The sequence below is a fragment of the Microtus oregoni genome, unplaced genomic scaffold (genome assembly GCF_018167655.1).
Source record: "Microtus oregoni isolate MIOR12 unplaced genomic scaffold, Mior012 000102F_ref0000329, whole genome shotgun sequence".
NCBI lineage: Eukaryota > Metazoa > Chordata > Mammalia > Rodentia > Cricetidae > Microtus > Microtus oregoni.
Genome location: NW_024544716.1, coordinates 3593770 through 3665858, shown reverse-complemented (window position 1 = coordinate 3665858; position 72089 = coordinate 3593770). Strand labels below are relative to the sequence as shown.

The window sequence follows — 72089 nt, the reverse complement described above, 5'->3', positions numbered from 1 at the left end:
TGCAAACTTTCTTTTATTTCTCTCGAGACTCCCATCCTACCTCATGTTATCTAGAAATTTATTGGTCAGTTTCCAAGTGTTTGGAGAATTTTTTCCCTGTTATTTCAGTGTATTTGGAGAGCATGGTCAGTGTGGCTGAAATCCCATTATGTTTCTTTTGTGGACCTGAAGCAGTCTAGGTTTGCTAATCCTCCGTGGGTGGTGGGGAAGACCTGGTGGAACTCTGCTGTCAGATGGGTCTATTCACGAATTTTGGTCCAGTGGTGTGAGCCCTTCTGTGTTCTGGATGACGGCTTTCTGTGTGGCCGAGAGGGAGCTTGAGCGATTGGCTCACTGTGACTTCTTCTCCTTCCCATTCTGTCCTGTGTTCCTCTTGTTGTGTACATGCTTTGGTTTGTTTTGTTTTCTTCGTGGTTGACCTTCTTGATCATTACATATTCTCCCCTGTTTCTCGGGTGGCGTTCTCTGCTCTCGGTGCTATCTGGTGTTAATATAAATCTGCTGCCTCCCTTTGATTAATGCTTACGTGACATATCTTTTCTACTCTCTTGTTTCCAACCTGATTACATTGTTATGTTTGAAGTGAGTTTCTTTTAGATCCATTGTAGTTCAATCACATTTTAAGCCCATTTCCACTATACCTTTTTATTCATTAATTTTGTTATCTGACAATTTCACACTTAGACACATGTTCAGATTATCCCTCCCTCGTCTTCCTCCTATCCCTGTCAACCCCTCCCTGTCACTGTTAATCCTTTCCTAGATTCATGACTTCTGTTTTGATTTGTGTCTTATTAGTTTACCCAGGGATATATATATCATTTTATTTACATAGTTATACACACATTATATTATTTATACACATATACATTTATATACATATGTGTATTAAATAAGATTCTATATACATTTAAGAATATAATATATTATATAATAATATATGTAATTTTTTAGTTTTTATTTTATGTGTATTGGTGTTTTACCTGCATGTAAATCTGTGCACCGTGTGCAAGCAGTGCCCAGAAGGGGGTAGATCCCCTGGAACTAATGTTATGGAGGATTGTGAGCTACCTTGTGGGTGCTGGGAATTGAACCTTGGTCCTCTGGGAGAGCAACTGGTGCTCTTACCAGCTGAATCATCTCTTCAGTCCCATATTTATTCATTTTATACATGAGTGCTGTTCTTACATGATTCCCACTCCTCCTTCTCCCTTCTCCAACCTCTCCTGTGTCCTTCCAACTCCCTCTCAAGTTCATGATCTCCTTTTCTTTAATTATTGTTGTCATACACACTCTTGTGTGTGCACACACACTGAAATAGTAGATAACTTTCTGAATTCATTTAGGGTTGCATGTCTGTGTGTGTGTGTGTATGTATATATGTATATATGCATGTCTGTGTGTGTATATGTGTGTGCATGTGAGTGAGAGTGTGTGTGTGTTTATATATATGTGTATGTGCATGTCTGTGTGTGTGTGTGTGTGTGTGTGTGTGTGTGTGTGAGAGAGAGAGAGAGAGAGAGAGAGAGAGAGAGAGAGAGAGAGAGAGAATTGGATAATCTATCCGGGGGCTTGTCCCTAGAGAAAACTGTAGTTGGGCTTTTTTGTCTGGACCATTGGCTCCCCAATCATGATACAGAGACTTCTTATTAATTATGAAAGCTTGGCCGATAGTTTAGACTTTTTCTAACTAGCTTCTATAACTTAAATCAACCATTTCTATTAACTTATGTGCTGCCCCATGGCTCGTGGCTTCTTACTTCATCTCCTACATGTCATTCTTCCTTTGCGTCTGTCTGATGACTCTGCCTTTTTCTTCCCAACGTCCTCGCTGCCCCCCAAATCTTGCCTAACTATTGGTCATTCAGCTTTTTGGTAAACCAATCACAGAGGCATATCTTCACACAGTGTAACCAAATACCTTGCAACGGAAGACTGATTCTCTTAGCAGCTATTTATTGCTTTATGGATGGATTTTTGTGTTTTCAGTTTTTGTGGTGATGTACAAGATGATAAATTAAGCCCGGAGCTTGAGACTTGGTAACTTCCATGTCACTGCTCTGATTCACTCACTCAGAGAGCATCTCACAGAGTCCTTCAGTGACTCTGATACTGTGGCATCTGCAGGTGAGATGGAGACACATGGCCTCCTTAGGCCCAGGCAAGGCGGGGCCTCTCAGCAGCATCAGGCCAGTGTCTGGTGCATATAGACAAGACCTCACTTGAATACAGGGAGCCTTGAGGTCATATGAATCATGGAGGTTAAGGAGGATGGACATGTAGCAGGCTCACTGAAGAAAACCATGGCTGGGTAGCAAGGATTCATGGGAAGAGAGAGAAGGTAGAGTCAGGCAGAGGATACACTCTTGGTGGATGATAATATTAGTCGTATCTCATCCCTTGGACAAAATCAGGGCTATTAGCAAGTGAAAGGGGGAAGGCTTTGCTTTGGCTCATGGTTCTGGTCCATCACAGCAGAGGTGAGTGCATGGCAGAGCCATGACATTCAGGAAGTTGAGAGATGGGCTGTCTTCACTCTCCCCATCTATTCCATCTGGATCCCCAGCCTCGGGCATGCGTCTGCTCACAGTCAGTGCTTTACTGCCTGCCCAGGAGTGTCTCAGTCAAATTAGCTTGACAGCAGATAGAGCTTTATCACTGTAGAGCAGAAACAGACGGGCTTCACATGGAGCTGGGAGGTGAACACAGAGAGCCAAGAGGGACCGATGAGTCTGGCGCAGCGGACAAGTGGGGTACCAGTAGAAATCCATGGACTGTGCACCAATAGGAAGCTGTGGGACGGCGGCTTACAGTTCCCCTTCAGCTGAGCCCTCTGAGACAGGAGGAGCAGGCAGAGGAACCCGTGCCATCTGGCCAGCTTCCCCTCTCTGCTCACTGTCCCTCTGGGACTGGTCCTACAACATTTAGCAACATGGCCTTTGATGCTCATTCCCTCATTGGTTCATCTGTCCTCTCCCTGAGCCATACTTGTTGCCAACTCTGTGGATATGATAGTTAAAAGGAGTTGAGAGTTACAACGAGTGGAAAAGACCGGTGATGCTGGGTTTGGGCTGACAGCCTCATGCTTGGGATAACTTTCTTTTTGACTTTGTGGGGGAGACTTTTACATTGTAGAGCCTGGCTTTGACTTCCTCTGCAGTAGACTGGGCAGGGCTCCTTGGACTTAGCCCCAGAGGGAAGAACCTAGGAACGTGATTCTATGACCACATATTGACTGACTCACTTGCGAGCACCAACTCTTACAGAGCCAGCTCTGGATGAGGATGGGAGATGAGAGAGGAGGGGCTAGACCTTATGAGCTCTAGGTTAGGGAGCGGTGTGGTGCAGCGCCCAACGCCTGTCTGCGTTCTATGCGCTACCATACAGTCTGCGAGCTTTGGGCAAGGGGCTGGAGGTTGAAACACACAGAGACACACAGACAGAGAGACAGAGACAAGGACCTCTAGTCACTGGTAAGAAGCCCTTTATTTAATAGCACCATGGAGGCTTATATACCCAATAGTCAAGTGGGCCAAAACCTTATCCTCTGATCCTCAAGGCAAGGCACAGCTTTTAGTAACTCCAATCAGAGACTCTAGCAGGGAAGAGCAGCTGAAGGCCAGGACTCCAAATGGTCCCAACAATGTGGTGCTTTGCAATCTGAGGCTTAGAGAGCAAAGCCATGGATGGTCATGGTGGGGACTTGGTGATGCCCTCTGAGCCAATCTAGACAATGAGTGGGAAGAAAGTCTACAAAAGAGCAACCTGCTGTGAATGCATTGTCTGAGGAGTAGCTGGGAAAGACATGGGGTGTCTTCTGTTTTGCTTCTCTCCACCATGGAACACAAGCTTTCACCTCTCTCCATGGGCATTGTCTTTCTCCAGCCGTGCTTGCCTGGCCCCACCCCTCATATGCTGCTCTTCCCCTGGAGATGTCTGTCCAGGCCCTGCATTGTCTGGGGAGGGCGTTTGCTCACCTGGGTGGGTTATTATTAGCCAGAGATGAAGTGAAAGGCCCTGAATGGGGGATGCCGAGCTCCTGCCTGACACAGTGGCCCAGGCAGGATGGAAATGATTCATTATGGCTACAAGGCTTGCTCTAATTTCATATAACAAAATAAATGACAGTCGTATTTTGGGCACCACAAGGCACAGATAGCTTTGTTCCCTGACTGCTTCTCACTGGGGCTGCAGAGAGAATTCCAGCAGCTGGCCTTTGTGTTGGGAGATGCAAGACTGAGGAGGCCTGGGCGGTGGCAGGTGCCGTGACCCAGGAGGCTAAGTGAAATTGTTCCTGAGATAGCCCAGGGTAGCCAGGGAAAGGGTCTCAGGGATTCCTTCCCTTTGATCCAGGGCTCCACCCTGCTGGTACCACTTCTGCCGGGCACTTCATGTGTTTTCTTCTCCTCACATCAAGGACTTTCCATCCCCCCTCCCAGTTCAGTCCCAGCTTGAGGGCCTCCTCATGAAAAACTTAGTTCTGTGACTGCCAGTGAAGGAAGAGAACCTTCCTCTGGGCTCTCCCCCACCTCCTGCCCCTACTACTCTGAAGCCATGAAGCAAGCTTTAGACGAGACATTGCCAACGGTGAATGTGGTTCCAAGTTCAAGGCACCTCGCCTTTCTGTGCTCTCCTGGTGGGGAGGAATGGCACGCTACACTACAGAAATCATTGTGGATCTTTTCTTTGGGGGCAGGAATGCCTCAATAGTTTGTGAGACCTATGGAAGGAATGAATAAACATGAGTATCGTCAACAAAAATGAACTAAAGAGGGCTGGAGAGATGGCCCAGTGGTTAATAGAGCTTGCTGCTCTTCCAGAGGTCACATACTCAGTTCCTAGCACTCACATTGGATGGCTAATAGTCACCTGTAACTCCAGCTCCAGGAGATACAATGCTCTCTCTCTGTCTCTCTCTGTCTCTCTCTCTCTCTCTCTCTCTCTCTCTCTCTCTCTCTCTGTCTGTCTGTCTCTCTCTCTCTCTCTCTCTCTCTCTCTCTCTCTCACACACACACACACACACACACACACACTCACAAATAAACAATAATTAAATTAAAAATAAATTAAGTCCCCCAGGACTAGACACACAGAAAAAGCCAGCTCAGAATGTGAACTCAAGCAATGCCAGGGCCACAGGCTGAGTAAAGTCTGCCCAGTCCTAGGGTGAGAGAGGAAGGCTCTCCCACTACTGGGTCCTCAAGCGGCAGCTGCGCCCATGTGACTGGCAAGCAGCCTCATGGAGGACACAGCACTAGATGGTTTATTAAGTTTCTTTTTTTGACAGTGGAGGACATTTCTCATTCAAATTGTAACAGAGGGGATCGCCCGCTTCTCAGCGGGGCTTCCAGGGCAAGGGAGAAGGGGCTCTCTGGGCTGTGCTGCTGTTAGCCTGTTGCCCTGAGTTGTCTGTCACTGAGCCCAGAAGGGAGCTGTATCCAGCATCACTTTGTCGCCCTCCCTACCCCTGTCAGCTTGCCCAGTCACACACCCGGAGACCCAGCACTCCCCCTCTGAAGTCCCTCCCTACCCCCTGCACGGAACTAAAAACCATTTCTTTCCTCCCAAGCTACCCATAAGCCTCTGCCTGTGCTTAAAACCCTCCTAACACCTCTTTGTGAGAATTCAGGCCACAGCACATCTATTTCCCTCGTGTGCTTCATTTGGAACCCAAGATAAAAATAATAGAAAAGGATAATATTCAGGGGGCAATTCCATCCCCAGGTGGCTCGCCAAGAGAGGAAGCCGCGGGATCACTGGACCAAGGATTTCTTGCTCTTGCTGTTTGCTCACAAAATGGTTTCACAGTTAGAAACCCACATTAAGAGCCGTGTCAATCATCAGAGCTAGGAATGAGGTGCTGACTTGGCAGGGAAAGAGAACTTGAGTGCAGACTTTAATTTGGGCAAACACCTTTTACAATTGGCTGACTGACATCAGGCCCCGGGGCAGGGGACGCATGCCCTTCACCTGCTGAGCAGTATAAGGGAGAGTGTTGCTCTGCAAAGGGGGCGGTCCTTGGTCACCACAGAGGATCACCGGGTTGGGTCCCTGGGAATCACTGCAGCCAGTGCAGCTTTGCCTGCGGTAGGGCAGTCTTTGGATTGGACGTGGCAAACAGATGGACTGTGGGCTCTCCTCGGACACAGGTGGGCTCTTGGACTCTAGCGTATTAACAAAACCCGAGGTAGATGCTCCTCAGGGAGATCAGATTTCACCTACCCCCACCCCATGTTTCTGCTATCTGTTAGAAAAAAAATCTAGAAATTTCCTAGTGACCATGATTGAGGACATGTGGAGCAGGGCTATGCTCTGTAGTTTCTCCCTTTCACACCGCTATGTAATTTGTCTCTAACCCTTACACCAAGTGGCTGTTCTTACAAATATGTGTATGTGTGTTTGTGTGTGTGTGTGTGTGTATACATGCAACATATATGTTCTTGTGCGTGCATAGGTGCATGTGTACTGAATTCAGAGGTCAGAGGTTGACTTCCAGTATTTTCCTCAATTGCAGTCTACCTTCGTTTTTGAGACAGGCAATTCTCCCTGAACTTGGAGCTCACCATTTTGGCTAGATTGCTTGGCTGGGCAAGTTCCCAGGATCCTTCTGTTTCTGCTCCCCACCCCCACACCCCTGAGTGCCAGAATAGCGAGTGGATTTTAAAAGCTGGATTCGGGGGATGCAAACTCAGGTGTTCCTGTTTGCAGCAGGCATGTTACCTAATAAACCACCCCCTGTACAACCCTTGGTTTCCTCACCTTCCTTGCCTCTTCTCTTTCTTCCTGGTAATGTCTTACTTGGTGGTCAAGGTTACCCTCGAAGGAACAGCCCTTGTGCCTCGGCCTCCCGAGGGCTGGGGTTACAGGTAGACACCATTATGCCCGGGTCTCATTGCTTATTGATCTCCGGGTTTTCGGGATTGGTTCAGTCTGAGATGAGAGAGAAGTTGTGAGTGCTGGGAATCAAACCTGGACTTCTGAGCCATCTCTCTGGTCCTGCTTCCTTTCAAACAGAACCCCACGTACTTGCTCAGTAGACGATTGGGATTGAAAGAAATAAAGGGTAATGAAACTGGGTATGGAAATGTGTACCTATAATCCCAGCTACTTGGGGTGCTGAGACAGGAGGATGGAAAGATTGAAGCTAGTCTGGGCAGTGTAATAAGGCCGTCAAAATAAAGTAGAATCAGTTTGGGCTGTAGTAGGACTGGTTCAGTGGTACAGTGCTTGATTCGCATGCAGCAGGACACACACACACACACACACACACACACACACACACGAATTATCTACGTGGGACTGAAAATAAAGCATATTTCCACATCTGCACAGTGATTGCTGATGGGCCTCAATGTTCCAGCTGTGTGGTAGTTGGAACAGCACTGAACGAGGCTCTAGGGTTCCTTGAATGGGGGTGTTTTGATATTCAGTTTTATGATTGACTCCTTATCTCAGGGCCCTGAATGCTGGTTCCCCAGATTCTGGGATCTCTGATAACCTCCAGCTGGGGAGGAAGAGGTCTGGGGACTGTAGCCATCCATTTCCAATGTGCTTCACTGACTTCCTGTGTCCCCATGCATGTGCCATGGAAGCTAATGGGGCCTCAGGTAGAAAGGGACTGCACTCTGGATGGCTTCCCCAGGTAGCTCACTTAGGAGAAATCTACTCGCTTTGCATGTCATTTCCATTAGAAAGGATTTTTCAACTCTGGATGGTGATGTGACCGTGCAGCAAACCAGGCTGAGGTTAGAAGCCAATCTATGAAGATGTCAGATGCCCTGGGGAAACAGCAGGTGCCCTGTAGGTGAAGGACTGGCATTGACCTTGAGATGCTAGCTGCCCAGAGCCTGGGGCTTTTCCTCCCAGACCTGGGGTGATACCCACAGCCAGGTACCCCGTGGTTCTCGGGCTCTTCTCTGCCTGGTCTTGACAGTGACGATGATGCCAGTGTTGTATGGGTATAGAGAAGATGAGTCGTGGGCCGAGCAGGACAAACAGCCGATACTCGTGATGTTGACAGGGATCCCAGGACTTTGACTGGTCATAGTGCCAGAGTCTTGTCACCTCTGAGCTTGTATAAGGAAAACACTTCTCAAGTGACCACAGCTAGTGCTACCCAGAGACACCCAGAGCCATGCTGGCAGTGAAGGGAAAATGGGCACAGAAGGATGGTGCGTCACTTTGAGCCTGTAGGAAGTTGGTCCAAATGACCTGCGCATTTCACCTTAGCTGCCCCATCAAGCTCCTCGTGTGACCCCTGACCTCCTGTCCGTCTCCTGAAGTTCTCAAATGCTGATATTTCTCTGTTTTCCTCACTTAGGCCTGCTCTCTCTGCTTGCGATACACTTTGTCATTTGGGTCTGGACTCTCTGATCTCATGGCTCCCAAGGCCCTTGCTGTCACTGTATGACATCATGAGGTTGTATTTCTCCATAGCTCCCATGCCTGGGTGGCTCTCTCCTCTGTTAGTGTCATCATATCTGTGAGGCAGGGTCTCTGCCTGTCTTGTACAGTTTGGTGGCTTTGCCATCTGGTGCCCGGCCTGTGGGAAGTGTACCATCAGTATTCTCAGAGTATGTTCTCACCCAGCGTGTTTAGTGGCTCAACCTGCAACAGACCTCTTTACAGGTACAAAGCACCCTATGCCTTAGCCATGTGGTCACGAAGCTGTTTCCCACCTGCCTCGAGTATTTCCACTTGACCTCGCTAGAAGGTTCTGAAGGTTCTGTTTCAGAAACCTATCCTCACTGACCTGGGTACCATCGGCCTGTAATTCCTGCTTCTCAGGACTGAGGCAGAAATATTTTCTGGGCTACATAGCAACTTGCAGAATAGCCTGGGCTGTAGATTGTGTTCAAGGCAGACTGTGTACATGATTCTATCTCAAAAGGAGAAAGTAACAGTGGTAGGAATGTTGGTTAGTGAGAGAGGGTGTGTTTAGCATGTGTGGAGTCCTGGCTTCAATCCCAAGCTCTACAGTTAAAAAAAGGAGGCAGGTGGAGAGAGGGCTCAGTGGTTAAGAGCACTTTCTGCTCTTACAGAAGACCCAGGTTCAGTTCCCACCACCCACATGGTGGCTCACAGCCATCTGTAACTCCAGTTCCAGGGGATCTGACATCCTCTCTGTCTTCCTTGGGCACTGCATGCACATGGTGCATTTACACACACACACACACACACACACACACACACACACACACGTGAACATTAACACATAAAACAAAACCAAATGAAATCCTTTGAAAAAATAAAGAGAATCTGTTCTCTCACTGCCAGTTATATACACAGCTACACCCAAAGTGACATTCGTCTTCTGAGCACCTAGAGACTAGGATGCCCACCTCAAGTGCCGTGGATCACAGGCCAACCAGATGCTAAGAAATGAAGGCTAACTCAATCATTCATCTTGCTCCTTGAATGGCAAGGGCAATCCTGACCCCTGGAAGTTGAGTAGCCATTGGGAGATGATGTTGGTGCCCCAATGGTGCCCTGCCCTCTGGGAATGACCCGATGAAAGGACCACCTGCTCCATACAGCAGTTCCTTACCCCACATTTTCATAATACTTGGTTGATATAGCCACGATGGTGTCAAAATGTCTCCCTCCCACCCCTTCTTCATTCCTTTCTTTCTTTTCCTTCCATCTACAAACTACATGATTTGGTCTAGGCTCTGTGGTGACCACTCAGGATGTATCTCTGAGAGAAAGCTCTTTGCTTATGAAAGGAGGGACAGGTTATGGATTTCTTAAATGTGGAATGATAGCAAGGTGTCTTGTGCTTAGTAGGCGGGTTGGCTTGTGCCTAGTAGGTGGGATGCCTTGTGCCTAGTAGGTGGGCTGCCTTGTGATTAGTAGGTGGGTTGTTTTGTGCCTAGTAGGTGGGCTACCTTGTGCTTAGTAGGTGGTGTACCTTGTGCCTAGTAGGTGGGCTGCCTTGTGCCTAGTAGGTGGGCTGCTTTGTGCCTAGTAGGTGGGCTTCCTTGTGCCTAGTAGGTGGACAGTTTCTGTGTGTGTCTTATTTCTCAGCACAGTGACAACAGCCGACTAAAACAAGCCGTGGAGGGAAAGACTTTATCGTGGCTCATGGTTTCGGAGGTCTCAGTCTATCATAGCAGGGACAGCATAGCCGAGCACCTGTCTGGTGGCGGAAATGTGTGGCCAAGGTTTGTCCGCATGGACCAGGACTGGAGTCGTGGCTGGAACTGTGACGTGTGGTTGGAGTCTGAGCCTGGCGTTTCCAGGTTGTTGGCCTCTCCGTCAAAGGACTGAACATAAGGGCTCACGGACACAAGGTGGCTTCGCTCAGTGCAAAACTGCAGTACAGGTGAAAGAGGATGTCAGAATTGACAGCAGGCTTCAGCACAGAGAGCGCAGAAGGGCCTCGACTACCTTTTGGGGCTTCCTTTTGTGGGGTTCAAAAGAAAGAGGGGCTGGTTACTATAGTTTGGGCTCCATTTTGACAGATAGATTAGATCATATATTCATTTTTTCCTTCTATGCATGTCCCTTCCCATGATGCTTCTGACTTTAGTCATATGCATGTCCAGTTATGCACAGGCATAATGTGCTAAATAAGGGATTCTCCACAAACGGTTGCCAGAGGAGATAGTTATGTCTCATTCATATGCACCCACAACCAGTTCAGGGCGGATCGTCCCTTCATTCTGTTCTTCATACCTGGATACATAGAGAACACACTTGAATAGAAACTCTAAATTTAATTGTTGCCAGGACAAGAAGAAAATTATACTGTTGTTCAGAGGTGGTAGTTTGGGGCACCTGATACAGGTCGTGGGGATGGGATGGGCTTTGGGCTTGCTAGGTTCATTGTCTGGAGAAGGGAGTGTGTGAACATGTAGGTAAAGGCATTATTACTAGAGGGGATGCATAGCCCCAAACTGTCTCCCATGCCTGTCTGTTTCAGAACCAGGGGCTGGTATATCTTCAAGGACCCTCCCCTAGGAACCTACTTCTATTTGTCAGGCTATCGCCTCTACAAGTTTCACAGCCTTCAAAATAGTAGCCCAAGCCAACACCAAGTTATCAAAATACAAGTCTAATGGGGAAGGGGGCATTCCAGAGTTTAACAACACATTGTAGCCAGGTGAACTTGTTTTGCCTGGTGAATAATAATGATGATGATGATGATAATATTATTATTTCTCTGTGCAGGGTTTCTCTGAGCAGCGCTGGCTGACCTAGAACTCCCTCTGTAGACCAGACTGACTGAGAACCCAGACATCTGCCTGCCTCTGCCTCCTGAGTACTGGGATTAAAGGTGTGCCAGCACACAGGTCCTGAAGAAGTTTTAAAAAGTACAGAATCCATGAACACAGTGAAATATGTGGTTTCCAAGTAAAATTTTGCTTTGAAACATTCAAGAAATGAATGCCAACTTAAGGAAATTTTACCGGGTGGATGTGGCACTGCCCTAGTCCCGGGCATGATGGTGGGAAGCACTCTGTCAGATGCCTTTGGCCTATAGCATACTTGGACTCAGCTTTCTGGAAGGAAAGGTTGTTCTATGTTCATCACAGCCATTCCCATACCCCTGACTGAGGAGGGTTGGGCTTGGGACACCTTGTTCATCCCAGACGGAAGCTGAGTTGGTCACCAAAGCCATTCTAGGGTGTTGCTACCCACTGACTTTAGGTGCTATAAACATTTGCCTAGGAGAAAATTTAACCTGGGATCCTATTTGGTTTGTGGTTATGCATAACTCCCCCTTGTAATAGTATATGTAGCAGTCCCTTTCCCCTGCCTGCACGTGCATACATGCAGTTCTTTGAACAAAGACAGCTAGCAACCTCAAAAACTATAGATGTTCCAGAAAGCAAATGCTGCATGCCCCAAACTGTCATGCTCTTGGTATCCCCTCCTCCCTCCATACTTTTGTATCTAGGTACCAGGAATCACTAGCTGTACCTGGATCTTGTGTCCTTTCTCCAACACCCCTGAGAAGGAAGGTTCTATCTCTTGGAGGTGACACTGTCCAGCATCCTGTGTGGTGGGGGTGACTGAATGGTCACTTCACAAAGTCAGACTTACAGAAATGTAAAGAAAATTGCGACACTGCAAGCAAACAGTTACTTCAAACCCTCCTGTGCCTAGTGGCAGCAATCTAATCAATTTTGGGGAAGCACAGTTAGTTGGGGTTCCTCGGCTGTGTTCCCTTGAGGTGTGGGAGTGGCTGGTACCCAGACATTGGGGCCAGTCGAGCACCTTCCCATGCTGCTGCCCAGCCACCTCTCATGGCTCCATGGTAGGGCTGTGCCTGGCGGTTCCTCATCCTGTGTTCTTCCACCTGCCTGAGCCTACCTCCCAGGTGTCTGGCTACCCTGTATTCTCTGAAGCTTTCGGGTGGGGCTGATAGGGATCTGGCTCTCTCAGCCTCCAGTGATTATTTCTTTTCTGAGAGTCCTTCTCAGCCTGTGGTGCATGAGTTCTGTGGGATAGTGGGCAGCCAGGTATAGGGTGAGATCCGGGTGTCCCTGGACACCCCTCGAAGCTTATCTCTGCAACCTTCCCCTCTTGCGGTGGTTTGAATGAGAAGCATCCCTCATCTCCGGCTGGTGGTGCTGTCTGGACAGGTTGCGGGAGGTTGAGCCTTGTAAGAGGAAGCATGTAACCAGGGGATGTCTAATGTTTATAGTCCTGCCCACCTCCTGTTTATTTCCTGTTTCCGGCTTGCTTGCTTGGGTTTGAAGATTCGAGCTCTCAACTATCTGCTCCTACTGCTTGGGGCCATGCTTCCCTGCCACAATGAACTATTTTATTATCTACCTATTATCTATCTATCTATCTATCTATCTATCTATCTATCTATCTATCCTCTGTGTCTTTTACACCATGTATCTTGATTCCATTCATTTACTTGTCCCTTCACCTCTACCCTCTGCCCCTGCATTCCCCCCAATAAAACAAGATTTAAGAGAAAAAAGGAAAAACATGGGACACTTCATGACTTTGTGTGTCATTCTTGCTCAGGGCCAATGCTAATCTCTGTATCATTCTAATTTAAGTGTCTGTGCTGCGAACTGAGCACTCATGATGAACTCTTACGCCTCTGGAACCATGAGCCCAAATTAAAGTTGCCTTGGCCATGCTTTTTTCTTAAATCAAAGAAACAGATGTGTAAAGAACACACCACTCTTGTGTCAGGCACTTTTCTTTGCATAGGCACAATACTGGAGTGAAGCAACCTAGGAATCCTGGAGCCCCATGTCTCTGGCCCTATGTCTACTACCTTGGTCCCATGTCTAGAAGGTTCCATATTCCAAAACAGCACTCAGCAGAGGAGTACCAGCACTTCAGAGACACGATCCTATGGAGGATGTGTGGCATTCTAACCATGATGTCTCTGACCCGCTCAACCCTCCAGACGTGTTTTGATGGGGATGATGGGAAAACTCAGATCACATGTGACACCTCATTTTCTTCCCACCTATCTCTCAATGTTAGGAAGACAAAAGCGAAAACTCAGACTCATGCTTGCAGCTTTTCTTTAGCTACAGATGCTTTCCCTGGAGTTGTCTGGACAGTGGAAGGCACTTGGATTCTGGGCTTAGTGACTGCGGATGTCTGTCAGGGCCGACAACTTGAAGCATGAAGGATGCGGTGAGACCGTGTGCTGAAAGGCACATAGAGTTTCACTGAGACCTACCGAGTGCCAAGGGGACAGCAGAGGGGAATATTGCCACATCCCTCTGGCCCTCAAACTGCTATGAACGAAAATTACAAGGTCTTATTTTACATCTAGCTAAATGGGTAGATGGTTGGGTAGGGGAACCGAGAGAGATAGGGACACAGCACAGAAGACAAAGGGTAGAAGAGTTTATTCTGTTGGTGTTGGCATGCTGTGTGCCATCTGTGACTGCGACAGCGAGAAAGTGGTGTGGACTTGGCGCTGCTGCAAGCTCACGCCGTAAGCCCCTTCCACTTCTTTGTCTTGTTTTCCCTGTGGCTACCAGGCCTGAGTGTGACCCCAGAGACCTCCAGGGACTGGGTTGATAACATACTTGTGTGCCTCAAAGGAAACAGTGTCGGGGACAAAAAGTCTATGGGTCCTTGAGTGGCCCCTGTTTTCTAGGGATTGGGGACTTGTGGATTATTCTGACCTTGACAGTTTGGGATTAACTAATTCACAATGGGAATGCCATGCATCTCAAGGTGGGCAGGAAGGCAAGAGTGAGGGAGAGAGAGGATAGATATATCTCGATAGATAGGTAGATAGGCAGAGAGACAGACAGAAACACCCAAGTCACCACTTTCCTCCGACTCTCCAATCTACTGGCCATTGGCTCCCACATTCAGAGTGGATCACCTTCAGTTGCTGTTTTACATGCCAATCATGTGTGGAACCTCCCAAACATGCTGGGAAGTGTGCTTTACTAATGATCCGGGTGTCTTTTATTCAAATGAAAACTGCAATCAAGGCTAACCAGTATACTCATGTGGTCCTACCTGAATGTCTTGTCCATCCATCCATCCATCCATCCATCCATCCATCCATCCATCCAGTAAATATTTATAAAAGCCCCTGTGGCCAGATTGCTTACAAATACTTTTTACACTTCTAGGAAGGAGTTCCCTTATGAAACGGACCCACAAACCAGGAAGGATATAGCCCTTGTTTATAGCACACAACTCTCTCCTGGCTGAGAAGACAAGGTTCTCTTAAGGTCGTGAGACCATTCCAAGCCGGCGGCTCTCTGCCTGGCTTTGGGAATAACGTGGGTTCTCACTTGGGATCCAGCAGGCAGTCAGAGCCCTGGATATCTGGGCTTTGGAAGCATACGCGCTGCCTGTTGGGTTTGGAATACTTTCCTCTGGGCAGGGCCAAGTCTTTGCAAACGGAAGAGGGTGAATTTAGCCAACACCTCCCTTGTGCACCTGGCCAGGCGGCCCCTGCGGAGTGGCCACCTCCTTGGCTGCAATAATTCATCACAGGCGGGTTCATAGATATACTCACGAAAGAACGGATGATCTATTTTGTACACGCTCCTTAAAGGGATTCCATTTTAGCTCCAATTGTAGTTTTTACCTTTTTCAGGGGAATTTATTGACACAGTGCCTAGCTCAGCCCGAGTTTTCGGCATCACCCTTTTGTCTGCGAGCACACACAGCCGCGGCTTAATTTGTCATAGCCCTGGAGGTATCAGAACTAATGAGCTTTGTTTGAATAGACTTTTTCCAGTTCATCTAGCACACTTTGGGGTAATCACTCAGTTTCTGCTTGCTTCTGATCTGAGGCATTGTGGGAAATATAAGAAAATAATGGTTAAAAAAGCAGTATAAATTGGGAACAGTCACATTTTCTGTAAAGCCCCGAAGATGTGATTTTTTTAATTTCACCACTTACTGAAGTATTGAGAGTCCTCTAAGTACAACCATTACAAAATAATATCGGGGGAGAATCTGATAAAATGCTATTTTTCAATTAGCTGGGAGTTTATACTTGGTCTTCTTTAAGCAGCTCATAGCTAACAAATCTTTAAACAATCTAACCTCTTCAGGTTGGGAAGTGGACAGATAATAACCACGAATGTAGAAGATTGTGTCAGCACCGAGGCTTAAAAAATCTATTACTGGCGTTACATACAGGAGCGGTTCTTACTGGTCAGGCAATTACATTTTCGTTTCGCTAAAGCAGCCCCTCACTGTCCTTTGGTTACACCAAGCAGGTGGGAGAAGGCCAGGAAGCTGAACTTGAAAATCTCAGCTGCACAGGCCAGGAAGGCGTGGCGTGGGGGCTGCTGCTGATAACTTTGCTTAACCAGGGCTGTGATCTGGGCTAGCAGCGCTGAGAGTCGCATCTTGGGTAGGCTGGTATTTTAATATTTGCAGGCTGAACCAACTGTATTGGTTGCTAATGACCACAGTTAGGGTTTTACGGGTGGCTGACATCTGAGGCTGGCAGCTTTGGGAACAGTGCTGCGTCCTCTGGGCTCTGCTGGGTGGAGCTTCACACCGAATCTACCGCACTGGTGCTGAGTGGCATTGGTTCACAGAGAGTTCACTGCACTGGTGCTGGGTGGAGGTTCACACGGATTCTGCCGCACTGGTGCTGGATGGAGGTTCACATGGAGTTCACTGCACTGGTGTGTGGTGGAGGGTCACACGGAGTCTACTGCACTGGTGCTGGGTGCTGGGTGGAGGTTCACATGGAGTTCACTGCACTGGTGTGTGGTGGAGGGTCACACGGAGTCTACTGCATTGGTGCTGGGTGCTGGGTGGAGGTTCACATGGAGTTCACTGCACTGGTGCTGGGTGGAGGTTCACACAGAGCCTGCTACACCTGTGAGGGGGTCAGCCTGTGGTTTGAATTTTGCCTCCTATCGATGTCTGAAGGAAATAGGGAGATACAGTCTTTCTCCACCAAACATGTTGGGGTTCCCTTGCCCAGTGGGGAAAGAGCAAAGGTAGAGGCACAACTTCATAGTAGCAGAGAGGGCCCTGGGTGGGGATGGCATTGGAAGGCTGAGCAAAGTCGCCATGTGGTAAAAGGTGTGCCAAGCAGGCTTCGAGGCCTACAAGGTAAGTGTAGCACTCAGACCCACTATTGCTTTGCCTCCCTCCCTCCCTCCCTCCCTCCCTTCCTTCCTTTGAGAGTCTAGCAATGTAGTTTAAGCTGACCTCAAACTTGTGGTACTTGAATCATACCCAGATTACACCATGCATAGATCTCATTGTTTTATTTTAAAAATTTATTTATTTATTTGTTTGTTTATTTATTTTTGTATTTAATATTGAACCTAAGTCCTTGTACTTGTTAAGCAGGCAATCCATGGTTGAGCCACACCCCAGTCCCTCACTGGGGAATTCTAGGCAGAAGCTCTACCACTGAGCCACATCCCAGCCCCTCACTGGGAAATTCTAGGCAGGGGCTCTACCACTGAGCCACACCTCAGCCCTTCACTGGGGGATTCTAGGCAGGGGCTCTACCACTGAGCCACATCCCAGCCCCTCACTGGGGAATTCTAGGCAGGGCTCTACCATTAAGCTACATCCCCAGCCCATACCACTACTTTGTGGTGTTCACAATCATTTTGTTCTGAATGAGACAGAAATCATTAGCTCCAATTTCCGAGCATTCTGGAAGCCAGGACCTTTGAAGCCTTGGCCATAAGTAGGCAGTTAAACGGCATGGCTCAACTCTAGCGCTCTTCCTCTTTATCCTGCATCTGAACCCTTTTAGTGCTAGGCCTGTGAGGGTGGCTATATCATACCACAAGCAGCTACAGCAGCCTCAGTGGAGACCTGGCAGCTGAATGCATACTGGGAACCCAGGGAAAGCTCTTTAGGGTAGTAGTCAGTCCAGGGTGAGTGAGAAGATGTGCTCTCCAGAGCCTGACATGAATCAAGAAAGGCATGGTGCCCAGGGAAGAGGGACCTGGAGGACAGGCATCTATATGGAAGGAGAGGAGCCCCAAGGCTGAGAGTAGGGGTTCTTTGTTCCCCACTAGTAGTGCCAAGCTTGTGGCTTTGCTCTCAAGGAACTTTTTGAGAGACAGGGGGCATCTCCTAAGTCTACCAGAGAATGTTTCTTGAAGGAATGGCGCTTCCTTCACAGGTGAGACGGCATGTGGGCAATCCAGGTGATCCCGACTCTAGGGAGACACGGAGGCTTCTGAGAGGAGAGAATGTGGATCTCCTTTGATTTAGTACCATGAATGTGGAAACCCAGAGAGAGAACGATGATGATTGACAGGCAGAGGTGAGGAGAAAGGTGTCCTGGACTAGCATGTCATCTGTGTCGGGAAGGCTGGCTCAGCTGCTGTTGTGTGACAAGCCTCCTGAAAACTACATGGCTCAAGCACTGTGGTCCCGGGGCCAGCTGGGGAGTCCGTAGTCTGAACCAGTTGGCTCTCCTCTGCTAGACTGGGCTAGATTCCTGCAGTCAGCCGGCACGATGGTCGGTGGTTATTTTGGTCTTATTGGTTCAGGCACTGCCCAGAAGTCAGCTGGGCTCTTGGACCTTCGTCTGCAGGGACTGCCAGCCTCTCATGTGGGACAACATGTAGGTTGGCCAATCAGAACAGACTCTACCCTTTGCTGTTTCCGTCATTGATGAGGCCTCTGATCTCACTCCCTCTTTACCCCCAGATCTCAGAAGTTCTCCAGTGGTTGTTGCTGTTATTATTATTATTATTATTGGCACTGGATGTTTGTATAGCTTCCACACTCTTACTTTTCTTCTTAACACCAACCAGTTCCAGTGACCAGGTTAAAGGAGACAGCCTGAATACGTCTGCTGGTCCCTAGGGCCAGCATCCCCCTGTCTTATCTTAGGCTAGCACCTGAATTGCCTCTTTGGTGCCTCCAAACAACATTTGAGAAGTGTGTTATTTTGCTATGGCCAACAAGCCTGAGACCTGAGGAGGAGTTTGCCCAGTGCCAACTGAGAGGCAAGGTTTCTGAGTAGGAATGACTTTCTTCTTATTGTACATCTTTGCTTCCAGTCCTGCCTCCTCATCAGAAACGGCCCGTTTCCGTCATTGTCTGTTCCTGCCAAACTCAGTTGATTTTACAGCAGCAACCTGACACACTGCTCCTGGACCGAATCATTGTCTGGGAAGCCTGAGCCTTGGGTTGTGAAGTGTCCAGCAGCTACTTGGGAATGACAATTGTCCTATTGACATTGTCATCTCAAAGTGTCCCAAGAGGCACTGTCAAGTACAGAGTTAGTGAAAAATGTCCGATGAACATCATCTCCCTGGTTTCTCTCTTCATTTGAATTAGGTCTGCTTCTCTCTGCAAAGATCTGGAGAGAGCCAAGAAGACATTCTCCAGACAGCTATACCCTGAACGACGGTACTGTTGTTTTCCATGTATTCCATCCATGTTCCCCCAAACTGTGTGAAAACACCATCTCTGTGTGTAATATGGTGGGTGATATTGATTGTCAATTCGAGAGGATCTAGAATCATTAGGAGACAAACTTCTGGGCATTGCCTAGGAGAGATTATGTAGACTAAGGTAACTGGAGGTAGGAAGAGCCACCCAAAACACGGGCAGGGTCATTCCATGGTTCAGGGTCCTGGATGACATAAAAAAGAGGAAGCCACTTGAGCGCCAGCATCCCTCTCTCCCGGCTTCCTGATTGCAGATGTGATGTGGCCCAAGCCTTTGACACCAGATTTCCTGCATGCAGTGGGCTATACCCTTGAGTTTCAGACCAAAGCAAACCCCTCCCCATTAACCTGCTTTCGTCATTGTATTTTGTCACAGCCATAGGAAAAGTAACCAAGACGGTGTGATTAACCGCTCTGGCCAAGCCGACGGCTAGGCATGGCCCCCGAAGCGTGGTTCTTTCCAACAACATCCATCTGTGCAGTGAAACTCCATGAGAACTCAGGATGGCAAGCAGGCAGGTCCTCTCAGTAGGCTTGAAGATGTTTGACCTCGCTTGAGGTTTATAGCATCCCTTTCATGCACTTGTTAATAGAGCCCTCCCTGACCCCTGGCCCTGTTCCTGGATTGGCATTTTTGTCTCAGGTTGGCCATTAAGTTGCTATGAGTCTTTCTGTAAGCCACGTCATCTCTCAGAACCATTGTCTTCTTGTCGAAGGCCACATACTGACTCTAGGAAGGTGGACCACGAGCAGGAAGGGCTGCCTTCTCCTTCTGGAGGATTTGATTACTCAGCTCGTCTGTGGCTTCGTGGCTCACCAGGAGTGTTAATCTAGATGTTCTAAAGTGCCATCATGGTTGCCGTTTGGTGTCATCCATAGCAAGAAAGACATTTAGTGAATGTCACATGATGAACTAAGGCAAAATCATGAATGCCTACAGATGGAAAAAGCTATTGATAAGATTGCTCAAACTCACTCAAATCTGTGGAGTTGTTTTTGTTTTTTGTATTTTTTTGAGACAGGGTTTCTTTGTGTAGCCCTGGCTGGCCTAGAATACTCTCTGTAGATCAGACTGCCCTCAAACCCACAGAGATCTACCAGCCTCTGCTTCCCGAGTCCTGGGATTAAAGACGAGTCCTGGGATTAAAGACATGTGTCACGGTTGGCAAATTTGTGATATTTTATAAAATGATTTCCTAAGTTGTTAAGCTCCACTGTTCTGATTCCTAGAAATAACAAGCAATGTTTTTCTCTTCAAACAAATTTTTCATTTTATTTTCAATATGCTGATCTTAAGGCCTGGAGTCCTTGTGATGGAGACTTTGCTGAGACACCCATGACTGGTTGGGGGACCCTGTAGCACATGTGATATACTTGTACCCTAGCGCAAGGATGCTGGTGGCTTTGGCAGCCTGGGGCAGCAGTCCTCAGAAAGAGAGACAGGCCTCCAGCTTGCCCCTGCCTTGTCTTGGAAGGCAGGTGTTTCTTTTTAGGGGCAACCAAATGACATATCTATCATAAGTAATCTGTGTGAAGATTACCTATAGAACAAGATGGGGAGTGTATTGCAACAAACTTCCTTGCTGGACTATCTTTGTACTGCAAGCCCACAGATAACACAGAGACGTATTATTAATTATGAAAGCTTGGTCTTAGCTTAGGCTTTTATCCAACTAACTCTTAGAACTTAATTAACCCATTTTTATAAAATCTATGTTTGCCCTGTGACTTGGTTACCCCTTCTTAGTACACACAGGACATCTGACTTGCTCTGAGTCAGCAGTGAAATCACTGGCCTGGATTCCTCCTCCCAGTTTCTCTCTCTCTCTGCCCGGAAGTCCCACCCATTCTCTCCTGCCTAGCCATTGGCCAGTCAGCTTGTTATCTCACCAATCATAGAAATACATCTTCACACAGTATACAAATATCCCACAACAGGGGATTTTGAATTTTTGCCTACTATTCATCTGATGAAGAGTTGAGATCTAGAAAATATAAGAAACTAAAAAAGTTACATGTCAAAAAATTCCCAATTATCCAATCAATAAGTGAGCAAGCAAACCAAATGGATAGTTATAAAAATGAAGTGCAGATGGCCAATAAATGATTGGGATAAAAAGCTTAGCATCCTTAGTCACTAGGGAAATGCAAATCAAAGCCACATTGAAGGGTGGGAGATGTAGTTCAGTTGGTTGACTCCTTGCCTGGCATGCCCGAGACCCTGGGTTTGATTCCTATCTCTGTACTTGGCAGTTGGGGGTAAGAGATGAGCAAGTTCAAGGACAGCCTGGGCTACATGAGACTGTTTTGAGAAAGAGAAAAAAATTGGTATTCAGTCTTATCTCAGTCAGAATGGTTTGTCATCAAGAAAGCCAAGACAGCAAATGCTGGCCCACAGGCAGGGTGGGAAAAGCCGCTTCTGTTTGTCAGGTTAGCTAAACACAGAACTATGGTATGATCTGGCCCTACTGGAAGCATACTCACGGGCATGTAAGCATGCCACAGAGATAGCTGCACACACATGTTTGTGATTGCAGTGTACCATAGGAACTAGTCCAGATGTCCATCCGAGTTCGACCTGCATTTGCCGGAAAATGGAGATGCTGGAGGTCATGTTAAGAGGAAAAAACCAGTCTCAGGAAGACACATTTTGCATGCTTTCTTGTGGATTCTAGATGAAAAGGGAAAAGACAAAGCAGAAGGGAGTGATTGAGGGGAGGAAGTGGGGGCAAGGGTGGTGATGAGAATGGGTGACAGGGGAGAGAAGGTCCGGGACACACATGGCACAGCGCAGGCCGTCAGCCTGGGCGATGAACACATGTGAAGACAGGGAAGATTGGTTCCGAGGAGGAACGGATCTATTTGCGTTCTGGTATGTGCTGCCAGTATTCAGAAGCAACGATGCTCGCTGTGGCCTGTGGGATTTGACTGTTCAGATGCACAGACTTCTGGGCTCCATTACCTCACTCCCAGATCTCTCTGCTCTGCCCATAGATGAGATGGTTCTTGGCGGCGAGAAACTGCACATGTTGGTTCCCTGACAACCGCCTAGGCCCCATAAGGGTATCATGCAATTATGGTCTGAGGTCTCAGAGAGTTTCCGCCAGTTTCTTTTAAAGGGGTGTTCATTTCACTGCTGCCCTACAGTGAACATTTGAGATTGGGGCTAACACTTGCCATCATGCATATCCATCATGGTCATGTCATGTGTGTGTGTGAGTGAGAGAGAGAGAGAGATAGAGAGAGAGAAGGAGAGAGGGGAGAGAAGAGGGGGGGAAGAGGGGGGAAGAGGGGGAGAGAGAGAGAGAGAGAGAGAGAGAGAGAGAGAGAGAGAGAGATATTGTGGTGTTTATATGGCAACTTGACACCGTAAACTGTAAATTTGGTTCCTCTTGTGTAGGGTGGTGGTTGGCTCATTCTCCATGTGCTCAGACACAGCTCTAAGCTTCCATGATTTTACTCGAAGTGCAACAGCCACGACGTTTCTCATGATGCATCCTGTGCACCTCGCATCTGCTGACTTCCTCAGCTGGAATGGATCTTAAGGATTGAATGAGGGACACTCTGGGGTCTTGGTGATGGCTGTCAGGACATGCAAAACCCAGGGAACGGTCTGCTTTGATCTCAGTATCCAGCAATGGAGTCTGGTCTGGTTTGAGGAGGCGTTTGTTTGGGTACCTAGAATGGCATCTTCCCCTCTCTTCTCTATTCTTAAGGACACTGGCCTGCCATATTATTATTATTATTCTTTTTAAGGCAGGGTCTTTCTATATAGCCCAGGCTGTCCTAGAACTCACTCTGTAGACCAGGCTGGTCTCAAACTCACAGAGATCCTTCTGCCTCTGCCTCCTATGTACTGGGATTAAAGGTGTGTGCCACCACATCCATGAAATATCTTGAGGGCACACTGACCTCAGAAGCAAGTACATCTTGCTTTCTAATGGGTAGTGTTAGTGGACTGCTTCCAACCATGGGGAAGGGGGAGTCAGTCTAGAGAGGGACTGAACCTGGGCTCAGTGAGCGAGGGACTACGGCAAGGAGCAGATGGGTGGGATTAACACATTGCTATGTCTGTCTCAGATTGACAGCTTTTAGGATTTATATAGCTCCCCCCACCCAGCACCCAAAGCCAAGGTTCAATAAGCAAAACTTACTGCTTCCCCAGCAGTAGAACGGAACGTGCAGTGAGTTGGCCTGAGACCACATGATCTCTGAGTTTAGGAGCCCAGTGAGATGGCATAAACACTGGGAAGGCTGAGGCAGGAGGACTGTGAGTTTGAGACTAGCCTGGGCTGTAGAATGAGATGCGGTCTCACTAAACCACACCAGGCAAATGTCCAAGATTAGGGCACCACTGAACAGTGTGAGGCAAGGCTGTCGGGGAGCAACTGTGTAGGGAAGAGGAGCCAACAGTTGTGGTCCAGAGTCCTCCCGGCTGCCTAGGACCACTATGAGAAGTGAGAACAGTCTTGAACATCTCCCCTATAAATTCAAAAGGGAAAGCTTCTCTCTTCAGCGAAAGCACAGAACTGAGGCAAGAAATTAGGAACATCCTGGATTCTAGCTGGTCATCAAAACTGTTTATAATTGAAATTTTCATAGTGAACTTCATTATTTTGCACAATTAAAACATGGTAGTCAAAATGCCTAATGCTGGGGTGTGGCTCAGTATAGAAAACCTGCCTAGAATCCCCCAGTGAGGGGCTGGGGTGTGGCTCACTGGGAGAGCCCCTGCCTAGAATCCCCCAGTGAGGAGCTAGGGTGTGGCTCAGTGTAGAAAACCTGCCTAGAATCCCCCAGTGAGGGGCTGGGGTGTAGATCAGTGGTGAAGCCCCTGCCTTGAATCCCCCAGTGAGGGACTGGGGTGTGGCTCAGTGATGGAGCCCCTGCCTTGAATCCCCCAGTGAGGAGTTGGGAGTATGACTCAGTGGTAGAACACTTGTTTAGTATGTCCTGGATCCAGTAGTCCATCTCTATCCCCAGAGAAAAAAATGTGTATAAAACAAAAAAGAGTTTATATTTGGCCAGCAGAGTGTTCTTTTATGTGTTTTCAAAGTGATATTCAAAGTGAAAAAGTACAGCAATTTTCTGAAAGAATCCAGGTTTCCAAGTTTAAGTGAAAATCCATGACTGGTTACATGTGCGGGCTTTGGTCATTTGAATGCAGGTACAGCAGTCTGCCTCAGGGGAGCACGTGGCTAAAGTGAGCCATAGTCCCCACCACTCCCTGTACCCCCAACACAGGGCCAAGGGTCAGTGGCTGGTTGCCTTTGCTCCAGCTAGGGAAGACCTGTCTTCTGGAAACAGAGTGATGTGGGCGTGGGCCATTCTCACAGCCAGGCTTCGTGCCTTCAGGTGGTATCCCTGACCGTCACTGAACTGGACTCGATCAGGTCGCACCTTGGGCTGGACGGACGGCGGCGTCAGCAATCGCAGGGGACTGCTTCCATCTGTGTTTAAGAAGTCTGCAGGCGGCAGGTGGAGAGTAGGTGGTTAAACTGGTAGGGGCTGGGGAGGCAGTCCAGGTTTTGCAAGGAAACCCAGGGGGAGCTGGAGACCTCAGGGTTTGTAAGGTCTGTGTTTACAAATCTTAAAGCGACAGTTTTCCAGTTGGCATCTTTTGTGTTAATAAATCAGCTGCAAATACAGGGTTTAAGGAAGCAGACATTCTGCGTGTGTGTGTGTGTGTGTGTGTGTGGTGACATACCATGTGTGGTTTCTCAGGGTGGGGAAAATCTGTCAGCCTTTCTAATACTGAGTTCACTTTGACTACAATTAAGCTGTGTTTTGAACACATGTGAATCCTGCCTGGTTTTTTTTGTTGTTGTTTTTAAGGGGGAGCGTTATCAAGGAAGGGGGCAGATGAAGGGGGTTACTATTGGGTTTCTTTGTGGACTTCTGATCCTTGGGCCACTTTGGACCCAAGCCTCGCCACTTCTCCAAACCTCCTGGATGCTGAAGGCTTCTTAGGCTAACCCCTAGGCCAGAGGGGGAGGCTGCACCCCCAGCCAGTATGTGTCCCTCTATTAGGGCTCACAAAGCCAAATATTTCACCTCCTGTGACAGGTTCCTGCAGCTCCACCTGAATTGGGAAGCTGGTCAGGGCTGTCTGTAGAATGAAGTCAATCCTTGAACCTGCTCTTCCAAACATGCAAATTCAAGGCAAGCAGTTAAAAGCAGGATGAGGGGAGAGCTGGAGCTGGCCGAGCTAGCCCTCCGCGGGGCTGGCCAGCTCCTCCTGTAATTTATCTCGATTCTGTCGCGGGTGGGGTGGTGGCCAGACTGGATTTTGATAAAGAGCCTCAGATCTGTCCCTCTCCAGCTCCCGGGACTTGCCACACACTCCATTCAAGCCGAAGCACGTGCACAGTTCCTTGCATAATTCGGAGTTAATCATTTGTACCTCACAGCCACAGAGAGGCCTTCGACTGGGGAGGTGGGGACACAGTTGGCTTTTTAATCGCCTTGTGTATTGTGCAGGTTGAGATAAATGACATCGCCTGTCTGAAATCTACATCCCTGCTTCTGATGCAAAACTGTAATTAATTTGGTGCAGTGTTTCAGAATTGATCGTGGTCACTTGAATTTCTAATTTTTCATCCACTTCAAAGACTCTGTTTTTATTTTTTTCTTCTTCCCGCTCTATCTTTCTCCTTTCCTTTAAGGACCCTGCTCCCAGTACAAGGAAGCTCAAGACGCTGCAGCTCTCAATGACTCTCTTATGCCTCTTTTTCAATAAGGTGAAAGAGAGGTCAGGGCGCATGGCTCCTGTTTGCCGCTTAGCTTGTATTCAGGTGCATTTTCTGACGTATAGGAAATACCATCAAAACTTATTAAATTATAACTCAGGAGTTTGGTGGCACTCAGGCATTGTAGGGAGCTCAAAAGGCTTCCTTCACACTCCCTATTCAGTATAAGACAATTAAGCACAATTTAGGCAATAATTACCCTAATTAACTACACACTACCGTTTGTATTCAAGATTATGGCAACGTCGTATCCGTTGGCTTTTTAAATAATGACGAGGTTTCCTAATTCCTCTGTATTGATAGTTGTTGCGTGCGACTCTTTGTTTGGTATATTTTACTGTAAAAATATTTGTCAGGAAAAGATTGAACAATACAAATGAATTTGATTACGCCATTGTCAAAAGCCCCATGTATCACGATCCCTTGTTTTTAATCATTACTGTAAACCTGCAGCCGGAGGGCATAGTTTTAATTTGGGTGTCTTACTAATGAAAAGAAAAAAATAATTGTTTTGCCAGGATTTAATAATAAGCAATAAAATCAGCCAACCACATTTTACCTCCGCATTCAATCTCTTTTTTATTATAAAACATTTTTGTCCTTTTTTTTTTTTAGATTACAGGCGTAGATACCGAACATTTTACTAATAAATATTTCAGTTTGCTTATGGAGGCTAATGCTGTCATCTGAATATGGAATTATATTTCTTTCATGCTTCATTATCATTTCATAGTAGTAATGACAGAGAGGCGATGGAATATTTACAGGCATTTCAGAAGACATTTATTCACTGCGCTCCCTGAAGGGCACCTGGCCTTAAAGATACATTAGCCTTTTTAAAGCTCTGCCCAGAATGCCGGTTCCCAGAACCAGCCAATCAGGATTCCCCCACCCACTTCTGCACTTACATTGGTGGTGGCACGACTCTCCCCTTCAACCTGCTCACGGACGTCCACACTGCAAGGTTTGGGGAGAAGCAGCATGGCCACCCCTCTATGCCATGACCAGTCTGTGAAATGGGCACACGATTCTTGCCTTTGACTTTGGGTCATAGACTTGACTTGGCTAGAGTTTTCTCTGAAATTCGGCTAGTCTCCTAGATGCTTTATTAGTCTCTGGAAGCATCTGTCTTATGAGTTCATACTACTGTTGGCATTGGACATGGCCAATGCCTGCCCGTGGGGAGGGAATACAGAACTGACCTGTGGGCACAGGATTAGCTTGTTGTAGAAAAAATTGCTCTTCTGATAGCTTTGGTGTGGGGGGAAAGGCATCTAAGGAAGTGCTGACTTTCTTGTAGTCTTTAGGGAATAACAGGATGTTTCCACAGGGTACCCGCAGAGCAGGAGTTAGACAAAGGGGAGGGTGGGACCGCAGACTTGATTAGTCTGCATCCTATCTAAGGGCAGGGGTGAGGTGGGTTGGGGTGTGGGGTGGAGTGGTGGAGCTCTCCCTGGTTCCCTCCAGTTGAGCCTAGTCTTAGTATTGTCAGACCTTCTGAGTTTTCAAGAAAAACATCCCCCCCTTTGCTGGATTTTCTTGTGAAAACTGATTTTAAAATATTGACAGTTGTTTCAAGTGTGTCAATAACTGTGTGAATCAAACGAGACAGTGGGCTGTAGTGAGGCTCAAGGGGCCAATCTTCGGTCTCTAGGGGATGGGTACCACAAGGACTTGGTGGAGTGTTTGGGAGATAGCAGGGCAATCCTATAAGATACCGTTTGTCTGTCCCCTTCACCTGATTGGCCTGCCTCCTGCTCCAGGCCTAGCAGTTACTTGGCTGCGAAGCTCCAATTTGTCTACGCACTTTTATAATTGCGCTAGGTCACCACAGACTACTGAGCAACCTCCCCTGGTCTCACGGTCATTGTTTAAATCAACCCTCATGCCTGATCACAAATAAGGGATCTGCATTTTGTTTGGGCTGTTGGCTGGCCAGCCATTTGCATCTGTGTCTTCTTCATTACAGGTCACTTTGCTACTTGGTCCTAGCACTGGGGACCTATCAGCTTGAAGAGCCATTCTGAAGGGGCAGAGAGCCTTCCCACCCAAAGTTCAGGGTATGGAACATGGCTTGGGTCTTGCTCGCTCTGGGGAGCTAGATTTGCACAGGTGCATATGAGTAAAATCCATTGAGCAGCCCGACGCTGTGCAGAGCATGTCTCCTGGAATCTTCTCTGAAGCTGCGGTCCAGAGGGGCTGATACTCAAGGGCAGATGGGAGTGAGAACTTCACTGGCAGTGACGCAGCCAGGGGAGGTTTGCTTCCCTTTCGTTCGTGTGACAGGGCAGGGCAGACACTGGAGATGTAGCCCCTGGGTGAGCGGTAAGTGGGGTTTGAAATGTATGGCAGCAGCCATGGAGACAGGTCTCTGAGTTCTTGCTGGTGCCTGGCAGGTGCACTGGTTGTCTGTTGTGATTGAGTCACTTGTGAGGACACAGTTCCCAACTCAGTCCCTTGGACAGCCCAGCAACCAGAACCCAGCAGAAGCTTGACCATAAATGCTTTGTCTGGGAAAAGTGAGGACACCAGGTCAGTTTTGTCTGAACATCTCTGCTTAGGTTCTGTAGGCAGCACTAAAGCTGTGACTTTTGGATCTAGAAGAGAAGATGAATCAGCCTGACCATGAGTTTTGGGAAAAATAAAAACCAAACAAACACAAAGAGCAGAACATTACCTCCTCCCCTATTCCTGTTCCAAGTGCATTCTGGGATCATGAAGACACTCGTCAAGCATTCTATGGGGGTCTGGTCTCTTTTATGAGGGTCTTATGCAGTCCAGGCTGGCCTTGAACTTAGAATCATCCTGTCTCAGTCCATTGAATGCTGGGATTACAAGGGTGTATGTATCATTACCTCAAAGGCTCTGGACACTCGTGGTCCTTGATGATCTCTCTCGAACACACCTCTAGCCTGAGATGACGTTCCCAAGTTTAAGCTCTTCCATAGAGCTCCAGAATCCAGCCACAGGGTTCGTATCTACTCAGGAGCAATGGCTCTTGTTTCCCTCTAAAGCTGATGGCTTTACACTTGGGGTGAGGAGCAGGGTGTTTGGGGGAGAGGTCAGACGCAAGGGTAGAGATTTCATGCTTATGGTCTTGCATAGGGAGCTGTCTTGGGCCACATCTCTCTGGTCATCTTTTGATTCTTCCTTGAGTAGTTTCACAAGGACACCCTGTATACAGCTGTCACATGAAATACTAGGTGGCTCCTTAAATTTGAATTTCAGATAATGAATAGGATTTTTAGTATAAATGTCTCAAACGTGCAAGGGGCATACTAATGCTAAAACATTCTTAGTATATTATCTTGTTGCTTCATATAGCAAATTATCTTTTTAGTATCAATATGTCCAATGCGCATTTGTGACATATTTATACTAAAAGCTATTCATGGTTGCATTAGCTACTTTTCTTGTCACAGTCCCAAAACACCTGGTGAAAATAGCTTAGGAGAGGAGAAGTATATTTTGGCACACGGGAGAAGGCAGACAGTTGAAGTGGGTTAGTGCACAGTGGTAGGAGCTTGGGTATGACTTCTCACCTCTCGATGGACCAGGAGACAGAGAGCTGAGGCCAGGAGCAGAGACAGATATTTCCTTTAAGGCTTGTCCCCAGGGGCTCACTTTTGCTGACTGAGCCCCAGGCCCAGAGTTCATAACTTCCAAAGAGTTCCATCCGGAAGGGGCAGGTTAAGTCCACGAGGGACACGTCATATGTAAAGCATAGCACGTGTCTATATGATATTTGGATTTAATGAGCATCCTGGACTTCTAGTGGTGAAATCTTAAGGCCTGTGATCACCACCCCAAGACTTTTGGGAAGGTTATTAGGTTCCGTGAGGGAGAGACATGTCTTTGTATGCTCTGCAGCTGTCAGTTTAGCATCAAGATGGAAGTCAGTCTGACATTTAACTGAACCTCCCCCAAACACTTATTACACTGGTCTATGCGAAGAATCCGATTTTTATGAGCCGAATCCTATGGATGTATGGATTGCTGCTCCATACATCCTTACTATTTAAAAATATTTTTATTTTTGTTTATGTGTCTGTGTATGTTTGTGTATGGTTCTGCAGATGTGAATACAGATATCTGCAGAGGCTGGAACAGAACACTGGATCCCTTGGAGCTGAAGTTGCAGGTGGTTGTGAGCTGCCTAACGTGGGTGCGGGGGACCAAACTCAGATTCTTTGCAAGATCAGTGCATACCCTTCCACTGATGCACTGATGGAGGAAGGTCATTGGCTAATAAAGGAACTGCCTTGGCCCATTTTATTGTTTAGAAGATAGGTGGGAGGAGTAAACAGAACAGAACGCTGGGAGGAAGAGGAAGTGAGCTCAGAGACTCCACAGCTCTCCTCTCGGGAGCAGATGCCTGAGAGAGATGCCATGCCCCGCTCCTGGGCAGACACACGCAATGAAGCTCCGACCCAGGATGGACTAGGCTAGAATCTTCCCGGTAAGACCGGTTCTCACAGATTATTAGAGATGGGTTGATCGGGATGTGAGAATTAGCCTGTAAATGCTAGAGCTAAAGGGCCAAGCAGTGTTTAAATGAATACAGTTTGTATGTTGTTATTTCGGGGCATAAGCTAGCCATGTGGGCAGCCGGGGTGCTGGGGACGCAGCCCTGCCGCTCTTATTACTACAATGCACCATTTCACCCACCCCTTGTCTCTGCATCACAGGCCCTCGGTCCCTCCCCTTTTAGCGTAAGTTAAATGAGAAGGTTGGGTGTGTGAGTGGGCACATTGACCTTAGCAAACTGTTCCTGCCCGTCTCAGTCAGTGCTCTGTTGCCATGAAGAGACACCACGACCACGGCAACTCTTATAAAGGCAAACATTTAATTGGGGCTAGCGTACAGTTGTAGTCCGTTATCATCATGGAGGGGATCAGGGTGGCAGCAGGCAAGCTTGGAGCTGGAGTAGTGTCTGAGAGCTATGTTGTGATGCACAGGCAGTGGGCCGAAAGACTGGGCCTGGCTTGGGCTTTTGAAACCTCAGAGCCCACCCCCAGTGGCACACTTTGTAACCTTTCTCAAGTGGGGCCATACTCTGATGATTGCTGCCTATTGTATTTTTCTGCCCACACTGTGTTTGATGTGAGTGTGCTTTCTTCTTAGTTATTCTTTTTTAAAAACTTTGTTACATTTTAATTTGATTTGAGTGTGTGTGTGTATGTGTGTATGTGTGTGTATGTGTGTGTGTATGTGTATGTGTGTGTATGTGTATGTGTGTATGTGTGTGTGTATGTGTATGTGTGTTTGTGTATGTGTGTGTATGTGTGTGTATGTGTGTGTGTATGTGTATGTGTGTGTATGTGTGTGTATGTGTGTATGTGTGTGTGTATGTGTGTGTGTATGTGTGTGTGTATGTGTGTATGTGTGTGTGTGTGCGCGTGTGTGTGTGTGTGTGTATGTGTGCCATGGCACTTGCGTGGAGGTCAGAGGACAACTTGCAGGAGGCTGTCCTTTCCTTCTACCATAGCTTCTGAGGCTCAAACTCGGATAGTCAGGGTTCCCTCTCATCCATCTTGCCTACCCACCCCTGTTTTATTTTTGGAAGATTAACCATAGGATAAAGTGATAAAAAAAATGGACTGAGATCTAGAGACATACGGTTAATGAGGACACCAAAAGGCAGTGTTTTTTTTCTTTTTACTTATTTTTCCACCTTTCACCTCTTCCCTCGCTTCCTTCCTTTCTTCCTTCTTTCCTCTCCTCCTTCTGACAGGCTGTCACTATAAACAGGTTAGCCTGGAACCCCCGATCCTCCTGCCTCAGCCTCCTGGATGTTCGGATTTCAGGTGTGGGCCCTCACACCTGCCGCTAGGAACGCAGTCTTTTCTTTCTTTTCAGAATTAGCCTACAAGGTGAGAGATGGTCTTATGGAATTTTCGTGCATATTTTCCCTTATCCCTTCCTGTCTATCTCCCTGCCCCCTTTCCTATTGAACATTACTGCCTCAGTGTTTCCCTTCCATTTTTAATATCTCCCGTTCTGCTGTCTTCCATACCCACTTTTTCTGAAGTCTCTTTTAAGGACTATATTCTCGTGTGTGTGTGTGTGTTTGTGTTGGACAAAGCGAATGCCTAGTGTCTTCCTAGATGGCTTTCTACTTTATTTATTGAGGGTCTCTCAGCACACCTAGAGTTTGCCAGTTCCAGCTGGTTCAGCTAGGTCGGCCCACAGACCCTGTCTCTGCTTTCCCAGTATTGAGTCTACAGGCAGTTAGCACGACTTCCAGACTTCTGTGCGGGTTCTGGGGTTTCAGCTCCAGTTTGTACGCTTGCAAGGCAAGAGCTTTCTCCACTGAGTGGTCTGCCCAGCCTCAGGAGGGCGCTGTCCTAGTCTGGGGCACCTCCACTATTTCACACCTTCCTGTTTGGGCATCACATGTAACACAATGTGCACACCTGATGACCTAGATTCATGTCTACTTTGGATACATTTTCTTTTTATGAGGATTTGAACTCAGTCCAGGTTCAAGCTCATAGCTGTTTACCCATCCTTCCCTGCGACATCTGGAGTGGGTTAGGGGCCTCTACCACATCCCTGTAGTGCGTTTTCCTTTTCTCTTTTGAGAGGGTGACTGAGTACCACCTAGGGCCAGTACCACTGAGAAGTCTGGCGTGGAGTGAGGCAGATAACCCCTTTCCCTTGGCGTTGACGTTGAAAGTGCCCATGCCCAGTGTAGGCAACAAACCAGAACCCAGAGGAGTCTGAGATCCGAAGCTTACTGCCCCTTCCATGTCCCTTTGACGACTGTGGTTTCCTCCCAGGCCAGGAGGCAGAAGACACATCATAGTTTTGACATAAGGCTCCAATCACAAGCAGGCAGCGATGGCTACTGCAAATGTATCGATTTGTTTTTTTCTCCATAGACCAGCTTGCTGTTTGTAGGTAGAGGGGGAGAAAGCCTGCGAAGGGCGGAATCTACTTCCTAGAAGCCTGGGTTATCAAACTCATTAATCTACATGTCAAGGGGCTAGGAATGAATAATTGTGTGTAGAATTTATCTGCCAACATGATAGCTACTTTTCAGCTTTCTCTTCAGAGCTCCTTCATTGCGCATCCCTTATTATATGCTCTGTCTTCCCCACATGAGCCTGCCAGGGTGCAGAGGAATCTGCACCTCGGTCCCTCGGAGGACACTTGCTTTGAAACATGACACTCTGAAATCTGGCAGCCCCGGGCCCACTCTGAGAGGCTGGCGGCCTTATTAGTGCCCGGTACCTTGGCCAGTGTATCAAAGCCACAGCTAATTAGAAGTACACGGAGAGCCTCCTGCTCCATCACTCAGGATACAAGGTCACCCTTCTCTGATTTCCTGGAAAGATATTTACTGTGTACTTGGATACAGCTGAATGGTGGGATGCTCTTAAGGACGGGTTCTTCCAACTCCTTTATATCGCTGGGAATGAAACTCAGGATCTTGCATAAGCTAGGCGGGGGCTCTGCCATTGAGCCACACCCCAGCCCCTCACTAGAGGATTCTTGGCTAGTGCTCTACCACTGAGCCACGCCCCAGCCCCTCACTGGGGGATTCTAGGCAGGGGCTCTACCACTGAGCCATGCCTTTAGCCCCTCACTGGTGGGATTTTAGGCAGATGCTCTACCATTGAGCCACACCCTCAGCCCCTTACTAGGGGATTCTAGGCAGGTGCTCTACCTTTAACCCACACCCTAACCTCACTGGGGGATTCTAGGCAAGTGCCTTACTACTGAGCTACATCTCAGACCCTAGCCATTTTTCTTTATTTTCCTTTTCTCGTTCTTTTCTTTTTGTATGTTTGAGACAGGTATTGCCATGTAACCCAGTCTAGTCTCTAAAATGTGATGCAATCAGGCCACTCCTGAACTCAAAATCCTCCAGCCTCTGCTTTCTGGAAGCTGTGATTATAGTGTGTACCACTACGCTCGATCCTGGCTGTCTTCTTATCCCACTTCAACTCAGTAATTTGGGCCAGGTGGGGAGGGTTATGGGCTTCCTGGAGCCTGGAGTGGTAGCTCCTTCCCTTCGTTTGCATAAGAGTAGAACCCACAGGGTGGGACTCTGCAGGTTTGGTGCAGGGGGGGGGGCACTCTGAACACAGCCATAGCTTAAGTTTGAGAGCCTGGCTGCCATGTCTCAGAATCTGAGGAGTACAGAGAAGCCCTCAGGACGGGTCCTCCGGTCATGATGGCTACCAGTGGGTAGCAGGGAGTTGCAGAGGGAAAACTGGAGAAGTGGTCTTTCCCGTCCCCTTTTTTTGGGGGGGGGTACATCAACTGAGTACTCTTGACGGCGACCCCTTTGCCGGGCATCCCCCCACAGCCTCTGCCCTGTCAGCTACATTTATGGTGCACTCATAATTAAATGTCCACGAAGCTCGCGGCATGCTGACCACTGAGGGGCTATAAGCAGTAAGATAAATGAGACCGGGAGATGTGATATTGCTTCACTTGTGGGCTTCAGCTGATGTTAAAGATTGTCAGTGATAATTACTAATATGTGACCTGGCTGAGTCTTTATGTGAACAATCACAATTTTAATAAGTGGTAAGCTCCATGGTCGCTGTGCTTGCACATCCTGTACTTGACACACCCAGTTTGCACCTCCGACTCACTGAAGCCCTCCTCGCCTCTCTCTGTTTTGCTAGTATTGTAACGACCTACAACTGGAAACCATGGCGGAATGACAACCACTGTCAAACTAGGGGGAACAGAAAGACCTTGCGCACGGTGTCTTCATGAACGCCTTCCTAGCGGCAGCTGACCACCTGGGAGATGTTTGGTCACGTCTCCAGCCTGATGTTTGCACATGAGGGCTTGCCCTGCTGTCCTGGTTAGTTTTTTTCTCCACTTGACACACGTTAGAGCAGTGGTTCTCAGCCTTCCTATCGCTGTGACCCTTTAATACAGTTCCTCATGCTGTGGTGACCCCCAATCATAACATTATTTTCACTGTTATTTCATAACTATAATTTTGCTACTGTTATGAATTGTAATATAAGGATCTGTGTTTTCTGATGGTCTTAGGTGACCCGATAGAAAAACCTGTGTTTATTGAGAAAGAGTCTGAGGACTAGCTGGGGGAACAAACAGCATGGACTTAGCAGGAAGAGAAAAAAAATGTAGCTACAGGAAAATAGTTACTTGCCTCGTGACCTAAAAATCTTAAATTTAGAGACAGGGATTGAAAAGTAAGTTGGACACACTTAAAATCCTGTACTACTTTATCAACAGGTTCTCTGTATGTTGAAGAGAGTCCCTCTGAGAACCAGGTGAGGCGGAAAGAAAACACAGCACAACAAAGCACGATGTACGCTCCAGGGAATCTGACGCCACCTTCTGGCCTCCACAGGCACTGCATGCATGTGGTACACATGCACAACAAAATAAAGGTCAGTAAATTTTAAGGGGGAAAAGGTGTTAAAATAGATGTTTTCCAGTAAATTTTAAGGGGGGGGGAATGTGTTAAAATAGATGTTTTCCAGTAAATTTTAAGGGGGAAAAGGTGTTAAAATAGATGTTTTCCAGTAAATTTTAAGGGGGTGGGAATGTGTTAAAATAGATGTTTTCCAGTAAATTTTAAGGGGGGAAAGGTGTTAAAATAGATGTTTTCAGAGGAAATCCATGGAAATCTTTAAGGAGCAAAAAATTATTCTGGGCCCTGGTGGTACTAGTTTGTCATTCCAGCTTGAGAGGCCAGAGCAGGGCAATCGTGAGCTTGAGGTCAGCCTGGGTTACAGAGTACATTGAAGGCCAGCCTGGAGTACTTAGTGAGACTCTGTATCAAAACAGACAGACCGACAGACAGACAGACAGACAGATAGATAGACAGACAAAAAATAGAAAGAAGTGGGACATAGTCTACTGGTGGAGTATATAATCAGCACTTCCAAGGCTCTTTGCATTCATTTCTCAGTGCTGAGAGAAAGACAAAACTTACTCAAGAAGGACAGCAGCCAAAGTCTCTTGTGTCAGGAGACTCGTTGGGAGATGAAAAGAGAAAGAGTATGTTGTTCATCTGTACTCAGAAAAAGATGCTCTCAGAATCAATCACAGACTCTTAAATATCAGCATTATTGAATGTTGATTTAGAAACACACAAATTAAACTTTTAATTCACAAGAAATGAGAAATGTAGTGTCTTAGTTAGGGTTTTATTGTGTGAAGAGACACAATGACCACAGCAACTCTTACAAAGGACAACATCTAATTGGGGTCTGGCTTATAGTTCAGAGGTTTAGTTTATTGTCTTCAGGATGGGAAGCATGGAGACAGGCAGACAGACATGGCACTGGAGAAGTAGCTGAGAACTCTCTATCCAGATCTGAAGACAGCAAGAAGAGAGAGTAACACTGGGTTTGAGCATTTGAAACCTCAAAGCCCATCCCCAGTGACACACTTCATCCAACAAGGCCACACCTACTCTAATAAGGCCACACCTCCTAGTAGGGCCACTCCCTATGGACCTCTGGGGGCCATTTTCTTTCAAACAACCACATATGGCAACTAAACAAACCCTGGGTGGTACTGATGATGAGGAGACATAATTTAGTGAGCTGAAGACAGATAGTAGACTACTAAAACAAAGAAGTAGAAGTCACTGACGACATCTGACCTGTGATGGAAATATACGTAACAATACTATAAACGAAAAGGAGTCATGAATTTTGAAAAGTTAAAGGAGACAGACACAGGTACATATTAGCACAGGAAGTGTTATTGAAATGAATGATCTAGGAAAGTTTATTGTTGGTGGAGAATGCATGTTCGTTTCTTGGCCACCCAGACTGGAAATAATCACACAGAAACTGTATTATTACAATACTGGCTGGCCTATTAGCTCACGCTTCTTATTGGCTAGCTCTTATATCTTAAATTAACCCATTTCTTTTAATCTATGTATCACCATGTGGTTGTGGCTTACTGGTAAGATTCTGTTTGGCATCAGTGTCTGTCTTCTATGGCAGCTACATGGCTTCTTTCTGACTCCACCTACTCTCTCCTCCTTTATTTTCTTGGAATTCCAGCCTTGCCCTATCCTGCGCTGCAATAGGGCCAAAGCAGCTTCTTTATTAACCAGTGGTACTCACAGCCTACAAAGGGGGATCCCACATCATTAAATGATTAACTTTAAGTGTGCAATAGTGAAAGGTAAAAGAAAGGAAGGAAGGAACACAGGGCTGGAGAAATGGCTCAGTGGTTGAGTGGCTGCTCTTCCAGGAGACCTGGGATTGATTCCCAGCACCCACCTGTAACACATGACCACCTGTAACTCTAGTTTCAGGGGATATAGTGCCCTCTCTTGGCCTCCATAAGTACCACATGCACATGGTACACATGCATATGTGCTGGAAACACTCATATACATAAAATAAAAGAAATCTTAAGTAAAAAAACATGTTTAAAAAGGAATTTTGTAGAAGCAATTCATGTGAATCTTTGAAGGAACAGGAAATTATGGTGATAGTAATGTAGATGGCAACATTACTATATTGGTTACATTTCTCATTGTTGCAACAAATTATCAGACAAAAGCAACTTAAGAAAGGAAAGGTTTATCTTGGTGAAGCCATGGAGGCAGGGCTGGAGGCACTGGTCACATTGCCTTACAGTCAGGAAGCAGAGAGAGGTGAAAACTGGCATTCAGATAATTTCTCCATTTTATTTGCAATTAAAGTGAGTGTTCCCATCTCATTTAATATAATCTAGAAAGTCTCTCATTGATAATACCAGAGATTTCTCTCCAAGGTGATCCTATATCATGTGATGTTAGTGAAATCAACAGTCATGCTTAGCAATCAAGGGCAATCTTTACATCATAAGCTAGCAAAAAGTAAGGAAAACTACTGGCCAGCTTTGCATTTCAAAATGTCAATATGAATATAATTTAGAAAAGCATCACTGTGTATTAAACACGTGTACCATGAGCATTAAACTTTATTTCACTATGGCAAGGAAGGTACTAGGTTAGGAGACTGAAACTGTATCATATCAGTAGGTCACTGGAGAAAAATCTGAAATTATATAGTTATTGGTTTTCTTTCTGTTGCTTTGATAAAATGCCTCAACAGAAGAAAGTTGTTGTTGTTGTTGTTGTTGTTGTTATGTTTATCTTAGCTCATGGTTTCAGAGGGAGAGTCCATCATGGCAGGGAAAGCATGGCATGGCATGGCCTGAAGATAGGAGCAGGAAGCTGGCTGGTGACATTTTCATCCACACTTGAGGGGTGCTAGGTGCAAGAAGTAGAGCAAAGCTATAAACTCCCAAAGCCTGCTCCAGTGACACACTTCTAGTAAGGCTCCACCCCCTAAAGTTCCTATAACCTTTTCAAACAGTACTACCTCTGGGGATCAACTGTTCAAACACATGAGTCTATGGGGGACATTCCTCAATCAAATCACAACATATGCCAAAAGGCATTGGATGAAATCCACCATCCTGTCCTTCCAAAAGCTACAGTGAAAATAGGAAAGGATGGATAATTTGGACATCAATGGCTCTTGGCCAGGGACATTAGCTTCTGTAGAGACATTTAACCATGGGCAGAAGCATTCTGATGACTATTGCTTAATGGGTGAAGCTACTTGTATCTACTGGTATCTGCTGGATGAAGGTCAAGGGTGCTGTTGGCTAGATATCCTATAATATATGCTCTGGGGAAGAACTCTTCCCCCCGTAGTCAAGGAACTCCAGTTTATATGATATTCTGTTGCAAAACCTGTCATCACCCTTAAACCTGGAAATTTGGAGGAATTCTTTATAGTGATGGAGCAATAGAAGAGAATTATAGAACAAACAAAAGTGGGAAGAGGTGAGGGGTAAATATTTGTAGGGTTGGTCAAAATTATCACTTAATAGCAATGTGAAGGGGATCCAGGGATTTGTAGGAAGCTCTCATATGACCCGTCCTAGTCACTATTGCTGTGAAGAGACACCATGACCAAGGCAGCCCTCATAAAAGAAAATACTTAGTTTGGGGCTTGCTTACAGTTTTAGAGGGTGAATACATGATCATCATTATGGGCACTGGACAGACATCATGCTGGAGCAGTTGCTAAGTGTTTTATACCCTGATCTGCAGACAGCAGACTAAGAGAGTGAGACTGGGTGTGGCATGGACTTTTGAAAACCTCCAAGTCCACTCCTGGTGCCTTGGTCTCCCAACAAGGTCACACCTCCTCCAGCATCCTTTCCAAACAGTTCCACTAACTGGTACCTAAGAATTCAAACATATGAATCTCTGGGAGCTGTCTTATTTGTCTTGATGAAACACCATGACTAAAAGGCAAATTGGGGAAGAAGTGTTTGTTTAGCTTATACTTCCACATCATAGTCCATCATCAAAGGAAGTCAAGACAGGAAGTCAAGCAGGGTTGAAACCTGGAGGCATGAGTGGTGTAAATACAATGGAGGAGTGTTGCTTACTGGGCTGCTCCCATGACTTGCTCAGTTTGCTTTTTTTTTTTTTTAAATAGCACCCAGAACCACCATCCCAGGGATGGCACTACCCATAATGGGCTGAACCTTCTTCTATTAAATTGCCAATTAAGAAAATGCCTTACAGGCCTGCCTACAGCCCGATTTTATGGAGGAATTTTCTTAATTGAGGCTCCATCCTCTCAGATGACTCTAGCTGGTACCATATTGACATCCATCCCAGTGGCCATTCTGCTCCAAGTCACCACATGTCCCATCAAGAACTAGCAACATTAACTCTGAAGTTAAGGCAGAAGAATGGATATTATATAGAGGTAAATAATTTATAGTAAAACCTGTTTACAAAGCCACAAAGAGCAGATGTGTGAAAAGAAACAGGCTTGAGAAATAAGTGTAACTGTATTAAAGTGTGTAATATAGCTTAGACACAATCTCAAGCAGAAGGGGTCACGTTGCAATGAGCGCATAAAGGAATAGTTTATATTGTTTGAAAGAACAATCAACTGGGAAGATGTCGTAATTGTATTCCTTCACGCCCTTAATAATGGAGAATATAAAATAAAACTACTAGATGTTATTATGGTTGGTTTTAATGTCAACTTGCTACAAATTGGGATCACCTGATTAGGGAGCCTCGACTGGAGAATTGTCCTGATTGCTAAGCTGATGTGGGAAGGCTCACAGCAGTGGGGGTGGCACCTTCTGGTCGCCATCCAGATTTAAAAGGACAGGAGGAGGATTACTGTCATTTTGCTGGCTCGTCTTTCCCTCTTGTCTCAGAGTTCATCCACTCAACAGCCTGCTGATTTCTTCACTGATATCAGAACACCATTTCTGAAACTCTGGCTATGGACCATTGGCTCTCCAGGAACCTTCCAGGTTTTTGGTGTTGGGTTGGGACTGTTGAAGCACCTAGCCCTGCAGACTAAGCAATTCCTGGGTCCTCAGCCTCTCCAGAGAGAGCTAGCTCTTGGGGGACTCCATACAGTCTCAGGATACAAGCAACTGGCAGGTTCTCAGCCTTTCCCAGTGTGAGTTGTTATTACTATTTCAAAGTAGTTGACTTAATAAATTAATAAATTCTTTAGTGTATTTAGTACATATTAAATTAGATACAATTCTATATGGGATATATATCTATATGTATATATCTCTATCTATCTATCTATCTATCTATCTATCTATCTATCTATCTATATCAGAACCAATGGAATATCCAGAGAACTCTAACTAATACATATGTACAGAGATAAAAATAGCAGGCCAAATTTCATACTTCTTTAGAAAGTATATTAAGCAAAAATAATAGCAAATGAAATTCAAATTGTTACTTATTTTTATTTTATGTATATGGGCTTTTTTGTTTGCATGTGTGCCCATGCACCATGTGTGTGCCTTGTGTCCACGGAAACGAGAAGAGGGTGTCAGATGCCCTAGAACTGGAGATACAGGTGGTTGTGAGCCATCATGTAGGTGCTGGGAACCAAACTCAGGTGTAGTTTTTTTTTTTCTATTGCTGTGGTAAAACACTGTGACAGAGACAGTTTCTAGAACGAAGGGTTAATTTGGGGCTCAGGGTTCTGTGGGGTCAGAGTCCAGTATGGTGCACTGACTGGAAGGTGCAGGTACCAGGCTGCCTGAGCAGCAACTGAGGTGTCTGAACCGCCACCAGGAATCAAAGAAAGGTTCCTGGGGATGGCAAGAGACTTTCAAAACCTCTGAGCCTGACTGGCCTAGTGATATGCTTCCTCCAGCAAGGCCACATTTCCTCATCCTCCCCAAACAGCCACCAGCTGGGGACCAGGTGTTCCAATGTCAGGAACCTCTGGGAGCATCTCATTCAGAGCAGCATAGAAGGTCCTCTGGAAGAGCAACCAGCGCCCTTCACCACCGCGTCATCTCTCCAGCATGGCACTTAGCATTTCAGGGACACAATAAAAAACTTGGTATAACAAACTTATAATACATATTCATCTCAAATGCACAAGTCACTCCCAGAAACTCATGATGGTACCAGACAGCAAAGGGAAACTCAACAACAATGAAAAAATAGAATCGTCTAAGTTTCATCCCCTGAACAAATGAGAAAATAAGTAAAAGAGAGATTAAATCAATATCTACAATCACAAGTACAGAAACACTTATAAAAGGCCTTGTGCTAATAAGGAAATAAAAATGAAAATTATACACTATTTAGAAATAAGCAATAGAGCATTAAATATTAAAACCTGTGAGATGTGGCCAAAGCAGTTATCAGAGGAAAATTTATGGACTTAGATGCATTCATTAGAAAATGAGGGAAATTGAAACCAAATGGACCAAACATAATATTCAAGATACTTGAAAGAACCAAAAATCAAACCTATAGAAAGTTAGAGGGAAGCTTTTATCAAGATTAAAAACTGACGTTAACGGGGAAAGCAAGGTCAACATAGCCAGTGAATTGATCAATAAAACCTTAATCTGACCAGGGAACAGAAGAGGGTATAGGCAGGCAGCATCAGGTGAAAGAGGACATACGGACACACACGGAGGAATTAAGTTTAATAAGATAGCGGCTTTATATTAATTAAAAAAACACGAAATACAAGCTTTCATCAAGCACATAAATTAATAAAATGAGCTTTAGAAGTAGTAGCAAGCTGAAATGCGCTGTTTTTATTGACAAAGCTGAAAAGCTATTCAAAGGCACACTTATATGGAAAAATTGTAAAGCTCAGATGGTTTCACTGCACATGCAAGAGACAGACAATTCATGGGCTGGCAAGATGGCTCAGGGGTGGAAAGGTGATTGCTGCTCAAGCTTGAAGACCTGAGTTTGATCCCCAGAGCAGATATAAAGGTGGAAAGAGAAAACTCACTCCACAAAACTGTTCTCTGACCTCTACATGCCTTCTGTGTAATGAACGCACACACACACACACACACACACACACACACACACACACTTACTTTCTCTCCCACACACACATATGATGTGTTGCCAACTGGGAAGCTGACTAATTGCCTAATTCTCATAATTTTGATACTAGAATCATATTGACAGTCAAAGCATCTTTTGCTTGGAGTTATTCCTTTGTGATGAGCAGATGATTTTCCCTCAAGTATTCTTGCACAAGAGTAATAGAAAAAAATTATACTAAGCGAAAGATGAAGCTAGAGACCCATAAAGCACCATGCTGGGTGGCTTTATGTCAGCTCAACAGCAGTGAGAGTCATTTTGGAAGAGGGAACCTCAATTGGGTCAAATGTCCTCAGCAGGTTGGCCTGTGGGTAAGCCTGTGGTTCATTTTCTTGACTGATGATTGATGGGGGAGGGCCCAGCTCACTGTAGGTGGTGCCACCCCAGGGCTTGTGGTTCTGGGTTTTATAAGAAAGTGGTTGAGCAGCGGGGAGCAAACTGGTAAGTAGCATTCCTCCATGGCCTCTGCTCCAGCTCTTGCCTCTAGGGTCCTCCTGCCTTGCGCTCCTATCCTGACTTCCCTCAGGGGTAGAGGGGTAGAGGAAAACCTTTTCCTTCCCAAGATTTTTTTTTGTCATAGTGTTTTATCACTGCAATAAAAACCCTAACTAAGGCAAATACTAAAACTGTGAGAAATATTTCCCTTAAAAGCAAGACCAACTGGGACTGGAGAGATTACTCAGTGGTTTAAGAGTACGTTCTGGACTCTCAGAGAACTTGAGTTTGGTTCTCGCAATCCATAAACTCCTGCAACTCTGGTTCCAGCAGATCTGATGCCCTCTTCTGGCTTCACATGTGCACGCATGCATGTGCACACACACACACGCACACACACACGCACGCACACACGCACACACACACACACACACAGAGACACACATACATAACTAAACTAAAATAAAATCTTAGAAACAAGCCTGGCAAAAGTTTACCATCACTGCCTCATCTGGTAGCATATTGGAGTTCCTAGTCAATGCTAAATGACAAGAAAACATCAAAAAGTCATTTCAGTAATTGAAAGGAAGAGATTAAAGGGTCATTTTGTTATTTTTTTTGGAAGTCCATCTCCAGAGAGAGGGGAAGATCCTCAGTTGACACAACACTGAAGTTAGTAAGACAATTCTATAAAATGGCCCTGGAGAAAAGAAGCATTCTGCCTCTCGTAGGAATGTGCATTCGTAGGGCATGTCACAGAGCCAGAGGTAGGAGGGTCATGAATTCAAGGCCAGTGTGAGCTGCAAAACAAGCATATATAAATGGATAGCTTTGGAGACATGTCATTAGGAAGAAAGCCAAATTCACAACAGCATAACAATTATTGTACCTGGAGAAAAGTCATCTTAATACAGAGAAGCCCAGATGACCTATTCCATATGAAGGGTATGAGACTTAATTTTGGCAAGAAATGCTTTATATCACAGAGGTGTTGCATTTCTAGAACATTCTGCAGTTACTCTCAAGAACAGAGAAGGACCGGGTTTAGCCCAGCCTTCTGCTGAGAAGAGTTGTCTCAGGCAGTCCTGCTGGTGGAGACTTCTTAAGTGGTTGCTTGCTCTTGGCTGTGCTATTTTCTTCATAATTGGAATTCTTGTTTAATTGTTTATTGTTATCATTAGGTTTTTCATACAAGTACATATGTACATCAAGCACTCCCCATGCCCTTCTACCCTCTGGCTTCTTGCTCTTCCTTTACTCATCATCATCACTTTCGATCTTCTAGATGATTCCTCTTTTCTCAGCTAATCTTCTCACACCTTTAAAATGTATACATTTTGGCATCCTAAGTTGTCTAAAGATGTAATCGAGTTGTGGATTGCACTTGAGTCTCTTTGACTCCCCCCGCGGTAATTCTGACTCTTTACCTTGACAGCCGCAGCCCTGCTCACTGACTTCCCCAGTCCCTCCTGTCCAGAGGTGTGCTAGAAATGGACCACAGCTGGAAAGCTTCTGAGTGTCTCCTATGGTTAAGAGGATTTGTTGCTCTAGCAGAGGACCTGAGTTCCATGCCCAGCACCCACATGGTGGCTAGTGACTGTCTCTAACTCCAGTTCCAGGGATGTCTGGTGTGGGCGAATTGTCTGTATTCTGTCAATCATATTTTAAATAAACACTGATTGGCCAGGCAGGAAGTATAGGTGGGACAACCAGACAGGAAGTAAAAGTGGGGCAATAAGAACAGGAGAATGCTGGGAAGGAGGAAGCCCATTCCTCCCCAGTCCTGCCCAGACCACCAAAGAAGCAGGATGTGACCTGCCCTGACTGAAAAAGGTACTTAGCCATGTGGCTAATATAGATAAGAATAACGGGTTAATATAAGAGTTAATAAGAAGTCTGAACTAATGAGCCAGTTAATCATTAATGCAGACTCTCTGTGTGATTTTCTTTGGGGCTTACCGGCTGTGGGAACTGGGCAGGACGAAAACCCCAACAAGCCAGGCCCTCATGTTACAGATGTCCCTTTATGGCTTCCTCTGGCACTGGGAGCACACAGTACACAGATACATGCAGGCAAAACATCCACTCACGCACAATAAAAATACAAAGATCTTTAAAGACAGGGCTACATAGACTTACCCTGTGAGGCTTTAATGCAGGTTGCTAATCTAGCTCTCAGCAGAGATTGTTGTTAGATTGGACCACAATCTTTTTCTTGGCAAACACTCTGGGAACAGAATTTATAGCTAGGTCACATGGCAAGAATATGTTTAAATTTATAGGGGATTAAAAATGTTTTACACTTGGCTCTGCCTTTAAAGGACTTCTGGTGTGGCAAGTATACACACACAGTTGTAAGAAACAGCAGAGGGAGTTTCCCGAGCCCTTTCCCCATTTGTCAGAACTGGACCATCTTGTAAGACTGCAATGTAACGAGCAACAGACAGACGTTCAACTAGACACGGAATTCTCCCATTAGAATTTCCTATGGTCCTAGCTTCCACAGTCTCTGACCTATACAGCATTTCTATGCTAAAGATGTTACAAAAGAAGGCTATGCAGGAAATCAGATATACCATGCTTTGTGCATGGAATAGTATAAGGTAGCCCTTGGAATATACCTTCTTGTGTGACTCAGTTACAGGGATATCAGCCACGACTGTTGCATGTAATCCACAGCTTACTCCTTTTTATTGCTGAGTAGTATTCTGTGGTATGCATGCGCACTGATTGCTCAACCCAGTCTCCTTCTGACATTGGGTGGTTCCCTATTTTGATCACAAAATAAGCCATTATAAACACCTGTGTCAGGTTTTATGTGAACATGGTTTTCTTTCTCTGGGATAAATACTTAAGGATGCCTTTGTTGGCTCCTGTGGGAGTTGGTGTAATTTTTTTTTTTTTTTTTTTAGAAAATTGCCAAGCTGTTTTCTAGAGTGGCTTCCTGATCTGAATTCTCACGAGCGAAGCCTGAGTGGCACTGCCCTCTGAGGCTTCCCAGAATGGATGCTTTCTCTCTCTCCCCGGTGTGGGCGTCCTGATCGTGGTGTGGAGAGTTTCATTACATGCGGGGTCCTAATTTACATCTCCCTCTGGCAACAGATGTCGGCTGTATTGACATTTGTGTGTTCTCTGTGGTGAAGTAAATACCTCTGCCTTTTTTACCCATTTTCCAATTTGATCATTTATATTTTGCTGATATGTTTTGAGAGCGCTGGATATTAGCCCTTTGCTGGATGTGTACTGTCTTGTTTTCTTTTGAGATACGGTCTTATTGTGTGGCTGAGTCTGGCCTCAGACTCTGAACTCATGCTCCTCTTGCCTCAGTCTCCTCGGTGCTGTGTTACAGGTGTGCACCACGGACCCCTGACCGTGAAAGTGAGACCTGACAGCATGCCAACATCTTCTCAGCCACAACACACAGTTTTTGAGGAGTAATATTAAATTTTCTGATGTAGTATGTTTTATCCATTTCCCTTTTTATGATTTGCCATGGGTGTCAGATTACAGAATATCTTGTCTAGCCCCAGGTCCTAAAGATTTTCTTTCTAAAAAAATATATAGTTTTACCTTTTCCAAGTCTCAGCTTGAGGTTTATTTTGAGGAGTGTGTGTGTGTGTTCATGTGTGTGTACAGAGGCCAGAGTCTGTCCATCATGTATCCTCCTCTGTCACTCTTGACATTATTTTTAAACTTTTTTGAGACAGGGTGTTACTTTAGCCATGGCTGGGGCATCTCTCTGTAGACTAGGCTGGCCTTGAACTCACAGAGATCCTCCTGTCTCTGCCTCTGAGTGCAGGGATTAGAGGTGTTGGCCACATGCTCCACCTCCACCGTTTTCTTTTGAGTCAGGGTCTCTCACTCAGCTTTGAGCCCACGGAATGGTCAACAAGATCTGGGCCTCTGCCCACCTCCACATTGCAGGGCTAGAGTTTCAGACATGTGCCACTGTGCATGGATTTTTTAAAAATTTTTTTTGTACTTGGATTTTTTTTTAATGTGGATGCTAAGAGCTGAATTAAAATCCTCATGTTTGTGCATCAAACCACTGAGCCATCTCCCCAGATCTTCTTCTTCTTTTTATTTTTAAAGCATGAGGGCTAATCTGGGCTCGTTTTTCCTCTTTGGTCTTCCGCTTGTCCCCACACGGATGAGTTGTTTCTACACTGGGGGGTTTACACGGTGTCTTTGTATGGGAGTCTTGGGCCTAGTTCCTGCCTCAGCTTTTAGTGTTTTCCTGCAGCTTGCTTCCATGTACTGAAGAAGGTGGGGATAAAAACCATGTCGAGTCTTTCTTGTCTCTCCAGGGTGGTCCTCATGAGAATTTTCTCTCCAGAAGGCTAGTACTTATCCACACTGTCACTTGACACCCTGGCTGTGGGAAGCAGACAATTAAAGGCACGTACTGGCTTCTCAATTCCTAGCTCTTCAGCTTGCAGCCCACAGCTGTCCCTCCAAGCTTGGCACACCATGGTGCCCTTTGGGTCATTTCCTTTTCTGAGTGTCTGTTTTCTTCTTGTACACCTATTAATTAATTAACTAATTCATTAATTATTGTGTAGACATGTGGAGGCCAGAGGACGACTTGCAGGAAGCAATTTCAACATGTAGGCTTCGGGGACTGAACTCAGGTCACCAGGATTGGCAAAGCACTTTTCCCTGCTGAACCGGCACACTGTCCCTCTTTTCTATATCAATTACTTTTCCTCTGCCTTTTATGGTCCAGGGATAGCTCTTCTTGCATGCCAGTGTATTTAGAGCATAGATAGTTACGTGTTGTTTAAGATGGCGATGCATCCTGACCTATGTGTCCTTACATGATTTTTTCACAGGACTGTCCAGTCCTTTCTGGGTATCGACTGCTGCCCCCTAGGCCTTTATAGTCTGGACTATGTCACATCTAACCTCCATCTTGGACCCCAAGATCGTTATGTTTTTGGTTTTGAAAGAAGTCAAATTTACCATCTCAACCTACTCTCTTTCTGTAGTATTTATTCTCTTAAAATTTTTTAAAAAAATGAACAGTGGCTTACTTTTAACACCAGTGAAAACCATTCATGATGACACTCTTGGTTTTCATGGCTGTGTGTTGGGCACTCTGGCTCGGCCTCCTCTTGTGTAGATCACCTTTAAAAGGAGGAAATGAGTGATTCTGAGGGAAAGTCTCTGAGGTAGTGACTGCGACATTCACCCTGCAGGTCATGAACTGCCTCCTCCCAGTTGTAGAGCTTGGTCCATTTTCTGAGAGGTGCAGTGTTCTTCCAAGGTCTCTGCAGAGGGGTGAATCCTCCCCTTCTTCAAATTGTCAGTGTGTGCAAAATGCTAACGCTACACATTTAAGTGACGTATAGATCAGAACAGAATCATAGCTTGATGACATAAATTAAAGTAATTATATTCATTAGCATGATAAAAAATATGCAAACAAATGTTTATTAAATGCAACCATATATCAACTCCAAAGGCTTTGGCGTTGTTTATGTCTTCACTGCTCCGGCATTTCGTCAAAGGTGGCCTGTCAGGCTCAACCTAATTGACACTAATAGCTGTAGCGGGAGGAGGAGCCAGCCCAGAATATCACTTGGCTGTGTAAGATGAGAGGGCTGTAGAGTTGCCACCAAGCCCCATTGACTCTTCTGGTAGCTGATCCTCATGAAAATGTAGAGAAGGAAGTCCAGGCCCCCTGATGTTTAATGGAGGTAGGGCTGCCCATCTCCTTGGGATATTTGAAAAAGCTCAGAGAAGGTTCCAGAACTAGCGATTCCTATCAGTGCCTGGTCCAAATTTTGCCTGCAAAATGGAGTTCTTTTCTGTAAGGTTAGCCATGTCTTTCCAGCAGTTGGTGCCTCTGTTAGGTGGGAGAAGCAGCTTCTTCTGAAGATGGGTTGTTCTAGAGGGAAGTGGATGGTTACTCTTTTGTGTTGAACTCTGGTTAGGAAACCTAGCAGGCTTTTCTGATGGGACGGGTCATTTCTCTGAAGTGTGTGATTCTCACCTTTAAACACAGCCACAGGGAAGGCTAGCCTTGTTGCTCAGGTATTTTGAGACTGGGGCTCTAACCTCAGGGCTCATGCGCCACAGTACTGAGAAGCCACGCCCCTGTCCTCGGAACACAAAGGTAGCAATAGTTATTATGGCTGATCATGCCCAAAGGGACCATCTAGAAGAAGTAGGATGGAAGCAATCAAATAGTCGCCGTCCAGCTCTCCTGTATGTTGGGTATAATGCAAGGTGGAAACAGAGGACTGTAGACCTTGGTGGGAAAGGGATGTGGGAGGTGGCTGGATGATCAGGACTGAGATCAAGGCCAGCCATACCTCTACAGGATATTACCAGATCTGTGAAAAACATGGCCTTAGGTGGGAGGACTTGGCTTTAGCTGTTGATAGCTTGGACCACCAGGCAGTATGGTGTGTGTGTGTGTGTGTGTGTACGCGTGTGAGATTCTCATTTTCATCTTGTAATAGTTAATGTCTAGTGTTTGATTGAACTTAGAAATACTTAGAAGATTGAGACACACTTGTGGTAGTGTCTGTGGGGGAGTTTCCCAGAAGGGATTACCTGGCGGGAAGAGTGGTGGGGAGTTTCCCAGAGGGGATTACCTGGCAGGAAGAGTGGCTTAGGTGAAAGCCAAGCCCTGAGTATATTCAGCAAAGGCAAAGAGGAAAGGCAGCCTTTCCTTCTGATTTTCAATCCCTGTGATGTGAGCCTCTCAGTCCCACCCTCCCACTATGACTGACAGAACCCTCTGAAACTGTCGGGTCTATAGTCACAGCAAAGATAAAAATGGCTGAAAGGGGCAGCTGACATAATTCCTATCTTGGTCCTGTCATCCTTGGTTCATGTCCCTGGTGCCACCAGGCTTCAGTGACCAGGGTTCTTGTGTCTAGGTTTGCTTTCTGGGTTATCACCTATGCTTTTTCTGCCTGATTTTCCTAGGAGAACAGGATGCTGCAAGATCAAGACTTCCATCAGCAGCCACACCCTTCCTCCCATCTGCAGGCAGAAGGTTGAGGTGCTCGGATTTGGCTAGGAGGAATCTCTGGCTGCTACACAGAGGGTCAGGGACAGACAGCTCTGAGCGTTTGGCTGGACAGTCCAGGGCACTCTGGGGCTAACCTCTATAAACCTTCCTTCCTTCCCTAACAAAGAGAACCTGGGCAATTTATTTCTGTCGGATGGTTTCTGGGAGGAGGAAGAGGACAGATGTTATGAAACAAAGGAAGTCAGGCGATTTTTGTGTCTGAACCAGTGGCGATCAATTCTGCATACTTTACTGCCTCGCCCATGTTTTGGGGGATGGATATTTTAGGCCATTTCAATCAAAGCTGGTGCCACTCTAGGCTCCAAACAAAGGCCTAGATTTATTTTTTTCCTGGCAGCACAATCCTTAAAGATTACAGCTGCTGCAACATTTTTAGCCACGTCAACATTCCTTAGGAAATACAAATATGGGCATTATTTCATGGAGATGGCACCGGGTAATATAATAAAATGGATTTATTTCATCTTAATTTATTTAAAATGTGCATAGACAGAACTGGGATAAAATCCATGAGATGAAATATCTCGTTTGCATGAATATATTGAAAAATCCTGCCACCTCCGAAGCCCCCAAAAAGAGGCACCTTTTTTTCTTCCATCCTCAGAATAAGAAGAAGAATAGGTGCTCTTTTTAAAACAAGGAAATATAACCTTGACGGAGAGAAATGATTCATGCCCCATGGTTCCCATGGAGGTGTGAGGGATGAGTATAGACGCACGCACGAGTGTGTTAGGCTGAGGGATGGGCCAGGAGAGGAAAGACTCGTGTTGCACAGGATGCTGGACTGGACTGTAGGAGAGGAAGGCAGTGTGGGAATATCTTTCTTGAGGAGCTAGTCAGGTGAGTTGCATCCCGGAAACCCCCACTTCTGGTGTCTGCCAGGTCTCAGAAGCACCCAGCTATGGGTATGAGTGTGCATTTGGCTCCAGATGGTCGCGCTGTTTTGGGGATGAGGACTTCCATCCTCAGAGTGTGGGATGATGAAGGGTGGGTTTTTGTGCTTGTCTTCTCAACCTGTATTTGGCCTAAGCTCTCCGCTTCCTGGTCCACTGAGACACGCTCCCGATGCTGTGAACTCTGCTGCACCCTTGGTACTATTGTGGTCTGTACAGCCTGAAAGTGAACCCTGAGAAACCCTTCCTTGTTTACCTTGTTTCCTGTTAGGTTTTTGGTCTCAATGTCGGGACATTATTAGACAGGAATTGCGCTCCACAGGTATATGCCTCTTTTCAGAGAGCTGGTCAGCCCGTCGGAGTCTCACCAGGCAACACCTGCCAGGGACTCTGTTATGCTCTAAGTATGACAATATTTCCTGGAAGCCCATGTGCTGGCCTTTGCGGTCAGTCGGTGAGGCTTTTGAAATGCGATTTTCAATTTTTTCCTTGAAATGTGTGATTACATCACGAGGTGCTCTGGTCCCCTCTAAGGCTGGGCACCCTGATGAATTAAAATCTGAGGGTACCAGGAAGAGGTGGAGCTTGGTTGAGAATGGGTCACTGGAGCAGTGTGTGTGTGTGTGTGTAGATGGTGAAGCCAGGGGTGAAAGTAGGGGGCCTTCCTCAAAAACTTTTAATTATGGGTATATGTGTACCTGGGTGAATATGTACATAGAAGTGAAGGTGCCCATGGGAGCCAGAAGAGGGCATTGACCTTGGAGCTTCAGTTACAGGCGATTGTGAGCTGCCTTATGTGAGTGCTGGGAAAAGAACTTGGGTCCTCTGGAAGGGGAATGTGAATTCTTAACTGCTAGACCATCTCTCCAGCACTCTTTACCCTTTAAAGACAAGTTCTCTCACTGAATGTGAAGCTCACTGATTTGTCTAGAGCATCTGGATAAAAGGTCGGAGTCCTTTTCTTTCTGCAGACCCAATGCTGGAATTATAGGCATGAGTCACTGGGTCTGGAATTTTCTTTATGGATGCTGGGGAGAGAACTCAGATCCTCATCTGTGTGTAGGAAGCATTGCATTGGCTGAGATACCTCCCCAAGCAAAGGGCATATCCTGTCCTCAGATCCTTCCTCACAATCATTCTGCCTCCTCTCCACCCTGAGGTGAGCCTCTCTACCACCCTTCATCTTCCTCAGCGTGATGCTCTCTCTGGGCATCCAAGATCCTGTAAGCTAGGGAGCCAGGTGGCCATGCATGGAACCCTCTGGCTGTGAGCCACGTCCTTCCCCCTTTCAGTTATTTTTCATGTATTTTGACACATGCTGACAAGTGACCGTTACAGAGATGTGCTCATCCATGAGACTGAAGACCCCAGGGTCCGGCATTCCATCCTGACCTCTTAGCGTAGCGGCTGTGTGCCCGGGACACCACTGTTATTTTCTGGCAGTTATGGAGGCAGAGGCGGAATCTGGTGGGCGGGATTTATCTCTGCCTTATCCCATGCAGTGTGATCCCAAGGGACCCTTCTGGCCTCTCTGTCCATGGGTGGAGTGAAATGGAAGGTGAATCCTACTTTCTCCCGTGCTCAGGGTTAGTCATCTGAAAGTCCTCATTCATGCGGGCTGCTGGAGTGCTGGGGTACAGATGCACCCCCACAAAGGGCCTTCTATAGACAACGGGCCTGTCAGATTCTGCTGTCTTTCTCCTAGCCTGCCTGCCCATGCTCTTTAGTATTATCTTGAGTCTGGTCCGCCTTCCTCCAACTGCCTTGGCTACGCTGGGCCACAGAAGCAGCTGGCCTTCTGTCTGTCACCTGGGAGAGAACCCACAAGTCACCAGCACCCTCATCTTTCTTCCTCCCATCTTCTCTCTCTCCCTGGTTTCCCTGACCATCCCCTCTAAATTTTTCAAGACTGTCCAGCCCTCCCCTCTAGGCTTTTCTTAGCCCCTGGCCTTTCCCATTTCTCCTTCACTGCATGCCTCAGAGTTCCAACTGACCTCCACAAAGGCCCACTTTAGAAGCATCATCTCTGACCTCTTTTGACCTCCACAAAGGCCCACTTTAGAAGCATCATTGACCTCCTTTAATACTTTCCTTATTCGTTATCCTCTTAAAGGGGCCGATGCTTGCTGGAGACCTGACTGCATGTGCCCTTTATATCCTTGTTTCTACCCAACTCCAGCTCACAGACTCTGGCTTCTGCTCCATCTCTGGAAATTCCTCAGCTCTCTCAAAGCTGCAGCTCCCCTCATTTCCTTCCTCCTTCCCCCCTTCTTTCCTCTCCTTCTCCTTTCCCCCTCCATTTTTAATATTCTTCTCTTTCTCTCTTTCTTTGTGTTCACACAACCAATTTCTCTTGTCCCCTCTGCCATCACACCTTCCTCTCCCTCTGATTTTCCTTTCTCCATCCACTATTTCCAGCCTCGTTGGCGCCCTGCTTCTGTTCAGCCTCCAGATACTGGCCTTTCTTGGGGTCTTCCTGTTGGGTCCTTTTCTGTATCATTGTCTCATAGGCTCACATCCCTAACCTTGGTTTAAAAATGTTCTTACACATTCATACCTGTAAATCTTTATCTGCGTAAGACCTCCTACCTGAGCTCTGGATACCCAGATGTAGCCTCCCTTTTGGAATCTTCTTTAGACTTAAGAGCATCCCAGTGCAGCACAGCCAAAACTTAAATTACTCTTCTTCCCTCGAAACTTAGTTCCCTCAATGCCCCTGACCCCCAGAAAGTAGCACCCACATATAGAACTCCACCACTCAATCCCCAATCTTGGTCAGGATTCTCTTTAAAAAGTAGATTTATGGGCTGGCGAGATGACTGAGTGGTTAAGAGCACTGACTGTTCTCCTGGAGGGCTCGGGTTTGATTTCCAGCACCCATGCAGTGGTACACAACAACTTGTAACCCCAGGGGACCTGATGCTCTCTTCCAGCCTCCATGGATACTAGGCACACACATGGTGTCACAGACATACATGTAGGCAAAACACCCCATATGCATAAACTAAAAAGGGAGATTTATAATATAAAATTATTGGTTTTTTTGTTGTTGTTGTGGGCAGTCGTTTTTTGAGACAGGGTTTCTCTGAGTAGCCTTGGCTGTCCTGGAACTAGTTATATAGACCAGGGTGGCCTCAAGCTCTTAGATCTGCCTGGCTCTACTTCCTGAGTGCTGGGATTAAAGGTGTGCACCACCACCACCTGGTGATTTAAAACCTTGCACAATACCTTCTCTAACCATCTTTAAGACACTTCTCTATTCCAAAATAAAACCCCCAAGTCTATGAAGAGCACCCCTCCTCCCCATTTCCCTTCCTCTACTCTGGACACTGCCTACCTAGCCTCTGACTCTTTAGATATTTTTAAGTCTGCCTATTAAGACTGACTGGTCACATGGCTGAGACCAGGAGTCAACTCTTAGGTAATGTTTTATTTTGAGAGCTGCTATCTGAGGAGGCAGTGAATTCTCACCTGCCAGACCCAACTTCCATCTCTTCTTTACCCAGTAGGCTAAATATACAAGGAAGGGAAACAGAGGCAGCACCCTCTGGTCAGGCGGTCAGTCTTGTCTCTTGGATTTCTGGAACTGGTGCTTTTCTCCTTACGATCTCTCCTCTGGAGTAGGGGGAGGCTTCCCACACACCACGGCTATAGAGTCTTGCATCTGTCCCAAGCCAGTCATTTGGATGACCCCTAGACCAAAGGTTAATGCAGAGCAGACAGCTATCATGTGTGTATGAGTGTGTATCTGTCTGTCTCTCTATGAGTGTGTGAGCTTGGGTGTGTGCCTAATTGTGTGTCTGTATGATTTGTGAGCATGAGTGTGTGAGTGTATTAATGTGTGTATGTATTTGTGAGCGTGTGAGTGTGTGTATATGTGTGTGAATGTGTATGAGTGTGTATGTATGTACATGAAAGTGTGTATATATGTGGGAATGTGTGTATATGTGTGTGAATGTGTATGAGTGTGTATGTATGTACATGAAAGTGTATATATATGTGTGAGTGTGTGGGTAGCTTCCTTCCCACACAGTATGTTTAGTTGAGGTTTCTATTGTGATAAAGCATCATGAGCAAAAGTAAATCGAGGAGGAAAGGGTTTGTTTCAGCTTACATTTTGTAGTTCATCATCCAGGAAGTCAGGGCAAGAACTCAAGGCAGGAACTGGAGGCAGGAGCTGATGCAGAGGTCATGAGCGGTGCTGCTTACTGGCTTGCTGCTTATGGCTTGCTCAGCCTGCTTTCTTACAGAATCCAAGAGAATGCCTCTATGGTTAGACAGATGCGTGTACGGTTCTGGATATGTGTAGTCACTTATTTCAGATGTATACCCAGAGGTGAAATTTCTGGACCACAAGGTAGTTCTATATTCAACTCTTTGTGGCATCAGAGCCAAATCTCACATTCCCACTGGCAATGTCCAAGACTTCCAGCTTGTTCATCTCTCCACCGATGCTCGTTGTTTTATAAGAACGCTTCAAACCATGGCTGCCCCAGTGATGCTCTCTGCATGTCTCTGATGACCAGTGCCTGCAGTCATCTGCATGTGCCATTGGTCTTTTTAGGAAGGACACCTATTGAAAATCCTTTGTCCGTTTAAAATCGTGTTCTTTGTGTTTTCATGTTGCCAAGTCGCGAGAGTTCTTGATGTATCCTGGCTATCAGAACTTTATCAGTGATGTAACTTCCTGATGTGGGTGCCGGAACTTGGATCCTCTGCAAGAGTGGTGTGTGCTAACTGCAGAACTGGCTTTCTAGCCCCAGGTAACATATCTTATAATCAAGTCACTAGAATAACCCCGAGCTGCTACGTGGATCAACTTCACAGGACTGTGACAAAATATCCAAGGTGATTAACTCATTAAGAGAGAGATTTATTTGGTGAGGGCTTCAGAGGTTCAGGGTTAAGACTGAGTGGCTCTATTGTCTAGGCTTACAAATGCTGATGTTAAAGAGCTCGTTAGAGCAAAGGGCTTTCTTCCAGAGCCAAGAGGCACACAGACACAGAGCCTGGGGTCCACAGTCACCTAAACACTTCTGATAAGTCCCACCTCTTAAAGGTCCCCAAACCCTTCCAAACTGTTACCCTGGGTACCAAGCCTTCACCACGTGGTTTTACAAGGGACACACTTAAACCATGGCACAATTGTCAATCTGAATTTTTCTCTCACAGCCGTCAGGAGCTGCCTCAGGATGTACCCGGCTCCAGACACCTTCAGCCTCACCCTGACCACACTGTCCCCATACCCTGTGGTCTCCAATCTGAAAAATACTTTGTTCCTAACTTGTCTTTTGGCTTCTACTCTGTCCTGTTATGATCTGTTCTCGCTCCAATAACCAGAACAACCTCTAGAAACATGCATCAGAATATGTCTCTTATGTGCTTTATTCTTTTCAGAGCCCTTGACATCACATCGAGGCTCACGTTAAAACCCAGCAGCGCAGCCAGGCTTCTTCTCTGCTGCATTATTTAGTCTCCCCCCACCTCTGCTATAGTTCAAAACCCCTCAAAGGCTTCCGGGTCAAAGGCTTAGTCCTTAGCATGGCGCTGGAACTTGTGGGACCATTAAAAAATGGAGTCTAGTGGGAGCTTGTTAGGCCATTAGAAGAGGATAGTGGAACCCAGGTCCTTTCTTCTTCTCCTCTTCGGCTTTTTGGCCATGAAGTGAATAGTTTTGTTGTATGCCGTACTCCCTTTGTTATGCCTTGCATTGGGGGCTCTATACTGTGGGTCCCCAAACAACACTTGATGGTTTAGTGTATGCATATGTGTATGCATGTTCCCATGGGTGTGGGAACACATATACCTATGTGTGTGTGTGTGTTTGTGTGTGTGTGTGTGCATATGGAAGCCCATAGGAAGCTGGCACCAGGTGTCTTCCTCAGTTGAACCTGAACCTGGGTCCTCTGTCTTTGGTTCCCACACATCACAGCTTTTTTATGTGCGTTTTGGGGATTTGAACTCCATCCCTCACCCTTGCGTCATGGGTACTTTATTTGTTGAGGCATCTTCCAGTCTGACCTTTTCTCTTTGTAAGTTGGTCATCTTGGTTATTTGTTGTAGGGATAGAAAACTGACTCATATCAGCTCTGACCCTGCCCTTTAGTTCCTGCCTGGAAGTCTTGGGCAGTGCTTGCTCTCCTGTCTGGTGAGCACCCTCCACCCCGCCTTATCCTCTGAGTGGTGTTGTCTCTGAGAGAGACTTGTTAAGATGCAAGATGTTCACAGAGAGGTGAAACAAGGGGAAGGGGACACTCCCTCCTGCATGGGGAACTCAGGAAGGAGACAAATCAAAGGCTTCAGGAAGTCCCTGAAACTTAACGCATTTACTAGGCCCCTCCCTGCCAGAGCATATATAAGTAGTTAAGACTTCCGGGAGATGGTCTCAGACCAACCATTTTTTGTTTTGTATGTTTTCTGGACTTAGGCATTTTATTGCAGCCGCACAGAAAGTGTCAGACAATGACCTTGATGTGGTATGTGAAGAAAATGTACCGGGTGAATAGTGTGAGCCCTGGGAGGGGAAGAAAGGGAGTTTGCAGGGGTGTTTGGGGTAGCCCCAAGAGGAAGACAAAGGCTGGAGCAAGATCTTTGGGGTCTGAGAAGGAAAAAGGGAGGGAAGAAGGGAACAGGAAGTAGAAAGATCCTAGGTTGAATTCCAAAGGCAGGTGAACTCCCAAGTTCTGTTGCCTCTGAGGAAAGTGTGGCTGAGGGTGGAGAGGCAGGCAGGGTGGGGTGTGTCCTTGCATGCCGTGTCCGGCTTCTGCACCGAGAGAACACTAGCTCCTAGCAGCAATGCTCAGAATGATTGTTGAATAAGCACTCACATGCTGCATGACTCCTGCCGCTGTTAATGAGATGAACTAGACCTCTGTCTCCTTTCCTGACTTCCAGGCCATCCCTGAGCCTTGCTTCCCGGCTCCGGGCTCAAGCCCAGCTGAAGGACCACTGATTTTGATGTTGGCCTGTGTTTCATCTGCGACTTGTCGGTGTATCTCCCCATCTCTCAGGGGATCACTGACTCCATAACAAAACTGCCCCCCTTTAGTTTTCACTAGCAGCCCTCAGAATCTTCTAGAAGCTCACTAGTGATTCCTACAAAACGCCTGAAAGCTTTTCCCTGTGTTCGCCCTCCCGCCCCACCTCTGCCAGCTGCCGCAGCCTGGTGGGGAGCCCTGTGCAGGCCCTACGTCTCAGGACTGACAAGAAGGGCGTGTGGGTTTATTTTTTTAATTTTATTTGTTAGACGCAATAGGATGTCTAGACAAGTCCATCTTTTCTGCATTTGACGTGGAATCTTTGTTACTCTGGAGAAGCTAGAATCTAAAACAGCTTGAGCGGATGAGACCCCACCAGAGAGGTCTGTGTCACAGTAAGATCTTTATTCTGACGGGATCTTTAATAACCCTGGGCCAATCCAGCTTTTTTTTTTATTCCTCCCACATGAAATTAATTTATTGGCTGTATGGTTCAGACGTCATTTGGCTCCCACTTCGGCTTGTACACCCTAGCCTCTTTTGGAAAAGATATATTATTCTTAAGAATGAATGTCTTGTAATTCTTTTGTGTCGTTTGACTCTGTGGTTCCATCAGCTTCCTTGAGGGCTGAGCAACTACCTCTGAGTCTTATAGCCTTGTTATGTGAGTGCATGCGTGCTTGACGGAGCTGGGGGAAGTGTGAAATGGGGCTTGAGAAAGGCTGGAAAGTTGGTGTGTGTGTGTGTGTGTGTTTATGTGTATGTATGTGTATATGCATGTATGTTTGTGTGTGTATGTATGTGTATGTGTGTGCATGTATATTTCTGTGTTTATGTGTATGTGCATCTGTGTGTGTACATGTGCATGCATGAGCATGTGTTAACACTGACACACGAATACAGAGAAAGATGGCTGAGAAAATAACCCTAACACTCTCTACATGGTTGTGGTTGCCCAGATTGAACATCATCTCAGTGTCCCGCCAAGAGGAGTACCCAGAGACAGGTGGCCAGATTTGAACCCCGATTCTTCCCTGTACTGGTGTGACTTTGAATGTGTTAGTTTGTCACCCTACGGCCTTGATTTTCTTACTTGCAAATGGGACTCATAAAAATGCCATGGGCGGATGAAATAGGTCCATCTGTACGCGGCCCTGGCAACAGCGCCTGGCGAGTGGCAGGCACTCTATAAATGTCAGCTGATGGGGTCATGGTGACCTCCTGTGGCTGCTTTCCTTGTGATGGGCTAATTGCCTTGTTTGGGGAGGAGGCCTTCCCCACGCCCTGTTCCATTTGATTTAAGGGAGGCTACATGTTGATATTTATTTACGTCCCATCTGGCTCCCATACCAGTCCCCACAGGAGTCGCAGCACTGTGCCAACCAGACCCTCAGTGAGTTTCCCAGCATCCTGTGTGGTCTGCCCTCCCTGCTCTGGAGTCAGCCTTGTCTGTGTGTACGCACATACTCTTGCCCTCCCTATTCTCGCCTACCCGCGGTCTATGCTGGTTGAATCTACACTCCCGCATGCCCACCTTAAACCTGGCCTGTTTCGTGAGAGGCCCAGACTCTAATTGGGTCTGGTTTGCTCTGGAGCCGTCCCTGGAAGACAGAAGTGGTAGGCTACTGTCTTCTAGAATCTTCTGGACCAGGAGGACCAGGCAGGGGCTTCTCTACATCTGTTAAATGAAATAGATAAGATCTCCTTGTGTAGTGGTTTGAGTCAGAAATTGCTCCCTCCAGAACAGACATGCTTTGGGTCTTTGTGAGATGTCTGGCCCATGAGGGCTCTACCCTCATCAGTGGATTGATCCATGGTGGATTCATGGCCTATTTTGTTTTGTTTTGAGATAGGGTTTCTCTGCATGGCCTTGGATGTCCTGGAATTAGCTCTGTAGATCAGGCTGGCCTCAAACTCACAGAGATTCACCTGCCTCTGCCTCCTGAGTGCTGCGATAAAATTTAACCATGTATACATATGTTAAAATTATTTCTTACTTTGAGATGGAACATTTTCATCCTTTGAGGATGTCATCCATGCAGACAGTGTATTTGAGGTCACTTCTCCCCAACTCTTCCCAAATCCACTCCATCCCTTCCCCTTCCAACTTAGTGTCCTCTTTTAAAACTTTTATTTACTTATTTTTATAATCCACAGAGTTCAATTTGTGCTGGCTAAATACTCAGGGTTGTGGGGCCACCCACTGGAGCATGGTCAGCCAACAGGAGCATATCCTTAAAGAAAACTCTCCCTCCCTTGGAAGCCATCAACTCTGAATAGTGGTAAGTTACCTGTGGGAGCTCCGGAGACCCTCTCCTCCCTATGGTAGGAAGTGAACCTGGTTGACACTGTTCCTGCAACCACAGCTGCTTTGTGTGCTGTGGCCTTGTCATGTGTGTGTGTGCGGTCTTGTCATGTGTGTGTGTGCTGTGGCCTTGTCATGTGTGTGTGCTGTGGCCTTGTCATGTGTGTGTGCGGTCTTGTCATGTGTGTGTGCTGTGGCCTTGTCATGTGTGTGTGCTGTGGCCTTGTCATGTGTGTGTGTGCGGTCTTGTCATGTGTGTGTGCTGTGGCCTTGTCATGTGTGTGTGCTGTGGCCTTGTCATGTGTGTGTGCTGTGGCCTTGTCATGTGTGTGTGTGCGGTCTTGTCATGTGTGTGTGCTGTGGCCTTGTCATGTGTGTGTGTGCTGTGGCCTTGTCATGTGTGTGCTGTGGCCTTGTCATGTGTGTGTGTGCTGTGGCCTTGTCATGTGTGTGTGTGTGGTCTTGTCATGTGTGTGTGTACGGTCTTGTCATGTGTGTGTGCTGTGGCCTTGTCATGTGTGTGTGCTGTGGCCTTGTCATGTGTGTGTGCTGTGGCCTTGTCATGTGTGTGTGCTGTGGCCTTGTCATGTGTGTGTGCTGTGGCCTTGTCATGTGTGTGTGCTGTGGCCTTGTCATGTGTGTGTGCTGTGGTCTTGTCATGTGTGTGTGCTGTGGCCTTGTCATGTGTGTGTGCTGTGGCCTTGTCATGTGTGTGTGCGGTCTTGTCATGTGTGTGTGTGCTGTGGCCTTGTCATGTGTGTGTGTGCTGTGGCCTTGTCATGTGTGTGTGCTGTGGCCTTGTCATGTGTGTGTGCTGTGGCCTTGTCATGTGTGTGTGCGGTCTTGCCATGTGTGTGTGTGTGTGCGGTCTTGTCATGTGTGTGTGTGTGCGGTCTTGTCATGTGTGTGTGCTGTGGCCTTGTCATGTGTGTGTGCTGTGGTCTTGTCATGTGTGTGTGTGCGGTCTTGTCATGTGTGTGTGTGCGGTCTTGTCATGTGTGTGTGTGTGGCCTTGTCATGTGTGTGTGCTGTGGCCTTGTCATGTGTGTGTGCTGTGGTCTTGTCATGTGTGTGTGTGCGGTCTTGTCATGTGTGTGTGTGTGCGGTCTTGTCATGTGTGTGTGCTGTGGCCTTGTCATGTGTGTGTGTGCGGTCTTGTCATGTGTGTGTGTGCGGTCTTGTCATGTGTGTGTGTGCGGTCTTGTCATGTCCCTGGTCCTGTTTTACTCGGGTCCTCCCCAACCTCTTACTTGTACATTTCTGTCCCCTCTTCCATGTCAGTCCCCAAGTCTTTGGGAAGGGCTGATGTTCTCTCCTCTTTGATCAGTTATGCCTTTGAGGGAAATTTTAGACCCTGCCTGATTCTGATTCTGTCCGCCAAGAGGTGAGGACAGCTCTGTTCTACTCTCTGCATAGTGATGTTTAGCCTCACAACAGTTCCAGAAACAATGGGGCTGATTGAGCATGGTTTGAAACCTCGGAAACCGTGAGCCAAAACAAGCCCGCCTTCTTAGTGCTGATCTTCTTAGGCACTTCTTCACACGGTTAGAGAACAGACTGACATATTTTATCATGCTGAATTGAGTATAACTCATTTTGAGACAGTTGTTTAAAATGCCTGTTGGTCTGAGACTAACCTGGGATGCTTAGTAAGACTTTCTTGACTCCCCAATTTCGAACGACTAAGACCAATCAACCAATCAATAAGAAACTTCTTCAAACCAATTAAGTTTTGAATTCAGATGTGTTAAAAGTCACTCCTTTCAGTATACTGCTCTACATATTTAGACAAACATGACCCCTTGACTCATTACCATCATCATTAAGATATTGTATGGACCCACCAACCCCAAACACTCTTAAAGTCCTTTGTCATCGAGCCCTTCCCACACCCTTTCCTCTTGGTAACTGCTGTGCTTTCTGGCTGGTTTTGCCAGCCTGTGTTTAGTGTTTGGTTTAGCATCCCAGTGGTTCTCACTCAGCAGAACACATTTCAAATTTGTCCACATAGTGTCTATCACTACTTTGTTCATTTTCGTTGCTGGATAGTATTCCACGATATGGATGCTTTATAGTTTGTTTGCATGTTAGGGTAGTTATGCATAAGTTTATTGTAAAATATTTGGACTCAATTTCCATTTTCTAGCAATGCAGGGATCCGACAGAAAGATACTTCAGGGGTCCATGGAAGGCAGCACCAGCCAGACATTGCAGTAAGTTTCCCCAAACAGCTTTCCTATTTTGAATATATGCAAATTCCAGTTGTTCTTCATCCCCACTAGCATTTGGGGCTCTGTGTTTTATTTTTGTGTTTTAGCTAATGCACCAGGGATACAGTGGCATCTCATTGTGACTTTAATTTGCTTTAATGTCTAACAATATTACACACCCCTTATATATGCTTATTTGATATTTGTCCATGCTGGCTAAGTATCTGTTAAAAGTTTTGTTGACTTTTTATTAGGTTGTTTATTTTCTCATTGCTGGGTTTTGAGAATTCTTTATAACAATCTGGATTCAAATCCTTCCTCAAATATGTGACTTGCAAATATTTCCTTACAAGCTGTGGCTTGTCTTTTAATTTGCTGAACGTTGTTCCTTGTAGAGCAGCCGTTTTTAATTCCGATGGAGTCCAAGCCTTCATTCTTTTCTGGATTGTTCTGGTGGTACCGTTCCAGCAGTTTTTAATTTCATTTTAATTTTCCTCAGACTGAGGACAGTGTTAGGGTGTGGCGTCCAGGCGGTGGCTTTGTGGGGAGCTGGCTTCTGCTCCACAGCCCTCCCTTGGTACAACCCTCCCACACACTGTGCCTTCCTGTCTGCGTGGCCACTTCCTTATGGCGTCTTCTCATTCTGGGAGCCTCACTGCCTCTCATGACCCCCAAGCATGGCCCTGTGCTCGTCCCTTCTTCACTGCTATTAGAAAACACCTGACAAGCATGACTAAAGGGAGACTTATTTGTTACTCTTGGTTCATGGAAATTTCAGTCCGTCATGGTGGAGCAAGTACAGCCAATCAGCGTCCTCCACATGACTGTCGCCAGTGGGGGGCTGAGCATCAAAACGTAAACCTCGGGGGACGTTTTGTATTGAAACCAGCACGTGTTGGGACTGCTGTTTCTATCCCATGGGCTTCTCTAAGTTTGAGTATCATAAAACAAAGCAGAAATTATCTCTGTGTCATAAAGAAGGGTTTGCGTCTGCTCTAACATCTGGATAGTGGTAGGTTCAACAGACCTGTGAAGTATCTTTCTCTTTGATCTCTGAATCCTGTCTGCTCAGCCCTTTTTGTATCACTGGGTGGAAGAGTGGGCTCCAGATGCCTTGTGGTGCAGCCTATGCAAGGTCCAGGTCAGGACTCTGGCTGCAGAAAGATGTAAGGCTCTGGGGGTAGAGCTGGAGTCTTCTACCCCTCCCACAAGAGATCTGGAAGTCAAATCCAAAGTCCTGACCTAGTATCCTTGCATGGAAGCACGGAAGTTGGTGTTAACCCCCAAAGGCTAGGGCTTGGAGGCCAGGCTGCAGAAGGGGTGTCTCTACCACCCAGGGGAACTGGCTATTGCTTACCAACCCATTCCCACTGTGACAGCAATGTTAAAAGCATCAGCTGGCTCCTCTGACCCCAACCATGTCTCAGAGCTCTGTGGCTAAAGCGGATGCCTTGCTCCGGTAGTAGGAGGCAGAATCTGTACTTCTGCCATGGCTTGGAAGCACAAAGAACCTCTTCCTATGTATATCCCTGCTCACACCCTGGATACCTGCTTTATTGAGGCTCTGTTCACACCCACACACCTACACATTAGTGTGGCCTGCTTACTCCCCAGACACACACCTACACACTAGGGTGGCCACACTCACACCCTGTACACCTACACATTAGTGTGACTTGCTTACTCCCCAGACACACACCTACACACTAGTGTGGCCCTGCTTGCACAGCACACACCTACACATTCATGTGGCCATACTCACACCCTAGTCACCTGCATGTTAGTGTGGCTTTCCTTGTACCCCCCACACCTACACAGCAGTGCAGCCCTGCTTGCATCCCACACACCTACACATTAGTGTGGCTCTCCTCACACCTCACATACCTGCACGTTAGTGTGGCTCTCTTCGCACCCCTCCCCCACAGTAGTGCAACCCTGCTTGCATCCCACACACCTACACACTAGTCTTGGGGAGAGAGGTTTGCTGCAGGCCTCAGAGCGTGCTTACTTCACTGGGAGCCATCCTCCTCCCTCCACCCCCATCCTGGTCTCAGTGCAGCTCCTTGTCTTGGCTGCTGACCTTCCGCTGTAGTCATCCTCTCCCCTGGGCCCTGGAATCGATTTTCTTCCTTGTGGCATGTAAAGATTCAAAGTTTGCCCCTTGCTCCCTATCCCGAGAGACCGCCTACATTAGCAGCTTTGTTGGGGACAGGGCAACAAGCGCTGGCCATCCCCCGTGGGGAGGGGTAAGAGGGGGGTCCCTGGAGCATTGCTCAGTTTGTGAGTGGTGTCTGTGTCCCAGGGTAGCTGTTAGGTTCTGGGGGCTCAGTGGGGGCTGGTCTCACTTTCGGTAGCTCCTTCACCAGCTTTCTTTTAAATCAAGAATCAGCCCCTCTTATCTCTCAGCATCTGAGTTAGTCCTCAGTGATCTCTTGTGGCCTTCCCTACTGTGAAGGAGGAGAGGTACAAATGCAAGCTGAGCTAACTTCTGTGTGTCTGTGGTAGTGCTCTCTTCAACTTTAGCATCTTGGATTGGGGCCTCCTGACCCTAGGCCACCAGGGTCCTTCCTGCTATCTCCTGCTCACAGTCTCTCAGGCCTGGGCCTAGGTGTATTGTCTCTACCCTCCCAGTCCCGCCCTGTTTGCCCCTTCCCCCGCTTGCCCTGCTGGCCTAGCTAGCTCTTCCTTGTCTTAAAGGAACAGTGGCAATTCTAGTTGTCAGGGTTTTTAGCTGGATGTGGGGTAAAGGGGGCAGCGGGGGTGGGGTGGAGCGCATTGTGGGGGAAGGGGTTTCGTTTTGTCTCTGCCTTGGTGCTTTCCTGACTGTCAAAGACACAGCCCATCCCAACTGAGACACTCAGGTCTTCGTCTCTCTGTGGCAGCCATGGTGACATTTCCAGAGAATACATCAAGTCCCATGTCACTGCCTGACCATCTCAAATAAACTCAAATGGTTTAAAATCCCTTAACCATCTATCTGCCTGGGGCTTGGTTGACAGCCTCAGAATCCCTGCTGGTTTTTTTTTTTTTTAATGTCACAACAATGCAATCCAGACCCTATCCCCTTGAAACTCCCTGAATGCCCCTGCCCTGCCCTTCCTGCTGGCTTTAGTGCTCTTGTTCACCCTTCAAGTTTGGTCTCAGGACCCAGCATGGGGTCTCAGGACCCAGCATGTATTATTGGACCAGCCCACCTCTCTTGCCTGTAGTGACAGGAGCTTCTGAATTCACAGCTCGGGCACCTCATACAGACATAGTGTTTGCCAGGTGCTGGGCCCAAGGAGAGCAGGAAAGTCAGGAGATACTTTCCTTCTTCCTAGGGCCTCCATGCTGGTACCAAGACATGGACAATAAGCAAGAAAGTCAAGCAATAGGATAGGGCATGACTGCAAGACCTACATGGAGAGGCAGGCACAACAAAGATATGGCCTTCTGAGAATGATGGATGGACTAGAAAGAGTCCAGCCCCTCAGAGATCGGAAAGAAGGGTGCTCCTGGTGTGAGCAACTGATATTCAGGCTCAGGCCAAAGCTGATGGGTTTCGAGATCTTCAGGTCTTCAGGTGATGCTGTGGGAGCTCCTTCAGCTCCTTTAGCCAATAGTTTTTAAGATGCCCAATTGGGTGTGGTCTCTTATACTGTAAATGCAGCTGTAAAGCATGCACTCACCTTCTTGCTTTGGGTCCTCACTTCCAGCTGCTAGACTCTGTTTCTATTTCTCTGTTTGCGCAGAGGACTGTGATCTAACATAGTGATCTGTGAGTCTCCCCTAAATAAATAACCCTTTATTATATGTAATTCTGAGCTAGTGTGGGATTATTTTGTATCTTCCACCATGAAGATGAGACCACACATTGCTTATGCAGGGGGGGATTTTCCCCCATATGTTCCTTGCTCCATACATTACTTTCAGTTACAATCCAGAAATATAATAGATGAGACCATGGAGACCCTGGGCAGTAAAGGTCTTGCCATACAAGCCTGGGGTCCTGAGTTTGAGCCCCTGACCACACCTAAAAAGCTGGAGATGGTGGCACACACTTGTAATCCCAGCACAGATGAAGTGTCGCTGGGCAGATCTCTGGGTCTTGCTGGCTGGCCAGCCTAGCAGAATCCATAATTCCCAGGTCAATGAAGAGACTGTGCCTCAAAAACAAACAAATCCAAAAAAACAAAGTAGCGGCACCTGAGCAATGAGTGTCATTCCAGGTTGACCCCTTGGCTTCCATATATGCATGCACACATAACTAATCAGGATAGTGCTAAGAAAATCAACATAATGTTCCTTTGCTGACTTTTATGTACGTAATCATGTTAGAAGGAAAAAATGACTATACTGAAAAAACCCAACATAGTGAGTGACATCATGAACGTCATTCACGCAGACAAGCTCATTCCCACATACTGGTTAAGATGTTGTGAGTTGCAGCTGCCCATCATGTGCCCTGGCCCAGGAAGATCTGCTAGACTTTGCCGCTCTTCACACCCAGATGTGTCAAGCTGCTTTCACCCAGAGCTGATTGAAGGATGCTTCTAGATTATTCTTAATTCCGAAGCGATTCATTCATGCTAAACCACAGATAAATAAATAGTTATGAAAAGCTTTCAGTGTAAGAACCATTTTGGCATACATATTTTAGGATCCCATTTAAAGGATTCCCTTAGTTGAAGCATTGCTAAAATATCAAATTATCATAAATCAAGATAATTCAGCAGAAACTTTAATTTCTTTCCATCTTTAAAAAAACCTATCAGAATGTGGTGATGCACACCTGTTATCCTGGAACTCAGGAGGCAGGGGCAGGAAGAGCGGGAGTGGAGTGAATACCAGCCAGCCTGGGCTACACAGTGAAACCTTGTCGCAAGCAAGCAAGCAAGCAAACACACTACCTAAGTGTTGTTGTGTGTGTTACAGCTCAATTGTAGGACAACTGTTTAGAATCCCCCAGGGAGGAGTTACTCAGTGGTAGAGCACCTGCCTAGAATTCCCCAGTGAGGGGCTGGGGGTGTGGCTCAGTGGTAGAGTCCTTGAGGCATACTTCCAGCTTAAAAAGCAATGTCAAATATTGGTGTGTCAGCATGATTTGTTTGAGACAGACTGTAGTTTTTGCAAATCTATTTATGGTTGTTCAACCTTATCTGGGTAGACGTAGAAAAGTGTGCTAGTACTGTACAAGTCTTTCCATTCTTTCCTAGTTTGTGAATGATTAGCAATTGAAAATAATGAATTTCAATCTTAAAGACACTATTAAAATTCCATAAATCATGTATGAACTGAAATTCATACCAATCAAACAAAAAGGTAACACCACAGAGTTTGCTCTGTTTTAAATTTTAAACACAAATGAACTTTCAAGTGCCCACTTCAGGTGACGGAGTCGAAGTGACAGAAGTTCAGGTAATTTGTCTTGGCTGTCACTGGGCCTTCCTTGTTTGCTCTAGATCTACTGTTTAAACACAGAGCCGTGCCGCTCAGAGCACTTGGAGACAGTGACTGTGCCTGTGTTGATACTGAGCAACCCGCTGTTAAAACACACGGATGCCCTTGAGTCTGTGTGTCTGAAGAACCCGTCTCTCCTTTTCAGCAGTTTCCCTGTAGGAATCATTGTGTATTCAAATGTAAGGGAAAATGTACTAGTCAAGACTCTAAGTAGTGGTGGCAAATGGGTTCAGATCTAGACTAATAGAAAACGCTCAGATTTCAGGAAGGACTAGATATCATTATTATTTTTATAGGTGTGAATGTTTTCCTGCATTTATGTTGCTGTTCCACGTGTGTGAAGTGCCTGTGGAGGCCAAAAGTGGGTGATGGATTCCCTGAAACTAGAGTGAGAGGTGGTCGGTCATGAATTACCATGTGGGAATCGAACCTTGGTCCTCTTCACTGCTGAGCCACCTCTCCAACCCCAGAAAGAAGTATTGTTTAATTGCTGACATAATTTGGAGTGGCAGACACATTGAAATACAAACCAGCTCTAGGCACTGTGGGTCTACTGTCTGCAGCTGGTGGGGGCGGGGGTGTTTTCTCCCTCTCTCTGGATGGCCATCGCCGTCTGGACTGTGATGGATCATAGTGGGAAGGAGTTGACAAGAACCACAAAGGGGTCCTGTAGATCATGATAACTGGGTGTGAGTTTGGCCTAAGATCAACGCACTCCTGTGCAGCCAGGAAGAGAGGCCTTCCAACCATGGAACATTGCTAAGGATCCACAAAATTCCAAAATATAGGGGTGTCCTTCCCACCAGACTGTGATCTACTTGGGTGGACAGGCAATGGATTTCATGCACCTTTGCTGTTAAGGTTTGGTTGTGAAGTGTCCTGCCAAACACACTGAAGGTTTAGTCTCCAGCCATTGGATCTAGTGAGAACCAGTTTGATCCTGAGGGCTCTGAACTGACCATAGTGATGCCATTATTTAGAGGTGTTGGGATGTAGGAAGCTGGGCCTGGCTGACAGTGTTGATGATGGGGTTTGTCCTTGCAGAGGTCACCTTGTGTCTAGTTTCTCCTTGTCTTTCTTGCTTGCTGTGAGCTGAACATCTCAGAACTACCACACTCATTCTCTTGGTGTGGAAGAATTGTCTATATTCTGTCAATCATGTTATAAATAAACGCTGATTGGCCAGGAAGGAAGTATAGGTGGGAAAACCAGACTGGAAGTAGAAATGATGTAATGAGAACAGGAGAATTCTTAGATGGAGGAAGTTGATTCCTCCCATTCCTGCTCAAACCACCGAAGCAGCAGGATATGAGCTGCCCCACTGAAAAAAGGTACTGAGCCACATGGCTAACATAGATCAGAAAAATGGGTTAATCAAGATGTGAGAGTTAGCCAATGAGAGGCTAGAGCTAATGGACCAATCAGCTTTGTAACTTACATAGATCTATGTGTGATTTTTCTCTGGGACTAAACAGCTGGGGAACTGGACAGGACAAAAACCACAACAAGCAAGCCGGCCCCATTCATGTTACACTCTCCCCCGCAGTATGCTCCAAGTCACCATGGGTCCGTGGGAATGGAGCTGGCTCAACCGTGTATCCCTGCTGTAAAACAGGGAGCAAAAACAAATCTTCCTTTTCTAAGCTGCCTCCCTCAGGTATTTTTTCACAATAACTCACACACATTTTTTTTAAACCCAATGCTTTAGTTTCTTTTACTGTTGTTAATGAAACACTCTGGCAAAAGCAACATGCAGAAGGAAGCATTGACTTTGGCCTCTGATCTGGACACTACAGTCCACCAAGGCCGGGAAGGCACCGCAGCAGGTGGCTGATAGCTGGCTGATCACAGTGCATCCACACTCAGGAAGCAGAGGGCAGAGAGTGACGAACGCTGATGTTTGGTGTTCTTCCTCCATTTTCTACAATCCAATCCATGATCTCATGCCCAGGGAATGGTAGCACCCACAATTAAGATGGGGGTTTCCCACATTAATTGACCTAATTCACATCATTCTCTATATGCATACCCCGAGGCCCATCTCCCAGGTGACTCTCGAGTCTGTCAAATCTACAAGAAGCACTAACCATTGTCTCCAGCATGTTCCCCTGTGCTTATGGGAGACTGACCCGCAGGCCATACAGATGCATAAAGATTAACGTATAACCCACAATTTGCAGGGACTGGCCCGGGAAGTGAACAAGTTGTCTCCAGTACAAGTTCAGGGACCAGGCTAGAAAACCATAGTTGAGTAACAGTGGACTGGGCTTAATTAATAACTGGAAGTATCCACAATTATGCTTTCAACTTAGGCCTTAGGAGGATGCCAATACTTACTTTTAAGCAACCACACAGGGCACCTAATGCGGGTTAGCATGTCCACAGCCTCCCCACACCAATAGGGCACACTCGAGGCTTTCGCTACGTTTTCATTCTCAAAAGCTTCCCATCCCTTTGTTTCCCTTTGAGTGTCTGCCAAACAGGAGGTAGAGACTGACTCCCTTAACAGGACCCAGCTGTTTCTGGGTGAAGAGCCGCTGCATGTGTTCCGGCTGGGGTGGGCTTCTTTTTATGACCATGCTCAACTCCTTGCATAACAAACAAGTGAATGAACAGATTACAACTTTGCCACTGGAAACTGTCTGGAGTCACGGAAGTGCTAAAACAGATGAGGGGAAACCAGCAGGAGCAGCGGCGCAGCGGCAGCAGCAGAGACTGACATGGTGCAGGCCTGCAGGAGGCATATATCCCTCCGAGTCTATGTCTGTTTGCCAACCTCCGCATGTTCAGTGCCTTACAGACATGAGAGCCTGCTATACAAAGGTGTGTTCGGGGGTACACGTTCAAATAATAGCATAGCTTTTAAAAATGCGACTTTATTTAAAATTAATGTTACGTGTGTGTTTGTGCATGTAAGCGCAGTGGCTGAAGAGAACTTACATTCCGGGGAACCAGAGCTGAGCCAGGTGTAAGCTGCCTGGTGTGGGAGCTGGGAACTGAACTCGGGTCCTCTGGAGCTGGGAACTGAACTCGGGTCCTCCGAAAGAACAACAAGGAGCTATCTCTGCTGAGCCATCTCTCCACCCACCAGTAAAGCCTTTGAAGTTGCACTTTGAAGTGTTTCTCTAGCTTTCCAGAAGGGCCATAGAAATTTGCTGGGGTATTCAAAATGGGGGAGCACTACCGAGCTCCCCCTTTTCACCAACTGCGTCATTTCCAGCCCCTTCTGCTCCTTGAGTTACACTTCTCTGGTATCTAATGGTGCACACAGACTTGTGGTATGCTCATTGGGTTTTTGAATTCTTCTTATAAACATTGCGTATTTTTACTTTTTCATCGCTATTCCCGCTCCCACACTGTGCTATTTCCACATCCTTAATGCTATAATTCTGTCATATGCTTTAATAGATGGTATGCTATGTCTTGCTGTTAATTCTCATTTTTCAGAACTTTCTGTGTATTTTCCTCTAAAAGGGTTTAGATAGAACTCAAGTCCTAAAATAGTTGACAAGTATGATCTTGCATGTAGTATTACCAGACAATAACACACCTCCCATAAGTCTGTCTCTTTAACTAATTAATTTTCTTCATTTATAAATTTCAAATTAATTATTTTGGATGCTGGGAATCCAATCAATGACATGTTATAAAAGTGCTCTACCACTGAGTCATGCCCCCAGCTCCTCACTGAGGGATTCTAGGCAGGGGCTCCACCACTGAGCCACACCCCAGCCCCTCACTGGGGGATTCTAGGCAGGGGCTCTACCACTGAGCCACACCCAGCCCCTCACTGGGGGATTCTAGGCATGGGATCTACCACTGAGCCACACCCCAGCCCCTCACTGGGGGATTCTAGGCAGGGGCTCTACTACTGAGCCACACCCCAGCCCCTCACTGGGGGATTCTAGGCAGGGGCTCTACCACTGAGCCACACCCCAGCCCCTCACTGGGGGATTCTAGGCAGGGGCTCTACCACTGAGCCACGCCCCAGCCCCTCACTGGGGGATTCTAGGCAGGGGCTCTACCACTGAGCCACACCCCAGCCCCTCACTGGAGCAGTAACTGAGAACTCACACCTTGAGAAACAACTACTGTGTACCCTTGACTGACCCGGAAGTCTCTTGTAGACCAGACATGTCCCTAACTCACAGATCCTCTGGCCTCTGCATCTCTACCAGTGGGATTAAAGGAGTGTACCACCAGATCTTTCAGTTCTTCTAGTTCTTCTCCTTTTTCTTTCTCTCTCTCTCTCTCTTTTTTTTTTACCTTTATTGGACTTGAGAACTTTAATTTTTTTTTATTTGAGAAACTCATTCTTAATTTTACTTAGAAATTCAACATTTTTTCCCCAGTGATCTCTCAACTTTTATTGGTCCCTCAGTCCCCAGGGGTAGCCTCCTTCTCAGCCTCGGTGCCTCAGAACTGTGGTGTCATTGGTCTTGGACACCACTTTGCCATCCATGACCATGTGGGTGGTTGTCCTCTGGACAATGTGCAGAGTTACTCGAGTCCAGGGCATCGCTGAGACTGAAGCCTGCTCCGTCTTCCAGCAAGCAGCGGTAGGTGGTGATCTCGGACTCAGGCTTGACCTTGATGTTCATCAGGGCTTCGTATTCCTGGGTCTGGTGCTGCCCCTCTGCCCGGGTTTGTGCCAGCTCTGACTCCAGATGCAGAAGGACTCCATTGAGCTGCTCCATCTGTGTGTTGTATCCGGCCTCCAAGCTGATCTTCTGATTTTTCATGGCATCTAGGTCAATCTCCAAGGCCTGGAGGGTGTGCCTTAGGTCCG

General features: G+C 46.6%; 1 long non-coding RNA gene, 1 other non-coding gene and 1 pseudogene across 2 annotated transcripts; 1 reads left to right on the top strand and 2 right to left on the bottom strand.

The window, feature by feature from the left end:
- Positions 1-12942: 12942 nt before the first annotated feature.
- Positions 12943-13045, bottom strand: LOC121443227. The gene has a single exon (XR_005973641.1). It is a non-coding gene; the product is annotated as a U6 spliceosomal RNA (small nuclear RNA).
- A 21291-nt stretch (positions 13046-34336) lies between these two features.
- LOC121443219 lies at positions 34337-59597 on the top strand. The gene is made up of 3 exons (XR_005973640.1): positions 34337-34430; positions 34832-34989; positions 59504-59597. It is a non-coding gene; the product is annotated as an uncharacterized LOC121443219 (long non-coding RNA).
- Positions 59598-71702: 12105 nt separating this feature from the next.
- Positions 71703-72089, bottom strand: part of LOC121443211 — a 1242-nt pseudogene continuing 855 nt past the window's right edge.